At 49.0% G+C, this 70,800-nt stretch overlaps 2 protein-coding genes across 3 annotated transcripts; one reads left to right on the plus strand and one right to left on the minus strand.

Annotated features, from left to right (window-relative positions):
• Positions 1-1,764: 1,764 nt before the first annotated feature.
• Slco2b1 (solute carrier organic anion transporter family member 2B1) lies at positions 1,765-43,137 on the minus strand. 2 transcript variants are annotated; one of them, XM_075952411.1, is made up of 15 exons: positions 42,829-43,119; positions 38,544-38,657; positions 30,616-30,764; positions 29,326-29,463; positions 27,783-27,939; positions 24,318-24,551; positions 23,876-23,974; positions 21,085-21,275; positions 14,014-14,107; positions 9,657-10,014; positions 7,647-7,812; positions 6,640-6,803; positions 4,951-5,015; positions 4,538-4,658; positions 1,765-3,687 (listed from the first exon to the last, which is right to left on the minus strand). In XM_075952411.1, the coding sequence occupies exons 3-15, from the start codon at positions 30,748-30,750 to the stop codon at positions 3,552-3,554; spliced, it is 2,058 nt and encodes a 685-aa protein (XP_075808526.1). In that variant the 5' UTR covers positions 30,751-30,764; positions 38,544-38,657; positions 42,829-43,119; the 3' UTR covers positions 1,765-3,551. The 2 variants fall into 2 exon arrangements, with proteins under 2 accessions (XP_075808526.1, XP_075808525.1); XM_075952410.1 differs by lacking the exon at positions 38,544-38,657 and having other exon boundaries at positions 42,829-43,137.
• A 22,308-nt stretch (positions 43,138-65,445) lies between these two features.
• Or2at4 (olfactory receptor family 2 subfamily AT member 4) lies at positions 65,446-66,396 on the plus strand. The gene has a single exon (XM_075952552.1). The coding sequence runs from the start codon at positions 65,446-65,448 to the stop codon at positions 66,394-66,396; it is 951 nt and encodes a 316-aa protein (XP_075808667.1).
• Positions 66,397-70,800: the final 4,404 nt, after the last annotated feature.

The raw sequence follows: 70,800 nt of genomic DNA on the forward strand, positions 1-70,800 counted from the left end.
TGTGGGCATGTGTATATATGCACACATGTGTGTGAGAATGTGTAGTTTCTGTGTCTGTTCATGTTTGTGTTTTGTGAGTATATGCACGTGTGTGAGGATCTGTGTCTGTGTGTCACCACATAGGTGAATGTACATGTATGTGTGCACATGATCATGTAAATTATTATGTGTGTGTAAGTGGGTACAAATTATGACGAGTGTACAAAGGTGCTTGCATGAGTTTTTATGTTTCTGTGTATGCATACATGTTTGCATGGATGTGCTTTTGGCTGTATGTATGTGTGCATGTGTGTTAGGAGGATATGCCTATGTATGTGTATGTCTGTGCCGTGTGCATGCGCTTATACTTGTGTGTTTGTGTGTACGCATTTTCTTTCACAGTTTGGACAAGCCTCTTTTGTCTTACTTGCTTTACTCTTGGCACGTGGCTGCACATCTCTCCTGAAGGGATGCCTAAGCCTTCTCACCTGACCAGCAGAAGAATTTAAACTCATGGACAAAGGTGTGGTTCCCAGCTCTCAGCTTCCCCAAGGGCCAAGTCCTAGTGGGATGAAGCTTAATTTCCATCCCTCGGGTCTCCCAGAGGCCAGCTTCCAGGGAGGTGAATGTTTGGTGGGCATCTGGACTGCTCCTCAGACCCAGTGAGGCATGCAAGAAATGCCGCTTTTTCTCAGTGTGGGAAATGTGCAAAGGGAAGACACTTGAACCACTTCTTCCCGCTCCAGCCTCCCTGTGGCTGCTAAGACCTGGGCAAGGAGGAGATGGGGGTCCCCAAGATGTATGTATGTACACCCCAGTTACTGCTATGCCTAGGGAAGTCACGGCAGCCATCTCTGCAGAGAGTGGCTTCTAGGGAACTCCCCAGCCACTGCCCACCCTACTCGGCATTATGACGTTGAAGAGGCAAACACTGAGGGTGTGGCTTCTGTTTGTGGCTTGTGGCCCTGGAAACATAAAAGGAGTGTAGGAGGAAATGGAGAAATATGAATGTGTATGAAGCCCGAAGTCAGTCTGTGGAGAATCCTAACCATGAAGGTGTGTTCGGATGGATTACAGGCATGCAGGGGGATTATTTGATTAAAAAAAAATACGCTGATGGAGTGGGTTTTTTCCCCCCATGCTGGGTACATGTTTACTTTCATATCTAATTTTGTAAAGGCTGACTTCCCAACATGAAACCCACCATCTGAAAGGCTCTAACACCCAAACTTCCTGAGTGCTAATGTAACTGCACGCATGGAACATTTCAGACCCGATTTCAGGGTCTTCATCACACACGGGAGCTCTAAATGTATTGCATAAAATGACTTTCAGGCTGTGTGCACAAAACCAAGATGAATTTGTGTTTAGATTAGGGTCCTCATTCCTGAGAGATTTTATGATAATGGTGCAAATATTTCAAAATATGCAAAGATCTCAAATCCAAAATACTCTGGTCTCAGGCATTTTAAGGAGACACAGCCTACATGGTTAAGTTGCATTCATTATTTTCTTCCTTCCTTCCTTTCTTTCTCCCTTTCTTTCTTTTTGTCTTTTATAAAGAGAACTCTTGAGTTGTGTTAGCTTCGGTTTCCACAAATATGGATCCAGCTCTGGCCCCACCCTTATTTATGTATGTGTATATGTATGTGCATATGTATCTAATCATATAATTATATATGTATTATCATGGCCCCAAGCAAATTGCTTAGCCTTTCTGAGGTGATTTCTCTTCTGTAAAATGTGAGTGATGACGGAGACAGGTGAGGACTCGGACAGCCTCACGATCGTATCCCATTTTTGAAACCATTACTGGAGGAAATAAACCAGCCAAAGGGAAAATCAGGTCAGAATATAAAGAGAGAAAACAATGCAAGATGCCAGAGAGAATAAACTCCATGAGGCTGAACTCTAAATAACTGGAAGAGGCATGGCTGACGCCAACCTCTAATGCAGTTTAGAAGGATAAATTCTTGTCTTGGAAGATGCACTCTGCGAAGACAAACTTAATAATAAGCTGTATGTATATGGCCAGATTATTCCTGTACGACCCAGGGAGCAGGAGAAACAACAGAATGAAAACCTGCTAACAGACTTGTCTTGGTGGAAGAGACTTCAAAATCCTTGGCACTGATTAGTGTAGGCTCAGATACTGGTTAAACACTCAACTGTAGGATAAAATAGCGACTAGGCTTTTCATCTTTCTCTTCTCTTCCTCCCTTTTCTCTTCTTTCTTCTCCTCTTCTCTTCTTCTCTTTATTCCTTTTGGATTTTTTTTGAGACATTCTCATGTAGCCCAGGTTAGACTCAAACTCACTATGTAGCTGAGAATGGCCTTGAACTCCTAATCTTCTTGTCTCCCAATGCTTGGTCACAGATGTGTGGCAGGCATGAGGGCTTCTATAGTCCCTTCTGCACAGGAGACAAGTACCTTGACCTACAGCTAAGAGCTAGGCACAAGGATAGGGGCTACTGCTAGCTCCTTCTCCCCTCTCTTCATGGCCACATGGTGGGGGCAGTGTGGTGTCAATAAACTGGCTGGGAGCAGATCAGGCCTTGCCCTCCTGCTGCCTGGAAGCAGCTAGGCCAGATAAGACTGGTCAGAAAGTCAGACCAAGCCTAACTTGGAAAAGAATTGATGATTCCAGGGATTCTGACTCTAGAGTGCTGCACCATAGCTCACTGTGCTTTGTCCTTCTCTGCCCCTAGACCTAGCTCTGATCTCAGAGAACAAGAGGTCAACCCGACTTGGCTATCACAGAATCAGGTATTAGCTACAAAGCCCCAGGGATATGGTCTAGGATTCTATTCCCCAAAGCCACAGTGACTTTGGTAGCCCCTGGTCAGTGTGTGAGATCCTGACAATGCCCATTCAGTAGGAGCAACTCTGAATACAAACTGGTCTCTGAAGTTACAAGACCTCTAAAGGAAAGGATGGAGTTTCTTCCTTTCACCAACTGTGGCTCCCTAAAGACAAAAGCTGCAAAATCTGAATGAAAGAGCTCTTCTCCCACCCCAGCTAAGGTTCTTGTCTACATGCTTCATCAAATGTGTTACGTATCCTTCTCCTTGTTCTTGGGCTCTTCTTAATCTCGTCTCTGGAATCTGCCTCCAGGGGGCGCCAAATAGACACTTCTTGAAAGCAGCCTGGGCTTGGGGAGGAGGCCTTCACAGATGTGCACAGCTGGAGCCCGAGAGCCAGAATCCTCTCCCACTTAAGCTTCATGAGTGGCAGAGCTGGGGCACCTCCCTATTTTAGAATGGGGATGGGGGGATGCCATACAGTTCCTTCTCACCAACAAGGCTTGGTTCCCAGTTGGTCGTCTGGCTGGGGGAGCAATGACTAACACAACACAACTCTTTGGTTCCAAACAGCAAGCAAAGTTAGAAGCTTGTTCAAAGTCACTTCACAGTTTAGTGGAGGAACCAGCATTGGAACATGGCACTTCTGACGCTCCATCTCGGGCAAAGGGCTCAGAAGATGCGCATGGCTGTGCCTGTCGTGCCTGGCCAGGGTGGGGTTGGGACTGTTGACCTCCTGGATCCTTGGGTTTCTGCTCTGGTTCAGATGCTTACAGTTGCTGTAGGCCAATGCTCTTCACAGTGGCCTTGACGCTGGCCTCTTTGTTCTGCTGCCTCAATATGGCCACGACTAAGGCAAAGCACACCAGGAGCCCACTTTTGAAGAAGAACTGGAGGCCGATGAACCTGGGGGAAGAATGAGGAAACTTGAACTCAGGAGCCCACTCTTCAGGGACTGGTTTTAGCTTCAGGGTGGGGATGGTGGGGTTAGTAGACATGGTACAATTAGAGACACTGAGATCTGGGGGGTCAAGGGAAGTTCTGCAGGGATCCTGGGTGTGTGGGAGAGACTAAATATTCTTCTTACTCTGTCACTGACAGATGTATGACTTGGGCTAGGCCTCTCCTACTTAACTCTTGAAGGCCCCTGGTTGGCAAAGCCTCCCTAGACTGTCATCCCAACCTGCAGGAACTGTGTCCCGTAGCTCAGAGCTACAGGTGACCACCCCCCTTGTTGCAAGTTCTCCCAGCCTATGATACCCATACCTTTGGGATATCTCTGAGCTCTCCATTATATAGACAAAAAGACTGAGTCCCCAGGGAGAGAACAGGGCTCTCTCCCCTAGGTTCCCACAGTGACTCTGTTGTCTGATGGCTTAGAGGTGGCTCTGTCATAAGAGCCTGGGCCCTCTTACCTTAGCTCTCATAAGAGGAACTATCCAGGTGCAGTAGCTCATATGAGAAATCCCAGCATTTGAAATGCTGAGTCACGAGGTTTGTCACAAGTTCAAGGCCAATCTGGCTGACTTAGTGAGTTCAAGAACAGCCTAGGTATAGCAAAAGGTCTTGACTCAAAACAAAACAAAACAACCCAGGATTTAGTGGCACATGCCTGTGATCTCAGCCCTTGGGAGGCAGAGTCAGGAAGATTAGGGACTGAGAGTTCCAGACCAGGTGCATGAGATGTCTCTCGGAGGTAGCCTGGGGTTTGCAAGGTGAGTGTGCACCGACACAGACCATCCAACCTCATACTTACCGGGTTCGTAGCAGGTCATGGTCATAGTAGCGACAGACGGCTCGTCGCCCGCAGCTCAGGGCCCAGTGCACACAGGTGGTATCGATGGCACTACCATGGATCACAGGGCTGGGCATCCAGGCTAGGGAAGGAGAGGCTCAGGGGGCAGCAGAGGGTCACCATGCCCTGGTTCCCCACCCTTAGCTCATGTAAGCCACAAGAGTGCTGGGTCTCTTGGCTCAGGAGTCTTTCTTTGGCCTCCAGCATGTATCTGGAGGGAGCCTCCATCAGACTTGGTGTGGCCAAAGCACAACACCCCCAAACACATGGTCAGATCTTCTTACCCCATGCAACCCTGCATTTCCCGGGCCTGGCACACAGAAGACACCTGGATGCCCATTACCACCACCAGGGTTCCCGGGCAAGGTCTTTACCCAGTACTCTCAGGAGCATGAACTGCATCCCCACTGCCAGGATCTTATCTTCCTTCTTCACTCCTCTACCAAGAAAGACATGGTTGTGTGAGGGTAGACTGAGACTCAGACCAGCACCATGCAGCAGGAGGTTTCCATCCTCCATGCCACTCTTCCCCCAGGCTGAAGGTCGGGGAGGTGAGGGAGGCTCAGAGTCTATACCTGTCTCCCCTCAACCTACAGAGTCGAGTCTCCTGCATCCTAGGCACATATACCAACTGTCTGGCTCACAGACACCACTGTAGTCACCCCCGTTCCACAGTCCCACAGGAATCGCCACTAAGAGACCTGGGACAGCCATGCAGCAGGTCCAGTTCTCCCAGCACTGTAACCCTGTGGCCTGGGATATCCAGCAGCTGGTACTTAGGAAGTGCTCCCCATAACTCAGGAGCCCTGCGATCAGATCACTTCATCCCTGGGAGGTGGGCATGACACCAGGCCTATTCTGTAAGTAAGGGGGCTGCCAGCTGTTGGGGTTAGAGCCAGGAATCAAGTCACCGCGGCTGCATTCACGGCTCTCCTCAGGCATCTGCTCCTTATACATTCTCCCTCATGCCAGCCTGCTTTTTTGGACCCTCCACCTTCTCTCTCTCTCTCTCTCTCTCTCTCTCTCTCTCTCTCTCTCTCCCTCCCTCCCTCCCTCCCTTCCTTCCTTCTTTCCTTCCTGTTTTTTTGAGACAGAATTTCTCTGTATCTGTTGTATCTGTAGCTTTGGAGCCTGTCCTGAAACTCACTTTGTAGACCAGGCTGATCTTGAACTCACTGAGCCCTGCCTGTCTCTGCCTCCTGAGTGCTGGGATTAAAGGCGTGCGCCACCACCGACCCGCTAACCCTCCATCTTTTAACATCCTTTCTTTCTTCTTTTCTCTTTCTTTTTCTTGAGACAAGGTCTTTCGATGCAGTTCTGGCTACCTTGGAACTCACTATATAGACCAGTCAGACCTTGAACTCACAGAGATGACCTGCCCTTGACTCCTCAGTGGTGGGATTGAAGGCGCATTCCATCACACTCAGCACCTGATGTTCCTTTCTAATTTGCTCGACTGTTGATAGCAAGCAGAGAAGTCCCAGCAGAGTGACAAAAGAATTATCTTGCTCTCAGATTTCCTTGTCCCAGTCCCTACCCCAGGACTACCATAGATGACAATTTGCTAGACCCATGGGCACTCTTAGGACAAGGATAGGAAGATCTTAGAAGCAGCACCCTGAAGGTCCCGGGACCGCAGCAGGTCTTTATTCTATTCTCACAGCCTTGAGGGGTGCGCCCGACCAGCCCACAGGGATTTTGTTGGTTTCCTAAACATCCCACTGTGGGGCATCCATTTTAAGAGGTTAGATCCACCTCTTCTTCCCCATAGGGTGTCCCCCATCAGGGAGGCCAGGTCAGTGACAGACCTCTCCTGTCACTACTCTGGGGCAAGGAAGCATCTAGGCTTTAAAAGGAGCCCCAGATTCTGAACTTCTCTGAGCCCAGTCTCCTTGTCTACATGATGGGAGAGAAAGCTTCATGTCCTCAGGCTGCTGGAGAATGAAGACAGGACAGGAGCTAGGACGCTCAAGTGGCCTCATTCTTTCAACTCTTCCCCCCACTGTCCCATGCTGGCTGTGGTGAAAGCATCCTGATCCCCACCCTGCCAGCCCTGCCGTCACCTTAGAATGAGCATGAAGGAAGGTGTGTGGGTGACGCTGGCCACCATCACTCCCAGACTGATGAGGAGAATGAAGGGCAGCAGCAGGTTGCTGCAGGCCGACTCGCAGGAACCTGCAGGCACGGAGCCACCTCCTGCCACACAGCTGCAGTTGGTGTAGAAAACCTGGAGGGAGGAGAATGAGGAGACGGACCTTCAGGAGCCTCCAAGGACAGCAGCTGGCTGGAGTCCCTGACTCTGACGATTGGTTGATCTGTGATCACTTGAGTCAAGCAAGGTGCCTGGAGGCAGATGGACTGTGTTTAGCCTGGGCCACAGCTGCGATGCAGAGAGACTATCCCTAGGTGAGCCCTGCGGCGGCCTGCAGAACTTCCAACGGTAGAAATACTAGGAAGTGGTTTGGCCACCAGTGACACTTTGGTGCCTGTAAGGAGCAAGGCTGGAGCTTCTTTTTTTTTTTCCTATTGGTCAGAGGGTCTATGTGTTCATTTGTGTGTGTGTGTGTGTGTGTGTGTGTGTGTGTGTGTGTGTGTGTGTGTGGTTAAGCCTTTCATGCAGGGCCTGGGGTCCAGGAAGCTCATACGCAGTGTGTGTTCTTTAAATCTCTTCTTATGCTATTGTTCCTGCCTAGAAAGTCCTCCCATCCCAAGTCCTTGCTTGCCTAATGACCTTGGAAGATCTGCTATACATTCTGCTTCTTTTGGGGCTCTCTGGGACCCTCCCAATTGGTCTGTGTCCCCTCTACTCTTGTATGTGCCGGTAGGGACAACATCTGCCCTCCTGCAGCCTGAAGTCCACGTGGGTCATTTCTTTGAGCAGACACACAGCTGGGAGTCAGCTGTGGCTCCCCTCACTGGGCCTGGCTGGCAATGACACTTACCGAGAGAATAATGTTCTGCACCAGCCAAAGCAGAGGAACAAGGCAGTGACAGAGGCAGAGTGATAGGCAGCACAGAATGGGAGGGGAAGGGGCCTGGAGGCAGAGGTTGTGTGGGAGGTTGGCCTCACCTGGCTTTTGCCCAGAGCCTCCTGGACCACATGACCCGTGCAGCCCGCATGGCAGGGTGTGATGTATTCCACGTGGGCACTGGTGTCGCAAACAGGGTTAAAGTCATCCGATTGGCAGGAACAGGGTTCTGTACAGCCAGGAAACAGGCTTGTCTCTGTCTGGGCACTAGACAGAGAGAAGGCAAATGTGTTTGGCTGGGCTCTCTTCTCTCAGGGCCCTCTCTGCAGCCTGGCTCCTACTCTGAGAGCAGTGGCCAGCGATTTCAGCTGCAGCTTTTCCCTGAGGGAGAAACACTGAAATTCGGGGGACTTTTAATCGGGGGAGTGAAAAGTCTGGGCCAGAGTCTGCAACGCATCCTTCCAACCCTGGATTCCACATGTGTGGAAGCTCTGGCCAGTATCCCCGTGCTTGGATGGAACACAACAGAAATTCCTCCCAGAAGTGAGTGTCTACGAGCTGAATCACTGCCTTGTACAGCAAGGGACAGCTGTGACGGGGCTCCGGCAAGCAGACCGCCCAGCTGTGGGGCCTCCAACCTGTGCCTGGCTTCCTCTGGGACCTTAATTTCTCTAATAGCTGGGCTGGGGTTCTCTTCTCACCGACACCCTCCTGAATTCTCACAACCTCTGTGTTCATTCTCCTGTCCCGCTCCCTGTGTCAAGTGCCCCCACCGGAAGATCTACTCCAAGGCACTAGAGATGCTCTCTCCCTAGCAGGAGAAATGGGAGAGTGAGCAGGAGAGGAGCCCAAAGAGAGGCTGAGTTGGAGGGGGTGATCACCCTGGGGTGGGGGCAAGAGGATGGCTTTGGGGTCTAGCTGATCTGGCATCATGCTAGAAGGCAACACAGCACAGGTGACGCTGTTTCATCCGTGAAGTGGGTATAATGATAGAAATCACATGGGGACTCAATGGAACATAAGACGGAAACTTGATTGGCCTCCAAGAGCTTCAGTGAATTAGAACCCAGAACCATGAATTAACTTGTAAGAACTTTGGTGAGAATAGGAGTGAGATGCCATGGCAGAGCTGAGGAAGAGGAGGAGGAGGAGGAAGGAAACGCAGGCAGGCAGCACGGTCTGAGACCAATTGAGTGAGCTAGTTCCTGAACAACTAGCACCATGGACATCTGCCCAGAGCCAAGGTTTCTTACACACCCAGCAGGTTCAAGGCTTCCCTTGTATGTTTCATTGGGTCCCCATGGGTCTCTATCATGGGTTCTATCATTGTGCTATTGCTTTCCCCAATGAATCGTAAGAAATGTTGGTAAAATATCCGTTCACTTTTCACTTGAAACGTCATTGGGAGAACCTGGTCCTTGCTAGACTTGGGGCTTCCTGAGCGTCCGGCTGCAGAGCCTAGGGTGCACTGTACATATAGAAGGTCCTACTCCAGACAGCCTGGCTGTTTGGGAAAAGGAGAAGGGAAGAAGAAGAAGGAAGGGGGCCAAGCGATAAGGGTGGAGCCCAGGTGAGGGAACCTGGCATTTGAGTAAGGGAGGTTGTGCCAAGAAGGACTGGGGAATTTTAGCTAGGTGCTGGGCCAAACTAAGCTTCCAGGGAAAATGAGATCATTGTAGGAAAAGACAGAGTTTCTTAACCTCTTCTGCCTCCTTGAGAAGGACTGCCCAGCTCCCTGCTCACCCCCTTTCTCCTAGTCATAGGGCATGTCGTTTTGGGGCAGCTCGACTGGGAGCAAAAGCTTCCCTCAGGCTATGCTGGGTCCTGCCTCCTACGTGTGGTTTCTGTCAGCCTCCCTGGAAATGCCATCCCATAGGTGGCTGCACCCTGCTTCAACCTCAGCCCTTCTCAGGCCTCGGTTGTCTTGCCCCCAATGTTCTATCCATCCATGCCTCTTCTATGGCATTCGGTGCCATCCGGTGACCACTGCTTGCTCGTACCTAAGACTAAGGAGAGACATGCATAGAGATTTGTAGGCACTGGGAGGAGACAGGCCCCAGGGGAGGCTCACTGACCTACCCGTTCCATGCATCTTGAATACACCTACTCACCCCAAGTCCTGGGTGATGCCTGCAATCTGATGAGTAGAGCAGCCGATGAAGAAGAGTGGCAAGCTGAGTACCATGCACAACAGCGACCCCAGCAGGCAGAGGACGCTGCACTGCATGGGGCTCAGATGGAGCCGCTTGACTAAGACACCTCCCAGCACGATGCCCACAATGGCCAAGGGGATAGTGAAGGCGCCAAGAAGCAGGTTGGCAAAGGAGGCTGTGATGGAAAACTGGCGTTCCAGGAACTTAGGTAGGAAGGTGGCCATGCCTGCCACCATGGATGAGGTGCACACCTGGGACAGGACGACCAGCAAGAAGATGGGGTGGCGCAGCATCCTCAGCAGCACCCTGGGGAAGACTGTTGGGAGAAGCGGGAAGGAGTGAGCATGCGCAGTCGGCCACGCCACCGACGTCTGCTCACCCCGACCCTACCGTTCCTATCCATCCCTTCCATTTCCGCCTAGTGCGTCCCAGCCTATCCTGTTACATGTGATTCCCTTCCATCCTGCTTCCTGCTTTGAAATTCTCCTCGTGTCTTCCAGTTCATTGAGTTACGTGGGAGTTTATTTAACGCGCTTATTTCTGCTCAGTTCCGTCGGGGTTCGATACAGTTCTATCTCATTCCTTCTCATTTGAGTCCAGTTCATCCACTCCCGTCTCATTGCAGATTCTTTTCCGTCTCTATTGAATTATTCTCCCCCACAATCCATCTTGTCCTGCTCATTCTATGACAACCTGGGCTCGAGTCCTCCCTTCTTGGTCCTCAACCCAGGGGCCACTGCTGCCCTGATACCCCACAGCTTGTGCGTTTCCCGAGAGGACTGAACGAATTACACACTTCACCCATTTAGCTGCTTCATTGCCACCTCGCCCCCATTTTATTTCAGAGCAGTAATTTTAATGGTATCAACTGCTTTATCTCTAGAGCCAGGACACACTAGCCATTTTGTAAACATTGTTTAATGAGTGAGGACCAGATCAAATGTCCAAATGCCTAAGGCAGAATCTCAGGTCTCTAGAGAAAATGAATCCTGGGCAGCCTTGGGCCAGGAGGCTTCCTGAATGTAGAACGGAGAGTTATATAGTGATATTTCATTTGTATTTTAATAAATAAATCTTGCCTGAAGATCAGAGAGTAAAACAGCCCCACTGGTCGGCCTTACAGACCAGGAAGTGGTGACACACGCCTTTAATCCCAGTAGCCACACTGGTTTGCTGTAGAAATTTGTCAGTGCATGCCTTTAATCCCAGTGGTGCATGCTTTTAATCCCAGCCCTAGAGAGATGGGAGGAGACAGCCCATAGATACAGTCTCATTCTGAGATACCTGGAAGCAGGATTGTTATTTCTGACTGAAGCAGAGGTAAGAGTTGGTGGCTGGCTGCTTTGCTTTTCTGACCTTCAGACTGAACCCCAATCTCTGTCTCTGGTTTTTTATTAATCATGCTAAGAGTTAGGACCTAGAGAATGAGGGGACTTGGAGAAGAATGTCCAGTAGGGGCATGGCCAGGACTCCAGCCTGAAGACAGGCAGTGGGGACCTCCCCAGGCTCTGGGCAGCTCCTGCTTCCTGCCTCATTCAACTGCCCTCCCTGAAAGTTCAGAATGGCAGGTAGGTCCTGTCCCTCCTAGATTCAGTGTCCTGGTGAGTAGGGGTTCTCAGAGATGTCCAAGGACACTTTCTGTTCCGACGCATAGGGTCTCCACTATTAAACATAAGGTATGGGGAAGAGGGGAAGAGAAACCAGGCTGTGCTGGTGAGGAGAGACAAAGCCATAGAGGTCATTCTACTCCTGTCCAATCAGAACCTTTGTCTCTGTGTTATAGGAGGCATGTTCTAGCTGTCCTCAGAGCATAGTCAAAGTAGCTTGGTCCCTATCCTCATGGCCTGGGCCTATTTCCTTTAGAGCCAGAAAATAAAGTCCGGCCAGGAGGTTTGAACAGGGGCTAACACTGTGGAATGCGTCCAGTTCAAGTCCCTAGTCTCCTGCCTCCAAATGGTGTGTTCAGCTAGCATTTAGAGTGGGGTAGGCGGGTAGGCGATCTCACTCCAGGTAGCTACTGCAGCCCCTTCCCCCTGTCCCTCCCCTCTTCTCTCTCTCTCCTCCTGCTTTTCCCCCTCCCTCCACGAGTTGCCCAGAACATCTAAAGTTTCCTGTGAACTGAGAGAGGTTTATATCAATTGCCTTCCCTGCAAAGGTGGGCCCCAGAGAGAGGCAGGGACACACTCAGCTCATCCAGAGATGCCAGGGCACCGGCTCTCTTCACTTCTAGCACAGACCCGCTCTCCCTTCTGCCCCTCCGGCTCTGTTCCTGTCCTTCCTGTCAGCCTGGCTTCAGAGGACTCCTCCATCCTGCTCATTCCTCTGTACTCATCAATGCAGCGGACCATACGCCCATCCCCCACCTCTCCACAGCACACAGCCTTCTCCACAAGGAGTGGAAAATTCCTGGAGGGCAGGGCCATGCCTTTTCCTTAGCTACCTGAAGGGGAATTCCAGGGCCTGTCTCCTGCTCAGATGCTCCTCTTAAGACAGGACTTCCCCCAGCACAAGGTCTCCACAGCAGACATGATAGGACCTCCCTCATCTCAGGGACCGTCTTGTCTCCCTCGTTAGCCTTGCCCAGCTCAGAGGCCAGGCACTGGCCTTAAACAGAATGAGTGTGCCTTCACGTTAGTACTGTTTCCTCCCTCAAGCCAAAAGCCCCCTCTAACTCCTGGACCATGTGGCTCCCATCAGACAAAGCCCTCCTCTGGCATCCTGGCCAGGTCTCTTCCATCCAGACAGTTTTCCCTCCATGTGCAGACTGTAAGAGAACACGTCTCTCCCATCAGGTATCTTCCCTAGCCAGGGACTGTCTCCTCTAAGAGTTTCTTCTTCTCCTGCCGCCTTCCTGATTGCAGGTAGTCAAAGCCAGGCCCTGGAGTCAGAATGGCCTTTGTAGATCTTTGCTGTCCAGAGGCCAAGTTGGCTAACTAGCCACAGGGTCTATGGATAGCTCCGTCTCTAGTTCCTCTAGGCTCCTCTAGAAGCTGAACAGTCTAGAGATGAACTGGTCCAGATCTCTCGCTCTAGGATTTAATTGCACAACCAGCTCCAGCTGCTCTCTGGGCAGGAGGCAGAGCAGTGATTAACATAGTCTTCCATGGTATAGTGTGCTGAGCCTTCCAGAGTTGGGGGTGACTGAGATCTGCAGTGCAGGCCGCTGCCTCTAGGCCCAGCCCCATGGAATTCAGACATTCCCTTCTCCAACAACCCAATATCAAATCTTAGAAAACTGGCAAAGAATTGGATTCAAATTCTTTCCTACTTCAAATGTCTTTGGGGAAGGGTGAAGGATCTCTTTGGATAAATAATACCTTCCTAATAATAGATCCACTTTCTGTTCAGGCATGGATAAGATCAGGAAAGTAGGTGTGCTCATGGACAGACCATACCTTACACAGGCAGGTTTTTGTTTTGTTTTGTTTTTTTGAATAGTAGACAGTGCTGTCTGCCCAGGCCTCCTCCTACTTGACGGTCACACCAATCCTTTAGGAAAGGTAAAGCAAATATGTCCAACCCAATCTTTATGTGAAGAAACTCAGATCAGAGACAGAAAAAAAAAAACCTTCAGGAAACTCTCCACTGACCAGTGCCTCTTGACTTGCCTGGCACACAGCAGGCACTCAATCAACGTCCACAGGATTGAGTTCTTTAGCAAATGCTGCCTGGCCCCACTGTGGGCTCTGGTAACTGAGTGATTGATTTTCTTGTGTCAGGATCAGGGTAGCATGAAGTTCCTGTCAGCGAGTCTATTTCCTACTGTACTGAGAGATTGTCCTGGGAGACAGAAGCCCACAGAGAAGCAAGGACAAAGAATCAAGAAAGCAGGTCCCTGGCTTTCTACCCATGCTGAAGTCTGGAGATTTAATGAGCATTTACTCAAGGCTTCCTGCTTGCAGGCTCAGAGGAAAGTAGGGGAAGGACACAAGCTTTGACCTTCAGGAGTCCACTGCTTATGGCAGAGGATGGGCAAAGACAAGGTAGAACGGAGTCAGAAGCCCCAAGGATGCTGAGAGACCAGAGGATGGAGGCTTGTAGCCCCATTCCTGGGGGTGGGAGCAGGCATATCCAGAGGGCAGAAGGGCTCTTGAACATGACCTACAGGGACAAGAAAGACTGTAATGGACATTAGTAAGAAAAGATGTTCCTAGCAGAGAGGAGTGTATGACCAACCTTACCAGGAGTGTCTGGACTCATGAGATACCCATAGATGCAAATTAACTAATAAAGAAAAGCACTAAGGGACTGTGTTTAGTATAATCTCAAAGGCACCTCTGCTTTTCTCCCTCTATTTTTGCCTGGGCTCACTTACCTTTGATAAATTGGACCACAGTCAAGTCTGGGGCAATCTGGGGCAATCCAGTCTCTTTCTTTAAGGGCTCATGTTGAGAGGTGAGCTCCTCACCCTGGGAAGACACATAGCCAAGAGATTCTGTTCAGGGATGGCAGGGGCATAGGTGAGGGAGCTGTGGTGACTCCCCAGGGGCACAGGCTACCACTATTCCGTTGGTTCTTGGCCCTCTAGGTATTCAACAAGAAGACTTGAAAGGCTGAATGAAATTGTTGTGGTTGAATTGTAACAACACCTTAAATTAAACAATTTAAATTAAAAACGACGCTGGTGACTATCATTACCACAGGCACATACTATCACCAATATATATATTTGCATTTTCAAGATACAGAAATGAACTCTTTCTATTATCATACGCCCAAACTGGAATGTTTTAGGTCTAGTGGAATGTGTGTTTGTATGAATTTTTATTTTTTGAGACAGGTCTCATGTGGTCCTGGTTGATTGAAGGAGACCTTGAACTCCTTTAAAAACAGAATCTCACTGTGTAGCTCAGGCTGGCCTAGAGCTTACCATGTCTTAAACTCTTGGTTATCCTCCTGCCTAAACTGCCAGAGTGCTGGGATGACAGCCATGAGCTATCACATACGGTTGACTTCAAAGTCCTGATCCTCCTGTCTCTGCATCTCAACTGCTGGGATTACAAGTCTGTAATGTCATGCCCGGTTTAAATTATCGTCACGTTGACTCTTGAATGTAGTTGCCAGAGTCTTTATCACCAGTCACACAAGTCTACTCATTGATAACCTCTTTTGGACACACTGCCTTAGATAGTAAGTAGCCCTGGTCACATCCTGGGAGAATGGTGTGGCTCAAAGAGCTGAGGGAAAGATGCCAGGAGTGAAAGGACGTAGAAGAAGCTACGTGGCACAGACCGAACTCACTCACGTTTCTTGCCAGGGAGGAACAGGCAATCTTGTGAGCTTTGTGCCCAGGTCACAGTGTGAGCTGGCCCTTATGTGTGCCTGCCTGCCAGGTTGGCTGCACTCAAATCTGCCCCGTCATTTCAGTTCAGGTGCTGTCCGTTTGTCTTATTGCACTTGTTTGGTGAAGGGCAATGCCGTGTGGGAATGCTACCAAGGAGATATGGAAGAGCGGGCTCCGGTACGTGTTGTGACAATGGAGATGGGGTTTGGGGACAGGAAAGGAGAGACAGATATGCAGGGGCTCAGGGGCTGTCAGAAGAGGTGTGGCTGAGGGAGAGATGAAAGAGCAGGGCACAGTATGACCCGAGGCATGGAGGTGGATGGAGCCTGGATTGGGGCAGACTGTGGGCACTACTACTCCAAATTGAACTACAGCCAACACTCCCCAGGCCAGCACCTGGAGACAGGTGATAGATTAGGGCCAGACCTGGGGGGTCTACAGCCGGATGAAGAGATGGGGACTTTATTCTGGGGTGTCAGGCAGGAGCCCCAGTGCCCCAGATTCACACGCCCTATGCTTCCATTTGTTTCTACCTTTCAAACAGCATCTGTTTCGAGGAGCGCTGACTAATTGTGGGTTCTTCAGACAGGAAGCACTGTGTTGTCATCCAGCAGGGCTTGGGGTGGCCCATCTGGCCTGTGGTTTGCCCAGGTCAGCAAGCCTGATAGAACTTCCTCTCTTGGGACTGGGTGCTGACAGCAGCAAGCTTACAGGACACACAGGCTGTGAATAGGACTTGATGTGGGCTTCTAGCCACCTTGAAGCTATCTCTGAGGACAGCTAAGGTCCTAGAAGGCTTCATCCTGAGGCTGGGTCCCAGTCCTATGGAGCCAGAGCTGGGCTGCTGGCTCTCAGTGCCTACCTGGTGCCGTCACAGAAAGTGGGCACAGGCACCAGTTCCCTGAGAGCTGATGACCCTCGGATTGGAGCACAACACCTCTAAGTGGCTCACTTGTCCTCCCCAGGTTGACCTCTCCATGCGTGTTAGCATGCTACTCTCTCCTGTGAATCCTTTGCTTGTATTTGTTTTCCGGAACTGAACCTCAGTAGCATTTATAAGTCCTGCGACTGCGCTGTTTACTTTCTGCAGGTCAAGTCCCTCAGGGGTAAAAAGAACATCCATACTGTATCTGCTGCATGGGCAGCCGTAGATTCAATGAAATAAGACACACCTGGAACCCAGGAGTGCGCAGGAGGAACAGAATAAATGCTAGCTTAATTCCTACTCTTTTACCTAGCGCCAGACCTTGGTTTGGTGGGAGCTGTCTCAAACTCTCTCTCGGATATAATGGAAAGACGATTCCGAAAAGCAGATAAACAGTGGTCAATCGCCTCACTCCAGTCAGAGTGGCCGGCAAAAAGAAGACAAAAGGCAGCTAGCCCTAGTGAGGCTGTGGAAGGGGAACCCTTGCACACCGCTGGTGGAAATGGGAATGAGTATAAGCCGAAAGTGTGAAAGTGCCTCCCAAAAACTAAAAACAGGGCTGGGGATGTGTAGCTCAGTTAGTACAGAGGTCCTGGGTTCAAATCCCACTCTCACATAAACTAGGTGTGGTGGCCCCTGCCGGTATTCCCGACACACAGCAAGTGGAGGTAGGAGGATCGGGAGTTCACGGTCCTCTTTGGCTATCTAATGAGCCTGGAATACACAGAGCCTTGTCTCAAAAAGGAAAAAAAAATGGTGAGATTAGGGCTGGGGATCTGGCTGAGTGGCAGACTTGCTTGCAGAGAGAGCGTGCATACAGTCCTAGGCTTGTAATAACCTAAGTCCTAACGTAAATAGGCAGGTGAACGAGCAATGTCTAGTGTTAGAGAGAGCCACATGCCCACGTTCACGGCAGTGCCCGTCACAATGACTGAGATTCACAGTCAGCCTAAGTGCATTAGCAACAGTCTCTTAGCAGGTGAGCGGATGAAGACCACGTGAGAACTGTTCTTAACACGGAACAGAGTTCCTTCATTTGTCAGGATGTGGAGTGCGTTACGTTAAAGTGTAAGCAGCCAGATGCAACAGATATTTGTAGGTGGAGTCTAAGGAACTGGAACTCAGGGCAGGGAGGGCAGGGAGGTTGCAGCTCCAAGGGGCTGTCGGGGAGGACTAGGGAGCTGCTGCAGGGGGCATGCAAACTGCAGCTCCACAGGAGGCACAGGTTCAAGAGGACTCTACTGCAATCGTAATGATGATGATGGAGACCCAGCATAGTGTTGGAAACCTTAGAATCGCTGAAAGAGTTGATCTTTAAGTGCCCACAGCAGACAACCACGGGAGGTCGTCTGCTGGACTGTTTGAGGTAGCCGTGGCCTCCTGAATACACAGATCAAAACATTTGGTACACCAGACACAGGCACGCGTTTTACTTGCTTGTTAAAAGAAGATTTGAAAAAAACAAACAACTAATGCTTCTTTAACTAGAAAAAAATTAAGCATGTAAGAACATTGGCGGGGGGGGGGGGAGGTAGTTTTCTGTTTTGTTCTGTATTTCTTCTCTCCCTTAAAATCTGGCCTGGTAGAGAAAGGAAATAAGCCCCTTACACCCTGAGCCCGTGCCAGGCGCTAGACCATCTATCCCCAGACTTTGCCTCCTTCATTCTTATGTAATTTTAAAATGTAGATGTGTTGTAGATTCCAGGGTTAGTAAGCAGCAGAGCTGGGTCAGGGGGCACAGGCATCACAAGAATCCCCCACCCAGCTTTTCTCCCCACTACTCAGATGCCAGGACGACTTTCATTGGGACTCTTTAGCCAAAGCACAGCAGTAAAAATTAATGATATCTTGAAATTTGCAGGCAAATGGATGGATCTAGAAAAAGCCATATTGAGTGAGGTAACCCAAATCCAGAAAGACAAAGACAATATATACTCATCATAAGTGAGTGACTTCTAGACATAAAGCAAAGAAATACCAACCTACAGTCCACAATCCCAGACAACCTAGACAGTAAAAAGGACCCTAAGAGAGACATACTTGGATCTGCACAGGAAGGAGAAAAAGACAAGATATCCTGAGTTAATTGGGAGCGTGGGGGTCATGAAAGATGGTAGAAGGGGAGAAGAGTGGAAAAAAATGTATAGCTCAACAAAAACAATTAAAAAAAATAAGACCCCCAACCAGTCAACAACAAACACAAAGCCCCGAACACTAAGCCTATACCTTTGGGATTCTAAACTCAGAATTATTATAGGAATAATATACACACACAGCTATCTTGGACAAAGGACCCAGTAGAAGGTCATGACACCCAGTGGGCACTTGGAGTCTGGCTATGGCCAGGATCCTTGATACAAGAAGCAAGAGACCTGCCAAGCAGGAAAGCAGGCAGTCAGTGCTGAGCCAGTGCCTGGCTCAGCCCCAGAGCAAATTCTCTGAGAGACCTGTGAATGCTGGAAAGTGCTGTGAAGAGGGACACTGCTACCCAAGAGGAAATGTATCCCGAAATCTGTCAGGGAGCCCTCAAGAAGCCATTTTTGCTCTGCCGAACCCTCATCCCTGAGCTACCACCTAGGTACCGATCCCTGCACCTGGCCTTCCTCCACTCCTCAGGGCAGGTATATGGGTGTCTCCTTTAACTTCCCTGTAAAAACAACCCAGCAACAGGGAGCTGGTTAGAGGACATAGCCTCAGTCTGTAGATCTGTGGCCACCCATTAGGCACAGGCTAGACCCTCTCATGATAAGACAAGCCTTAGATTATGTATCAGAGCCATTTGGATACCTTTAATGGCTGCATTTACCTTTAGGGTACTTAGGGGGCTCCTGGGCACTAACAAAGTCTAGGAGAAGACCTTTGAAAAGATTTTCCAAACAGTCTAGCTTTGACTTCTTTCTTCTTACCCATCCCCCCCCCCCCTGCTGGAGAAACACATGCAGGGTCTAGCAGCCAATCTCACCCTCCGGGACCCCTTCTCCTCCACGCTCTTCACTAGGGACCCTCATGGGCCAGGCCAGCCAAACCTTATTTCAAGCAGCCTGGCCAGCCCTGGCAGCCTCAAGGAGATGGAGGCAGAGAATCAATCCCTCCCACATCAATATTTATTGCTCAAGAGCTGTTGGAAGCAGATCCCCGTGTTTTCAGCCCTTCAATCTTTTCTTAAGAACCTCTCGGCTTCTTGCCTCCCAGAACCCCGTGAGCTGACAGGGTGGTTGCAGTCAGCCAGCCAGACATACGATCAGGACTGGTGTCCAAGGCTTCATGGCACACTCTAAGCTGACTTCAGGGGCTGCAGCAGCCGGGACTGTATATTCTCAGAACCCGAGGTGGCTGGGTGGTGCTCCAGCAACCTGACCTCTGCGCCTGTGCACACCACAGGCGGCAGTAAGCACAGGGAAGTGACTGACCTGTGACCCAACCCAGCAGACAGTCACCCACTCCTATTGTTCCGTGTCCAAAAATAGGGCCCAACTCAGAGTATCTGTCACTAGCCATACAGTCTCTTGTCCTCCTAAGTGACACTCCTAATTCCAAGGACTCCTCTCCAGATTCTGGGAATTTGAATCATGGCCTGAGCTAGCTAGAACTGAAATTTCAAACTCTCGTTTTCTGCTGAAATGCCCTCCACTTGCCTCTGAGCCAGCAGGTCACTGTCAGCCCAGCATCATTTCTGGGCAAGTCCTGTCCTGGAGCAGCAGATCCCGTGTCCATCCTCTCGCCTGCCTGTAGGTGCTCCGCTGCCGGCTCCCATTATAGCCTCAGAGTCTCAGTGGCCTCTCTCGAATCCTCCTGGCCTTCCGTCATCTTTATGCACACAGTACCTGGTAAAGCAGCTAGGGAGTCCTTGCTTGCTTCCTGTCCCTCCAGGGATGCTTAGGGGTCTTGAAACCAGCAAAGGTCGTGCAATTCTGGCCCCTGCTGGGTGTCCTAACCTGAGCTGTGTGGTCCTGGGGTGAGGTGGTTGGTGAAGCTCAGAAGGACAGATGGACCTGCGTGTAGTCAGACTCAAACTCATGTTCTAATGGGAGTTTAATTTTTAAAAGAATGACAAAAAAAGAAATGGCCTTTTTCAGGTCCCCTTTCTAGGCCAAACTCTCTTGTTCTAAGAGGGAGGACCCCTCCCACATGGCAGTGGACACTCTCAGAAGCAAAGCTTGTGGCTACCACAGAAAGCAGAATTCCTTTCGCTGAGTAACATCTGGCAGGATTAGTACAAATTGTCCTTTTGCAATTAGAATGGTTTATTAGCAAGCACCTTAATTTATACATTTGCGGTTTTAACAAGTACCTCACACGCTCGGGAAAGAGAAAACACAACGCGCAAAGCTTCTGAATATATAGTCAAGTCTGTATGTATTAAAATATTAATGAGATTGAAATTACGTCGTAAACTTTTAAAGCTTGCTTCCCTGGCCAGATATGCATAACTTAGCGGTACAGTCCCCTCCCTACATGTGTAAGGTCTGAGAGAGTCAGACCCCAGCATGGGGCAGAGTAAGTTGTGTTTTGTCATTTTTTTCTTTCATTTGACATCAACTTATTGTCTTTGAGGCCTCATATTTTTGTGAATTCCTGGAAAATTGGGAGTCCTTGGGTTAGAATCGCCTCTCCTGCCCTGTGGTTCACAGCTCCTGGTCTCTCTTTCAGCTGTGTAACTTTGGACAAGGCTGTGACTCCCCCCAGCCTGGCCCAGCCTGCTCTATGTGTATTTTCATCCTATTATGCGCCTGAAGTGGCCAGGTTCATGTTTGCTGTGGAATCCTTTGCTGGGGCTGTGTGCACCCAGCATCCCTCAGCTCACCCCTCTGTTCCTGCCTGTGTATCCAGCTCAAACCCTTCCTCCCTCAGGAATTCTTAGACGTAATCTCAACAACAACCTCCACCTTCAGCATCTCCCAGCATGGTCAGAATCTCCAGAATTTCTAAGTGGCCAATGCAGGAGGGCATGAGCCCCACACACCTGTGTTTTCCCTGCAGGAGTCCATGGCTTGCTCACTGAGCATGCTCATTTCGTCCTACCTCTGGCCCCACATCTCCTGGGTCACGGAAGGGACCCACGATGGTCACTGGGCAGGCCTGTTGGGAGGGGGCACTGGAGCTTGCTCAGGAAGGATGAAGCCTCTGTTAGGAAGCATTATGGTGTGTTCTGTGGCCCGTACGTGGAGGATGCTTACCTTGCTGACACTGGAGGCTGCACCAGTCAAGACCTTGCGCCTTAAGTGAAGCTCATGTTTCTCCTTGGGCATTTCCCTGGGGAAGAAGAAGTAGGGGATGGCAGCCAGTACCACCAATCCAGCAGAGATGAGGAAGCCCAGCCACCAGGCGCCTACCCATCGGGGGTCTTTGGGGGTCAAGTTGATACCTCCTGGAATAGAAAACCGTGACAGTGTTAACATCACAGCTGGTTGTCATTACTACCTCTGAGGACCCTCAACCTTTAAGCCAATGGAGTACAGTAATAACGCACACGTCAGTGCCTCAGTTTCTCCCACTGTGGCGTACAGGTATCAACAGCATTAGGAGATGAGGTTTCTACATCATAGAGTTGTCGGGAAAATTACAGAAACTAATATATATATTATATTATATTATATTATATTATATTATACACACACACATACACACATATATATATAGAGAGAGAGCAAGTAAACGTAATTAAAAATTTAAAATCTAAACTGGGCACTCAGGAAGTGGAAGCAGTACAATCAAAAATCTCAAGGTCACTCTTGACTAAGCATTGACTTTAAAACCAGTCTGGTCTATATGAGATCCTGTCTCAAAATCCATGAAAGACAGACAAGGAAAGCACTTGGAGGGATGTGGGTTTTATAGCCACTTGCTCCTCCTCTCCTGCTTCTATTCCCATTGCAATTTCCATTGTTAGACAACGTGCTGTTACTGAACCGAATGAGGGTGGGATTGCTTTTGTTTTCAGATCTGCACGTTTAAAATAACTGGGACTGTTTAGCAGACATATTTGGTGATATTGAAGATCTGCTTCAAATGACCACAGGCTTGGGGGGAAGGTGGCTAACGAATGTGTTCCTTTAACAAGCCCCGTCCCCATGGTTTTGGTATCTTGCCTGTTTTATTTAGAACATGATGCATAACTGCCCTTAAAACTTATAAAGCAGAAGGCTGAAGAGAGGGTATCTTCTGTTTTCTCTGAAGGAAGGATTTTAAGACTCAGGAGGCTGAGAAAATTACCAGCTCCATGAGCCCCTCTACGGTTATAAAAGCAGGAAGCAATTTCTGAGCAGGACGAGCTTCTCTGGTGGGATATCTGCAAGTTGTGTGGGGGACTCCAGGGATACAGCTTCTGTGTGTGGTCACCCAAGCTGTAGTGGCCTCTCAGGGATGCCCTCGCGTCCTCCACGCTCCTCTAAGTAACTCTAACAAACGCACTGGCTTACCAGGCTCCCCTAAGATGCAGTTGTCTCTTTGGTCTGTCATCATTGCCCTATTTGGGGTGAAAACACGCTTGCTCACTTCTCTCCAGGAAAAGTTACACAACACCCAGGCTCACAGGAACTGTATAAAAATACAAGTCCCAGGTAGCACCAATCAGCAGCTCGCACAGCCTGTTCTCCAGGTGCTGGATCCTGAGCCCATCTCTGGGAAGGGACGAGGGAACACAGCTGGCAATTAGCAAATGGAGTTCCAGAGCCAGGATAGGTGTGGCTTCTCCACTCAATGCTTTCCCTGTTTCTTGTCTGCCTTGGCCCCGCATCAGACTAGAGAGAGCCTGACTCCTCTTCATGCATATGCTAGCCTGTGCCTGCAGCAGGCAGGAACCACCTACCCTTCCAATCCTCAATGAAGAAAGGACCTAGGAGGTGGCTCAGAGGCAACATCCACCCTGTGGGTCAAGACGATATTAACTGTGACAGGAAACACACTCTCTCTACCAAGTGGAGGTGGCTGGGAAGCCTAAGTCACCTCAAATCCTAGAACCTCTCTCTCAGGCTATCAAGGGGCTGGCTTGTAACAGAGCTCAGGTCTGGTATTGGGGTCCAGTGTTCTAGAAGGAAGAGATATAGGCAGAATTGTTACTCATGATGGTTGTGCATAACAGTCCAGACCTGTCCTGACTGGAGGAACCCATGCGGAAAAGCTAGAGAATGCTCCCCCCCCCCCCAGTCACGTATGTGTTATGGTGGCTTTGCAAGTGAGGAACAGAACTTCTGAGCTGTAGGAGGCAGAAGGGGCACCTGGTACTCACATGCTGGAGTGACAACCAGGCAGCTAAGAAGCCACAGTGACCTGCTCTAATAGAACACCTCACCCCTCTGAACCCCATCCCCTGGAACACACAGGGATCCAGGGCCCTGGAACCCCTACACACCTCTTCCTGGCCACCTTCAAACCAAGCTCTAACCAGACTCCTTGGCCCATTCTGACCTCTGGCTGATCTGAGGGTAGTTTCCCAAATGATGCCTCTGGAAGTTTCTCAGAATCTGAGGTAGTCCATTGTCTAAAAGGGGCTTTGAGGTGCCCTAGGCTGTGTCTCAGCTGGGAGAGGCCCAAGAGAACACAGGAGTCATTGAACTCCACTCTCCATTCTCAGTATGGTTTGGCCCATACTGAGTTTTCCCCCACTAAGACGGTGTTCCCTATAAGCTTAGAGGGTCTGTTTTATTACCTGTCAACAGTATGCCTGTGCCTAGGGGAGGGAGGGTGGTGACAGAGGAGGGCACAGCTCCTCAGAAGATGGCACTCTACAGTTTATCATCTCTGACACTTCACTAGATTCTGGTGACAGTCTTGGGAGACAGGAGGATAGAGATTATCTCAAGAATGAGGAAACAGACTCAGAGAGTGAAAGGAAAAGGCTTGTCCATGGTCAGTGTTGCTGCTGGGGCTCCCAAATGGGTTCCTGGTTTTGCGCCTACTGTAAGACCGGCAGTCAGCTACAGTGCATGTGTGCACCCTGGAGAGTACATGTATACCCCACAGGCTCACCTTCTGGCATCCGGTCAATGTCCACATAAAGGCGCAGCATGAGGCTGCCCAGCCCATAGGCCATGCCGGGCCCAATCGTGGTCACTGCAAACAGGATCCCTGCAATACAAGTCTTGGTGAGGATCCTGCGGCCCCGTCTGCCATCAACATCTCTCTGACTATCACCAGTAGGTCCCCCCATACCTCTGTGGGTCCCTGCCTATCCATAGTGGGTCCCTGCCTACACTCAGAGGGTCTCTAACCACCCGCAGTGGGTGTCTCTGCCTGCCTCAAGTGCCTCTTTGCCTGCTCAGTCTTCCAAGAGCAGTCCTGACTCCTGGTCATGGTTGGGAAGCTCTCTAGGACTTCACCAGAATTTTCTTGGCTCATCATGCTTGGCTTCTCTCGCCCCCGCCTGGGCCTGGCCCCCTTCTCAGAGCTTAAGGGAAGAGACCATCCTTACCAAGGTAGAGAGGTGAGTTGCTATGGTGGGCAAAGTCATCAATGTAGGAGATGCCAAAGGGCTGTATGGGCACACCACCTATGCCGAGCAGGGTCTGTGCTGTGAACATGATCCCCACCATAGTAAGATGCTTGGCTTCTGTGCGGCTGGAACAACTGTCGTTGGAGGGGGTAGAGGCTGGAGCCACAGTCGTGGGTAGGCATAGGGAAGCTTCCGTGTCCTGCGATTTATAATCTGAGAGAAGACAATAAGAATACGACCATAGCTAAGATGAGCAATATCAGAGGTAAGGAGCTGTCCTGAGTGCTCGGGTATAAGTCACTCGATCCCCCAAAACTTAAGGGAATGTAGGTCTGTGAAGCAGAAACATGTCAATCATCTGGGCTCCTTAGTTTGACTTCCCATTCCTAGTCTTAATTTATTACAGGTCACCTTTCCAAGTAGGGACATTCAGAAGGGTCAGGAAAGTGGTGGCTCTTGGGTGGAGGGACAGGAGTTACTAAAAAAAAGTAGAGTATGAACTGGGTGGAGAAAGACAAATAAAGAAATTTTCAAGAAAGGGGAAGGGAAGGGATATTCCTAGGAGAGTCCACAGTAGGGCAAACCCGGGGCCTCAAAAGCACACAGTGTTGGAATGAGATGTTCTGAACAACAAGTCACGGAGTAGGGTCAAGCCAGGGCTACAGGCAGGGCTGGGCAAGAGCAGGAAGCCACCAGACCATGGTGGGCTCTGATGTCCTTGGTATTCACTTTGGGGAGGGAGTTCATTCATTTTGAGTTCAGGACATGTACACAAAGTGCAGGAAAGGACATTTTCTTAATTTAGCACCAGACATTTATTCCTTGACCAATATTTGGTGAGCAAACTTGAGGAGACCCTCATTCTATTATGGTCCCCACTGTGCTGAAGTGGCCCTCCTTCTGTGACAGCAGGGTCAGGGTGTCAAGCTAACCCGGAGAGTCACACCCGGTACTGGGAAGAACCATGTAGCCAAAGTCATTAGTGGCTCTCCCACCGTGCGACCCTTGCCTCTCTAGTCCTCATCCCTTAAGTGAGTCTCCCAGAACTGACGTTCTCTCAACATTAGGAGTTTAAAAGCAGAATAGTTCTGGGTGGTGCCCAGGTGTGGGCCTGGCCTTGCATCTCCCTCTTTGGCCTTGAGGCCCCGAGGCAATAGTGGAAACCTCTGCCCCATGGGGACACTGGTGGGGTAGTGAGCAGTAGCCCTGTCTAGTTCCCAGAGGGCATTGCAGACATCAGTCACCTGGGGTTCACATTTGCTATTAGCATCCCTGGGTGTCTCCAGGGTCTTTCAGACAGCCTGGCCTGTTACACAAACACATGACTACTGCAGAGAGGATAAACCATACAAAAGGCTGTGCATGTCAGAGCCGGGAGAAGGTTTGGAGCTTAGTCATTGAAACCTGTGAGCTGATTTTGTGAACACTGAGGTTCAGACAAGAAGAGCTCGGAGCTGGCAGGGAGAACACAGTGTGACCTTGCACAGAAAACTATCTGCTAAAGTAGAAGTTCTGGGCAAAGAAACATGAGGAAGTCTTACTTTTTCAGCATCCTGAGATGCCCTGTCGACAACTGTCCTCTCTGCTCTAGAAACCCACTCAGCAATTTTTAAAAATATGAGACAAGAGGTCACAATGTAGCCCGAGCAGCCTGGAACTCACTCTGTGCCCCAGGGTGACCTCAAACTTGTGGCAATCCACCTGCCTCTGGCTTCTGAAGGCTAGGATGACAGGAATGAGCCACCAAGCTTGGTTCTCTGCTTTCTTCATGGTTTTCTGCACTTTTTCATTTTGGGGGACCCTGTTTGTGCCAAACCCCACACCCCGTAATGTTCACCTTTCCTCCTATGCTGCTTCCTCTTGCCCTTGGTAGTTCCCTCCAGCCACCAGTGTTCTTCCCCTACCCAGGGCCCCAAGGGCTCACTCTCCCTGCCTCCTAAGCAGCCAGGTGCTATGCAGAACTGCCCATTCCACCCCCATAATTTCCAGGATATGTCTGCTTCGTGGTCCCACCTCCAGGTCCTAACACGTTCTAGGTGAAACTGGCATGCTGGGTTTTCTGTCTGTTGTTCTCCTCTCCTAGTCTGGGAGCCCTGAAGGGTTGAGTACAGAGGGCAGTAGGATAGGCTTGTTATGTGAACTATTAGATGGATAAATTAGAGATGGATGGATGAGTGGATAGATGGATAGATGGAAGAGGAGAGGAAAATGAGTACTCAGGCTGGTTGCTCTGAGAGACATCTTTTTTCCAATTAGACTCTCAACAAAATCCTGTTATCATTTAATTAACTAATTAATTTTACTATATTCATCCACACATTCAAGCATTGTTGTATTCTGAATGCAATTGGCCGCCATAAACTCATTGGCAAAGGCACTATTAGGAGGTATGGCTTTGTTAGAGTGAGAAAGTGTGTCACTGTGGGGGCAGACTTTGAGGTCTCTTATATGCTCAAGTTATGCCCAGGGACTCAGACCACTTCTTGTTGCCTGTGGGTCAAGATGTCGTAACTCTCAGCTCCTTCTTCAGCACCATGTCTGCCTGCGTACCTTCGTGTCCAGCCATGATGATAATGGACTGAACCTCTGAAACTAAGCCACTCAGTTACAGGCTTTCCTTTAGAAGAGTTGCTGTGGTCATGGTGTCTCTTCATAGCAATAGAAACCCTAACAAAACAAACATTGATTTTTTTTTCTTCTTTTTGAGACAGGATCTTGGTCAGATGATGCCTTTAATCTCAGCACTCTGGAGACAGAGGCAGGTGGATCTCTGTGAGTCTGAGGTCAGCCAGTGCAAGTTCTAGGACAGCCAGGGCTACCTACACACAGAGAAACCCTGTCTAGAAAAAACAAAAACCAAAACAAAACAAAATAAAAAAACCAACCAACCAAACAAACAAAAACCCAGCCAACCAAACAGAACAACAACAACAACAAAAATGAGACTCAGGCTAGCCCTTGGCTCAATATATAGCCAAAGAGCCCAGGACTCCCAATCTTCCTGTTTCTACCTCCCAAGTGCTAGGGTGTTCCACCAAGCCTGGCTCCTCTGTCTTGGATGCTTGTGAAAATTAAATGGACAAATACAAAGGAAATGCTTCAAATCATATGTGACATCCAAGAAACATCATATGATACTGTTATTTTAATTCTACAGACTTTTCCTAAGGGGTTTCTGCACAGCAGACCCTAAAGCAGGCTCTATTAAAAGTTTTCTCTTACCTCAAAACCCCATAGAGATGCACAATCAGGTCCTTGCTCAAAGGAGACTAGAACATTTCACCTCTGCCCTGTGGCTACCCTTCCTAAATGAACTGGGATCAGAAAGACTGGGGACGGGGTAGGGAGGGCGATCAGGCACACTACAGTGATGGATGCAGGCTTGGGGAAGGATCCCACACTCAGGACTGAAGTTCCCCCGTCATCACTTGCCCAGTCTCTTACCAGAGTTGTCATAGCGGTATGGTTCGGAGAGGAAGTGCGGGAGTGCCATGAGCAGGCCTGCCAGGGCCACCAGGATAGCCCCACAGCCAATCATCCGGGGCCTGTGAACTCGGCTGCCAAAGTAACTCACGAACAAGATCAAGGATACGCTCCCTACCTGCAAAGGGACGGAATAACAATTAAAGCGTGGCAAAGTCCATCCTTCCTGTGGCTACCTCCGGTGTCCCCATCTGTGCATTGGACGGGCTAGTTTGAAAACAAACCCTCTGGGTATGTGTGGGATGGAGTTTCTGAGCCAGGCGTGATGGCTGATGCCTGCCATCCCAGTAGAGAGCAAGTGAGGCGGTAAGATGGTTTGGAGTTCAAGGCCAGCCTGGGCTGCGAAGTGAGACCCCATCTCAATAACAAACACAATGCAAAACTGATGATAACACGCAGATTTTGAGTCTTCCTAGGAAAGGGAAGGGTCTCATTGCCTCTTTAGAGGAGAAAAATGAGGACAAAGCTGGCTGATTGAGTTCACCTTGGAGGAGAGCAAGCAGTTGAGGGAAAAGATTTGGAGCCTCAGGGGCCTCAAGAATGAGAGGGGGGAAAAATAAAAAAATAAATCTGAAACCAGGAGGTTGAGGCTTGGAATTTCAACTCTTAGCCTCATCATCTCAGGGATCTAGGAGTTGGGTGGCGGAGCTCCAGGGTCCTGAAAGGGAGTGAGCCGCATCAACAGGGGCTGTTGAGTACCAACTGTGGGGTAAAGGGACAATTCCCGTTTACCAAATGGACGGACTTTCCCTTCCCACACTTGAGATCTCAGAGTAACATCATGCTGAGACCCATGGGGGATGGGACAGCTGTGCAGCTGGTGGGCCAGGCCTTGGGGCTAGAGGAATGTGGCTTATTCTCCAGGGAAGAGAATTTCACTGACTGGGACTGAGGAGAACAGACTTTTCTTCCCAGAGAGTGACAGCATCTGGGAGGGATGGCTGAGGCCCAGCAGAATCCATTTCCACTGAATTCACATGGAGCAGCCAAGCCTCTCCCTGCCTGGCTGAGGGCCACAGGCAGGGGCCTGTGGATCCAGGGCATCCTGGGGCCAGACCTTCCCTGCAGGGCTACCCCTCCCTTTTGTCACCCCAAGGTTAGTCAGAGGGTGTCTTGGAGGTAACTCAAGCCTCTCTCTGGGACAGTCAAAATGGCTTTCTGTGATTTCTTCCTGGGACAGCCAATAGCTACAGGACCCATGATACAAAGGATCCACATGAAGGGTGGGTGTCTCCCCAACTCTGGCAAGCTAGCAAATATCTCATGTCCCCTAGCAAAGAGCTCCTAAGGACATGATGGCTGGGTCAAGGGCAGGAGGAGGCTTTTCTGGACTTCAATCTGGGCCAGCATGCTGTGAGAGGAGAGCTATGAAAATTTGGGGGAGTAGACAGTATTGGGGGTTTCATGAGGGGAGGAAATGTCTGTGGGTGTAAGAAAGGAGGCTAGCAGAGGTGGGAGTGGAGGGCTTCCTCAGCCTTCACTCCTGAGAGGGGGACAACAGTACCTCGTTGAAGGCAGCTAGCAGCCCTGAGGTCTGACTGGACAGTCCAAAGCGCTTTTCCACGGTGGAGATGGAACTTTTGAGGTAACCAGAGATCATGAGCTGCGCCAGCTGCAGTATACTGTGACACAGGACGAAGAACTGAGGAAGCAGTGATGTGGCAGGTGGATGGACACCATCAGAAGTCAGGGAAATAGAGACAGAGTTTGGGTCAGAGGGCGTGTGAAGTTGGGTAAACAAAGTCAGGAGGGGCAGATATAAGGGAGGAGGAAAAAAGAGGGAGGGAAGTGAAGAGGCAAGAAAGAAAGGGAAGGAGGGAGGGAGATGAGAGAGAGAGAGAGAGAGAGAGAGAGAGAGAGAGAGAGAGAGAGTCAATTGGAGTAACCCATGGAGTCTAATTCAGGCTGACAAGTTAAGGTAGGACTTAGGAACATGGGAGCTACCAGAGACACCCTTAACTAAAAATAGACACATCAGAGCCCTTCCGACCCTCTGATCTCCATGGGCATTGGGCTGGACCTTCCTCCCTGCTCAACACAACACCCTCTTCCCCAGAAGGTTCTCCTAGATCTCCCAGCTCCATCTCCACCCCATTCCCACCCCTTTCTCACAGGGCTGCTGTGGAAACACTCCTTCTTCTGACTACCAAGCTTTCCCACCCCACCTCACCCCAAACAACCCAGCCTGCCCAGAAAAAGCTGGCAGAATTCCTAGAGGAAGAAAACCTTGCTTCAAAGAACCAAAATCTAAGAGCATTTAGGCCAGAGCTTAAGGCATTGCTCAAAACTTTGGAGACTCTGTCTCTTCATTAGGGCAAGGGCATGGGCAAGGGCTCCACCTCCTAGGATTACGGAGGAACTCAGATCTTCAGGGTGGGGCTCAGCCGCAGAACACTGGCCTAGCAAAGGCACGGTTTAGATTTTCATCCTTGTCATTAAAACAACAACAGAAAAGATCAAGTATGTGGCACTCTGCACAGGATCTGACACCTACTCGGTGAGTCTTTAAGTTCTTGTGGAGCCAGAACTCCAGTGTTCACACAAGTTTAGGACTGAAGAGCACGTCTCCAAGGGAACAAGAAGCAAGGGTATCATCCTGCATCATCTACAGACTAACACGGATCAGCTGCTGCAAGGAGAACCTGCACATCTTCATTGTGCGCAGAACCAATCTAAGAGCTTCCCTGAGTCAGCCTAAAAACCCATCCTCCAGGCAGGGAAGTGAGAAGAAAGGCAGTTGGTGCTAACTGCTGGACCTGGTGGCCCCTTTCCTGCTTTGTCTGACAGTGCGCACCTTGATGCTATGGAAGAGTGGTGGAGGCTGTGCATCCTGAAGTGCATCCTGAAGTGCATCCTGAGACTCCATGCTGACTTTGCTTTCGTGCATGTCTTCTGTGCCCATTGCGGTCTTGTTGTCTCTGTCTGGCATATGGGGCCCCTCACCTGTGGGCCCAATGGGACATCCAAGCAGCTGATGAGATAAAATCCCACATAATAGCCCTTGACCCAGGTAGACATCAGGAGCAAACTGTTTCTGGAAAGCATGACCTTGGCGGTTGTGAGGGTCTGAACGTTGGTCTCAACAGCCTTTCTGATTCTGAGATCCCTGGGAGGAACTTTCTTGAGAGGCCATGGGTCCCATGTGTTCCCTTTTACTCCATTCAGGCACACATCTCCTAAAGAGAAGCCGACCCCTTTCCCCACAGCAAGCTATGGAGCAACCACTCTCACATTAAGTATGAGCGGTGTAGTCTTTCAGAAGGCTTTAGGCCAGGGGTGTGGTCAAGGTTGGGTCCAGAGCCAAGGGACAAAAGCTTTTCCTTTATAAGACAGAGACCCCTTGTTGTCATAGGACACCATCACAGAGCCAAACAGTCAAGACTGCAAGTTACACATCAAAGCACACAACTATTCAGAATGTGTGTTATAGAACCTTCTCCTGGACAAACAGACCAGAGGCAGAGTTGTATGGGACCCCCTGATCTCATTGCCATGATGGCCTTCTCACACAGTAACTATGGTAACACATCTGTTACTCTCTCCTGCTTCTGGATCTCAGTGGAAACCCCACAAGACCCGCATCCTTTCACCTGGAGACCAGAGCTTCCCCACACCCCCCTCCATTTCCTGTGGATGGCCTCCTCCATTGTTCCATGTCCTGCACACCCCCTCCCCCTGCCCAGGATAAAGTTTCCTTCCATTTCACATGGTCTGCTGGAGACCGGAGAATACTTCTTACTCCATGGAGTTCATCTCCATCCCTAGAAGAAAACTCAAAAAGGGCTCTTGAGACCCTGAACCTCCACAGGCCAAGGTTTTGTGCTCCTCACACAAGGTATCTTGGAGCCAGTGGACTGTTTTTAAAGTGGATGTGTAGGTATGTGTGCATATGTCCACAGAGGTCAGAGACATGGGACTCCCTGGAGCTAGAGTTCCAAACATTTGTGAGCTTCCTGATGTTGGTGTTTGGAATGGAACTGAAGTCTTCTACAAGACCAGTGCACTTCCTTAACCACTAAGCTATCTTCCCAGCCCTGAGAACACAGCCCATGCCATGGTTAATTGTGATTGTTAACTTAATGGGATTTATAATCATCTAGGAGATACATCTTTGGGCATGTCTGTGAGAGATTTAACTGAGGAGGATTCACTTGGAGTGAGGCGGCCCATCCTGTGGGCTGTGGTTTCTCACTGAATACAACAGAGGGAAGTACCAGTGGACCAGCATTCATCCTTCTCCTGGCTGTAGACACAATGTAACCTTACCTGTCTCGCTTCCCACTGAATACAACAGAGAGAAGTACTTGAGGACCAGCATTCATCGCCTCCTGTCTGTAGATACAATGTAACTGACCTGTCTAGCTCCCACTGAATGCAACAGAGTGAGGGAAGAAACAGCTGACTAGTATCCATCAGTCTCCTGGCTGTAGATACAATGTAACCTGACCTGTCTCTCTCCTGTAGCTGAGCCTTCTGTAGCCATACACTGCACCCTCACACTATGAATTCAAACCAACCTTTCCTTAAGTTGGTATTTGTGACTCCAACTAGCAAATGACTGATACGATATATACAATTTACATATCACAAAACTCTTATGGCTCGCAACCCATGGATTTTAGTTCGTTTATGAAATTGTACAGCAGCCACCACCGTACAGTCTCCAAACTCTTCCTTGCTGCAGCAGAAAGCCCAGCATCATCTAGCAGTCACTTCCCATCCCTTCTTACCAGAGTTCCAGAAACCCTAATCTACTGCCTGCTTGTGGGTTTTCTATTCTGGACATTTCACATAGAAGAAAGAATCTAATACGTGGTTACCTGTAACTAGTTTTTAAAATCCCATATTTCCAAGGGTGCTCAACACCGTAGCATCTGTCAGTGCTTCCTTTCTTTCTGTGGATGAATAGCTCTCCTCTGTATAGGTAGACTGCATTTTGTTCATATACTCATCAACTAATAAACTTGGGTGACTTGGAGTATTATGAACTGTCATTCCAGTGTTTTATGTGGCATGCATCTTCAGTCTCCTTGGGTATATGTCTGTGGGTGAAATTGCTGGGTCCTGTGACAGTTCTATGTTTGACTATTTGAGGAAGAAGCCACTGAATTGTTTGCTACAGCCCTTCCAGTCCCAGTCCTGGTCCCAGCACATGCTGGTGCTGCTGCGGGGTAACTTGGCTAGGTTTGAGTTGGCCCAAATGGAGAAAAGCACTGTATTCCCCCTCTCCCCACCTTCAGATCTGTTCAAGAGGCATGGGGTCACGTTCCACTCTACAAGCCCACTAGCCACGCTCCAGCCTCGCTTCGTCCTGGTCTGTCTTTTCAGTGATGGCCACCCAGGCAGATGTGATGGGATGCGTATGGTTTGGTGATGACGCAGGCATCTTTTTATGTTCATAGTTGCCCTTTTTATAACTCTCCGGAGAAATGCCTAGACGGTACTGGAAGAATTTGAGGAAACGGAAGGGAGCAGTTCCTTTGGGGCACAAACATCCAGAGGAAACAAAGGAAAGCAACACTTAGCAGGGGGAGGTGGTGGGGTACCATTGAGGAAGGGAAAGAGGAGGAGACTGTAGAGGTCACCTAAAGAAGAGTGGGTACAGGCCTGCAGATGTCCACAGAGTCACAGAGGGGACTGATCCTCAGCTCCTGCCAGCAGCAGAGGCCTGTCACACGCTGCCATCTAGGGCTTTACGTGTATCCACAGCACGTGAATGCTCTTCAGAGCTCCATGTCCTATGAACTGTATGTTTCTTCCGAGGACTTCCAGCAGCTCAGTCCAGATGATGAACCCATCCATCTGCCATGCTTCTTGAACAGGTCTGAACAGGGGGAGGAAGCCCTGTGCCCTTCTCTGTCTCGGTCCACTCTAACCTAGCCAGGTCACCTTGGCTGCAGTGCCAGCACTCCTCAAAGCCTGGTCAGCCAGACAGCAGGCCCGAGCTGAGGCTGGAAGGCCTGACATCGTTAACATGATGCCCCAGCTCAGAAAGAAATGCAAGGAATAGATGAGGGGGAGCATGCATCCTCCGGTCCAAGACCAGACCTAGACTCCCAGCCTGGGCTCCTGAGACACTGGGGACGATCCTCCTTATATGCCAGTCACATCCCGCTTCTCTCTGCCCTGTCATTTGCTCCTTCCTTAGAGTGCTGTACCCCTGCCTTGGGTAAATAAGCAAGCTTCCAGAAGCTTCCACGTCAGCCTCCTCCCGCCAAAGCCAAAGCTCAAGGTCTCCCTGGTTTGTTTTATCCGTTAGTGAAATGACAGTTCTGGTGCCCAAAGTCCAAAGCTCTCCTCTCTGGGTTGGGGAGGAAGTCAGCAATATGCTTTCAGCTCTGAGAGCGGTCATCTACCAGAACATTTGCCAGTCAGAACGCCTGCTTCCCGGGAGCTGGTCAGTGCAAGCCTCTGGTGCAAGGCTGCTCCTCAGGATCAGGAGATGGCGGCCCTCAGTCTAGCTGCAGCCACATGGCAAGGGGCAATACTTTGGGGTCTAGCCTTCTCCTTCCCTCTCTGCTCATTCTTTCCCAGGAAGACCCAGGCCCAATGCATTGTACTTTCCCCAAGGAAAACAGAACTGAGTACAGGCTTTCTCGAGCTTGAGTTGGACTCCCAACCCAGCAAGCCTCCAAGGTGACCCAGAACATGTTTCTTGATCTTTCTGCGTTCCAGTTTTCCTCTGCTTCTAGCTTTGGATGACAGCATCTACAGACAGGACCCAAGACATGCTGCTCCCAAATATGGCATGTGGACAATGCAGAAAACAGCAGAAGTCAGCTGTCCCTCCCCATTCTCCCTTGCTGCAGGTCAGCGACCTTGGCAAGTACTAGCTGACCTTCTCCCCTCCCCTCCCATTTGAAACATTTCAAAACAGGCTTGGCGACACCCCCTGAAGTTTATTACCACAGGCCATACCCCATTTGTCCAGTTGTGCCTCTACAACCAGGAATTTCATCAGACCTAGCATAAACACACACTTATCCATTTCTTCACGTCTTCTACAGAAGACTCCCATATCTTATGAACTTTAGACTAAATAATTCTGTGTGCTTCTTATCTTCCTCATCTTTTGTCGGAGAACCTCAGGCACAAAGCCAGGATCTGGGAAGGAAAGAAAAATCTCCCCTCTACTGCCTCAGGTCCACGAGGCAGGCCTCTATCAAGACTGACCTTCTGATGGACTCTCACTAGCAGCCATTTTCCACTAATTGCAGATAAATCTTCCAAAATGCTCTAGACAATACACCTCAGCTGGAGCTGCCTCCTCTCCCAAGTTCTCTTCTTCGTTCTAGCAGACCCATTGTCCACCTCTAGATTGACTCTCTCCCTCTTTCATCTAATTAACCACAAAATCCAGATAACCACACTCTTCTCACCGAGTACACTCAACGGCCCTAGGTTTGGAGTGTAAGCTACATGCAGGGCAGGGACAGCAGCCCCTCCTATCTGTCTCCTTGCACATCAAACCTCACACTAGAACCTCTAGACTCTGCCTGTCCCTGATGAGACAGCACTGATCTGTGATCTTCATAGGCAGCTTTTTATTTTCCTAGTTTTTCCATTCATGCAAATGGTTAAACTGTTCAGTATGGGATTCTGTTAATCTGATCCATTCTTCAAGGAGAGCTATCAACATCCCTCCATATTATCCCCCATCCCAGTCCCCCCTTTCTTCTTCCCTCCTCCCCTTCTCCCTCTCTTCCTTCCTTCCCTCTTGTTTCCTTCTATTTTCTCTCTCCTTCCCCTCTCTTCTCCTCCCCTCTCCTTCCCTTCCCTTTCCTTTTCTTTTCTATCTATCAACAGGGTCTCACTATGTAGCCCAAGACAACCTCAAATTCATAAGCCTCCTGCTTCAGCCCGTGGAGTGCTGGAATTACCTGCATGCATGGTCTGTCACATCTAGCTTCTTCAGAGTCTTTGACCCCTCTGGCCCCAAGTCCACAACTTTCTTTAGTTTCCACCAATCCTAAACTGCCACGTTATGACTCTTATCTCAGCCTTCCCAGGTCTCTGACCACCCTTCCCCCACTGCACTAAAAGGTTTCAAATAAATATGTTCTAGGTTTTCAGCCCAGCTGGGACATAGACCAAGTACAGAGCAGCGCTGCACGGCTTAGCTGCAGCTTGCAATAAGCTTTACCTCATTGGGAGGTCACATTGGTCACGTTTGGGGTTGACACGATCTATGGTGTGTGATCTGTACTCAATAAATGGCTCTCTTCCTTGTCAGGGGATCCATCCTGCTATCAGCTGTCTGTCTTGCCACAAAGCACCACCGGCTTTTTACTGATCCCTGCTTCCATGAAGCACATATAGAACCAGAGAGCTGGGCTGAAGCTCACTGCTGTGGGCAGTGGTAAGGCTTCACTAGGGACAGTGCTCTCTGGATGCTTGCATCTCTCTCCCTCCCTCCCTCCCTCCCTCCCTCTCTCTCTCCCTCCCTTCCTTCCTCTCTCTTTCTTCCCTCCCCCTTTCCCTTTCTCTCTCTCTCTCCCTCTCTCTCTTCTTTATTTTGTGACAGTCTGTCACTGTATAGACCTGTCTGGCCTCACTATGTAGACCAGACTAGTCACAAGCTCCTAGAGATTTACTGCCCCTGCTTCCTGAGTGCTGGGATTAAAGACATGTATCACCATACCTAGCTAGTGTGTGCCATCTTGATCTCAGGGGAACAGGGGCTACCGCAGAATGACCATCACCAGATGCAAGACTATGTTGGGCATGTGTGTATCCTCATACTCTCAAAGCATGCTACCAGGGGTTGGGACGCCTGGGAGCAAACAGGCTTGGAGAAGCAGCAGCATCTAGCATCCTAGAACCGGTGAATGGTGATTTGGATGTGAGCCCAGATCTGTCTGACTCCTGGGCTCCTGATGTCAGCCATCAACTCTGCCCTGATGGCCTTGGAACAAATACAATGACAGTCCCTGGGTGGTCACTTCTTATTCTGGCCCAGCCTCCCGTCTGTGAGTTGTCAAAGGTAGCTGTATTGCCATCTGTCACCCTAACAGTCCATTCTGCAGCTTGTTGGTCAGTTCACTGGTCAGTCAAGATATTCTTTCTGTGGCCTGAAAAGGCTAAGAAAGGAAAAGTTGGGAGAAAGTCGAGAGAACCCAGTCCAGGGATCGACAACCAGGCTTGGGTTGGAACCTTCTGGAGAACTACAGCACCAGTTGCCAAGAAATGCCAAGGCAAAATCTGAGAGCGCCAAGGCATGATACTCTCTATAGCATGTTCTAGGACCATGGGGATCTGGGTACTTAGTGGTTGGCAGTCAATAAGATAAGAACAATGAGCCTCGTTTCCAGCCCGCCCCCTGGGTGACTGCTTGGGATAAGGTGCTTGGTCAACTTCAAAATGACTCACTGAAGCCAGGTTTGACAGACTTGGCCCCAAACTCAACAGTTTGTTTGCAAGTCTGGCCTCCAGGCCCTAGAACAGCTTGTTTTTCTGGAAAGCTCTGCTTACTCCCTCCCTCCTGACCCGGGAAGATGCACCACTGGAATGGAAGTGTCCTCACCCACCCCCAGCTCCTTGTCCCTCCCCACCATCCAGTCTCCACACTGCCTCTGCCTCAAATTCCTGCACTCTTCAGCCATATTCCAGGGTTTATTTGTGCCCCCCCCTTTAACTTTGGTGTGCAAGAAGAAACACCACACCCATCCCTTATCCTCTCTACACACACTTTGCCACCCACACATACACAATGCCAGGTCATCAAAGGGACCTACACAACACACAGACAATAAAGCAGGGGTTTTGGCTGAGAATCCCTGGCCCAAGGCCTCCTCTCAGCCTTGTCCCTTGAGGCGGATGGCATCCTCTGGACTTGCCCTGCCTGGAGGCTCCTTTAGGCCCAGGGGACTTGTTTTGAAGCTAGCAAACTGCTGGCTTGTTGAATGTTTTTAAATTCATTGCCAGCATTTAAAAAAAAAAAATCAGAAAATTTCTCCTCAAACTGCAGATTTTTGTTATTTTCCTGAAAGATCAGCTGATCTGTCATGCAGAGCCTCTGTGAAGACTCGGAGGTCCATGGTTCTGTGCCTGCTAGAGAAGCCTTGGTGGGGGTGGCCGTGTACCATTTTCTGGGCCCCTTTCCCCCTGCCTGTGGCTTCGCTGTCTTCCCTCTTCAGCCACACTGGGCTTGGGAGCTACCTGGACATGGTTCCTGGGTTAGGTAAACCACTTTGGAGGTGGAGAAACAGGCCAAAGGAGCCCAGAACTTATCAGATTCACCGTGGCAGGCACAGAGGGGGAACTCTGCTGATTCTAGAAGTGAGAGTAAAGATTTGGGAGAGGCGCTTGCCTTTCCACCCCCAGAATCCACATGTTGGGAGGAGAAAACAGACTCTTGCAAATTGTTCTCCGACCTTCACGAGTGTACCGTCAAGTGTGCTGTGGTATGTGTCTAGCTCCCAGGACTGAGGGCACAGTGTCTGAGCCTGGGAAGGGTGGCATCTACGTGGTGGGTGGTGGTTGAGTCGTCCTGGTCCCAAGTTCAAGGCCCTCAAGAGCCTCAGGCTTCATCTACCCATTCCTATAGAATGTGATCCTCTAGCCCTAATAGACTCTTGCCGTTCCCTGAATTAATCAGATGTTGGCCCCGGCCTTTATATATGCCATACCCTTGACTGACGGGCTCCCCCCCCCCCAAGCCTATCGCATCTCATCTCTCAACCCCAACCTAGCTGAAGAGCAAGCTTGCTGAGTTGAGCTTACCCGAATGAGACAGCTGACAAGACTGGAGCCTGGGCTAGAGGTGGGGGTAGCCACGGTGACACAGGGTGACTGTGGGGCCTGAAGCCTCCAGTTCCAGTGTGGCACAGCCCAGCACTGTGAAGGAGAAAGTCAAAGACAGAAAACAGGGAGTCTCCAGACAGTAATTGGGTTTGGTTGTCATTTTTGGGAAATTCCTTCTGGAAGGACCCTTGGGTGGCCTGTCAGCATGGAAAGGATCTTGTCAGGACTGGGGTAGGGTGGGGAGGAGGGGCAAGCATTCTGGTGGTTTCCGAGTTGGGTCAGGGACCCTGTGCTGGGACTTTCTGTTCCCAGTTCTGGGCCCTGACTAGCCCATCTAAACCCATGATGACCTTTAGACACTAGAGAGCTTGGGGAGGGGGGTTCTGAATGCACGGGGAAGCAGGGCAGTGTCCTTAGATCTAAACAAGAAACCATTGGCCCTGGGCCATGCTTCCTCTCCCTTCACACGGAGCCCATCAGCCTCTCTTAGCGCTTGAGCTGACCTCCCAAGTGATCCACTCAATCATTCTTGCATCACAGCTGAGTCTGAGCGCCTGGGACAGGCTCAGCTGCTACACAGCACCAGGCAGAGCCTTGGGAGCCTTCGGCATGTTTCTGAAGAAGACAAAGGGAAGCCCCTGAGACCTGAGACTCCAGAGGGCTCATGGGTGTCACTGGCTCTACCTCTGACCCCATGTGTGACCTGAGGCAGGTCGCTGGCTCCTCCCAGCCTTGCTTTCCTCATTTGTAAACTGGGCAGAAGTCTGACTTGGACTCACAAAACCGAGACACACGTAGGGCTGTGGTGAGCATTCCCAGGTCACAGATAGCTGAAGCAAGGCCACTTGTCTCCTCACCTCCTCTCTCACTCCAGGGGCCTCGAAGCTAGTGTCTATGACAATTCTCGTATGAGTCCTTGTGTCAGAGCCCTTGTCGGCTTCGGCTTAATTTTCTGAGATACCTCCCAGTGTCCTCTTTCCTTAATCTGGTGGCTCACTGAGCTCACAAACATGCCGAGTCCATTTTCCCTTCTAGAACGGGCTCTTCAGGCCTTGCTAGTACTCCCTTTGCCCCGAATCCCACGCTCCACCCACTCTGAGAGTGGATTACTCTTCCCAGCTGCTGACCGACTGTTTGTGCCTATTTCAAACTCTCACTTCTTTTCTTCTTCTTTTCAGTATTCTTTTTGACCTTTTTTTTTTGTAACGGGATTACAAATAAAAGCATCAGTTAGATTAAAACGGTCACTCAGATACTTGCCCAGTCCCAAACTGTAGAGCTCAGTGAACTTCTACATGGTTTGAAGGAAGTCATAGCTTCGTTCAGGGTTCTACACTTTCACTACCAGTTACTTTTTTAATGCACTTATCCACCACAAAAAGAAAAATAAAACAGTTGACATTAGAAAAACAATTAGATTTATATCCTCTTCTATGAGGCGACATTTCAGGTTGATCTCTCTCTCTCTTTCTCTGGTGTTCTTTTCTTTCTTCATCTTTTCTGTGATCCTGGGTATTGAACTTAGGGTCTTGTGTTCACTAGGAACACGCTCTACCACTGATAGAGTTCAATAGGCTGACCTTGAACTTCCAACCTTCCTGACTCCGCCTCTGGGTAGCTAGAATGAGAAGCCTATACCACGGGCATTGAAAGTGTTGGCGTTTTTATTCTTGCAGTTCCTGTTTCTGACTCCATAGATGGACATCGCAGAGCTGGGACCTGTCGTCCCAGCTCTGTCCAGTCCAGGTTCGGTCCAAGGCCTCAGGGATGGATGGAATCAAGCTTCACGCCCCAGTCTTCCCACCCCCTCGGGTGGGTTCCGTTCCTAACACCCCAGAGCAATTGCTAGGCCTTGGCTACAACCCATGGGGGTGCAACACCATTCTCATGGCTCCCCCATGCTTCAATCACCCACACTGATGTTAAGGCCCAGTCAGCCTCTCCTCGGCTGCCCCCTCCATAGACCAAGCTTCCACACACACCAGGGACCCAGGGACTATCCCTGCTACCTACTATGAACACAGAAACAGTCCCTGAAAGGAACAGGCAGACTGGGCACTGACTGGCTACATGGCACCCTATGTTAAGGCCAAGTCAGCTCACCACCTGGTATTCTCTAGACCAGTCATGGGAGAAGTAACACACATTTGCTCCCTAGCCAGTGGCACCTGGAAAATAATTTGCTTTGTGAGGAGCCAGTGGAGTAGAATACACAGACTGGAGTTCACCAGTATGGAGTAAAGAAGACAGAGAAAGCCCCAGGCAAGTGATAGAGGAGAGAGCCTTAATATTAGAAAGATCAGTGTTCTGACCTCTGCTCTGCTGGTTAGCTGCTGGGTGATCTTGGGACAGTCACTTGCCCTCTCTGAGTGTCTACTTCCTCATCCATTAAAACAGAAGGGAGATTTCTTTGAGGTCTCACACCGTCCATGGACAGAGCTGGATTTGAACATGTGGCTCATGGTTCTTTCCCTCAACTCCCATATCTGCCCTGGGAAGACCTCATTTGCACACGGAGGGCCAGAGAGAGCAAGCAACACACACACCTAGAGTGAGGAAAGATGAACTGGGTGTGTGTGTGTCCGTTGTTCAGCGGGGACAACAGAGGCTTCCTCTAGCTTGGAGAGAGGACCCAGGGTACGCTTCATTTGGAGGTGCAGGGAGTGTCAAATTTCCCAAGGAAATGCTGTGTGTGGGTAGGGACTCTCTGAGCAAGGGGGCTGATGCCAGAGAGTGGCTTCCCTGGATCTCACCATGGAAAGTGTGGGGATATTAGTTTCCTCGCTACACAGACAGGAGAACTCTGCCTGCTGCCTAAGGGTACATGTAAGTTGGCATGTTATCTCTGTGGGAGATACATATGTCTGTCCCTATGGGAACAGCTGGCCCTGGAGGCTTTGAAGACCGTCATCTGCCTCCCTTCATCCCTCTGCCCACTATATTAAGCCTGGCCATAGCCCAGGTGGACACTGAGGAAGCACAGTTGGAGAGGACTTCTGTTGACTCAGTGGGAGGACTTGGGGCAACTTCCTGTTATATTTGTGTCAGGGACCAGTTAGAGGACCACAGCCTAGCCTTTATGGGGAGGAGAGGCAGGCGTAGAATTGAGGGTGCTAGTTTTTCCCATGCCTCCAATCCCCCTATTCATACTGAGAATGGGAATGGGATTTTTTTGTCAATGGCCCATAAACTCATTGAAACCATCCCACTATGTCAGGATCGGTGGCACCCACCTGTGATCCTTGCACACTGCAGGCAGAGGCCAGATGAGCTACAACCAAAATCCTGTGTCACCAAAACCAAAACTGGCCCCACCTCCTCAAACCTGACCTCCTCTTCCTCTCTCCCATGAGGCTTCCTGAGAGGAAGCATCCATCCCCACCTTTCCTGGTGTGCAAGGGTCCCCAAGCTGTGTCTGTCACACTGCAGAGCCTGTTTGGCCTGAAGCCTTCCTTGTGTTGCCCGAATGGGTGTGAGTTCAACGGTGCAGCGGACAGGCAGCAGCAGGGAGCCCAAGGGGTTATTGCAGGGCATCCAGCCCAGCCACCTTGTTGTAAAGATCCTTCGTTCGACCACTGTCACAGGTGGTCTGTCTCTCTGCTCTGGCCGCTTGGTGCTTTCCTTATGCCATTCCAAGCCTGGTTTGTGGAAGATTCTGGATGTTTGCCTCCAGCCTCCTCTTAGCCCACTGCCATCTACCCACAGGTGAGTGTACGTAGGCCTCTCTCTGAGTCTCCTGTACTCTGTGAGGCTCCTGGGATTATGCCTAAAGTCCGTCAGTCCCCTTGGTCATCTGTCCCTGTGGACGGACGGCTTTCTGCTCTTCTGACTCACACTCTCTGTCTCCTTTCTGTCCCTCTGGGTCTTCCCGGTCACCTTCCTTTAGGGCCAATCTCTGTCAACGCCTGAGTTCTGCTGACACCTGTTGGTCCTCACGGCCTCTCTCAGCTCCTTCTCGGTGGTTCCCTACCTTGTCCATTCATCTCTGTCTTCCTGGGGGATCAGATGTTGGTGGCTGGGCAGGACTCAGGTCTCAGGATCACCAAGGTGGTTTGGCTGGGCTCCCTGCCTCCAGCTTCTCTTCCTGCCCCTCTTGTTCACTCTTAGACCCTCCCTGTGTTCCACAGACCCTGCGGGTGACTCTGTGCAGAACTGAGCCTGTCTCCCCAGTACAGCACTGAGGTGCTGTATCTCACCCTTTGATGTGGTTGATGAGGCTCCCAGGCTCCTTCCCAACTCACTCCCTTCCTTTACCTGCACTTACCTATTCTGGGCCCCATGGCTGGGGGAATGCAGAGAGCTGTGGCCTCTCCTTCAACCTGGAGCTCAGCATAGAGGAAATGAGCCTGTTAGCGGTCCCCTGGAGACAGCTTCTGAGAGCATCAACACAGGACTGTCTCTCACTAGGCTATTTTCTTTGGCCTCCTGAACAGCCACTGCCCTCAAGGCAGAGGTGGTAGGGACCCTGCTCAATGAGAGCCCTTCTTGAGGGCTCCAGGCACTTGCTCTTTTGTCTGGTTCCTAGCCACGACCCTTGTAGTGTCTTCTCCAGCTCCGTGAATTCGTCTGATCCCCAGCCGGGACAGCCCAGGGCCAGAGTTGTAAAAGGAGGCGGGTTTGTTTACGTCCAGCCCCTGTGCGGGCGGGAAGCTGCCTCCGCCCTGAGGCTTTTCTGGGTTACTTCCTAGCTCTTGCTCTTTGGATAGTTTCCTTGGTTAAGGGCAGAAGCAAGAGTGAGAAGCCATGGATGGTTCTTAAGTTCAGGGCCATTCAGGAGACAAATATTCTAGAACATTCAGTCTCTTTGCTGCAGCCTGTGGGGCTGCTGTCTCCCTGGCTCTCTGTGAGCTCTGAAGCAAGCCCTTGCTTTCCCTCTGAGCCTTGGTCCTCCTTTACTACACTCCTGTCACCTGTCCCCTCCCATCCCTCACTAGCAGCTGCCCCTTCCCATCTGTCCCAAGGATTCAGATTAACAAACAACTTCTCCCCCAAAACATCATGGGCCCCCGACACTCCATCAAGCGGTGATCTAGATGGAGGGAGGAAGGAAGTGAGGGAAAAAGGAAGCAAGGCAATGGGTAAATGTGAAATTCTTAGAAATGTCTGGACTCTAGAGGCCTTGCAGACAGCTGGAAGAATGGTCCCATCCTAGTGCTGGCCCTAGCCAAGGGATGAGGAGTCATGGGCAAGTCCCTGTACCTCTCTGAGTGCCGGTAACCTTATCCGTTGGAGACAGAAATTCTCCATCGCTGGGCTGACATGAATTGTGAAGCAATAAATGCACAAAGAAGCCAACCTTGAGGGAGTGGCAGGAGGTGGGGCTTTCACCAGGCTGGGGAGAAATTAGTTGGTTTGCATAGCAGAGTCTGCACATGAGGCTCCCTAGGGTCCCTTTCCTCCAGCAGGCTGGGGGTCCCTCACTTTACAGATGAGAGTCTCAGTCACTTGCCACAGAGCACCCCACGAGTTGGGGCAGCATGGCCCTCTGATGCTAGAATCAGGTCCCCCACCCCCACCCTGCCCCCTTCAACCCAGGCTGTCATCTCTGGAGAAGAGTCTGCCCAGATTTGAGGTATAGAAATAAGCCCAAGGCCATCTCCAGAAGAGGACCTTTGCAGACAGTGGGGATGTGGGTTAAAGTCTAGCTTCCTCTGGGATGATAGAGGAACTTCCTTTAGCCCACTTGGCCATAGAGAGCAGGGACACGTGAAATACAGATCTGCCTGGCACTTAGTAGCACTCAGCCGGACGCCTAACACCTTTTGGTGTGAAGGTGTCGTTGAAGGACAAACCGTGTGAGCACATGACAGTGGAGGAAGGCCTGGTAGTCATCCTGGACTGTTAGAAAGAACAAACTCCAGTCCTGCTTGGGAAGCCACATTAGATCTGGGCTCTCAATCTTTCAATCCATAGTCAGCACCGAGTCTTCCTAGAGACTGGCAAAGGGGGAACCCGGACCCTCAGATTTCAAATCATAGGTACGTAGTTTCAAGAAGGAAGTTCTCTTTAGACTTCTAAAGCCTCTCTTATCAGTTTAGCCTCAGAGGTTCATTACGAGGGAACCAGAATATTCCTGAATTCAGGCGTGTTTAGCTGGAGCAAAGGTCGGGGACCTACACGGGCTTACGAAACTTGAGATAACAGGCCTTCAAACCAGCTCCTGAACTAACAGTTCAGTAGGGTCTATCTACAGGAGTTCTAAGGTTCGTGACACTGCCTTGCTCCCTAGGCTTAGTGTACTTGGGAGCTCTGGTGTTTGCTGCAACCTGTGCTTCTTGCAGCCCCGCTGGGTGTGTGGATCCCAACACCATCTGCAGCATCCCATTGTTTGCGAAAGTTGATGCTGTTTTTAGTGTCTCCTGCTGCTGGCATGGTTTGCAAAACTCTGCAGCTCCCAGGGTTCTCGATGTTCTCACAGCCCCATGGTTCATGTCAAGCTTGATGCTGTTGTAAACCCTAAGCTGTTGGCAGAACCTGAGCCCTTCTCTCTGAGTAGCCCACATAGAGACGGGTCTTTCTGTAAACCCAACACAACAGGAGACTTCATCTGTGGAGCCATCTGCTTTGGGATACGTGAGAAGGATGCAGGGAACGAGATTACAGAGCTATGTTCTGGACCCAGCTCTGTCGCAACCCTGCTGCGGGATACTGGGCAGATTCTCTGCTCCTTGGGACCCAGTCTTACCATCTGGTAAGTAGTTATGGCCTCAAACCACCAACCTCCAGGAAGGTCCTGCTATCTACTGTGACCTTGCTCAGAGGATAAAGGAGGCAATGGATAGTTTAGAGGCACCTTCCCCCAAAACCGTCCAAACTGCGCCCTCAGCACCTCTGTTCTCACTTCCCTCTAGACTTCCAGTCAAGGCGGATATCTATAAATGAGCTCTAGGCTAGCTGGGTGTAAATGGGGGGTCTTCAGTGAGCCTAGCCTGGGCTTTCCCAGCCTCAGATCTGAGCTGCCTTGTGCTCAGATCCCTGTGATGGAGATCTGCTTCACCTGGGGCTCATTAGCTCTGCCCAGGGAAGGCAATGTTACGCTTGCCTCTCCTAAGAGGGCAGGCATGACCTGCCGGTCAGAGAGGTGACTTTCTCAGAGCGGTGAGCAGAGGAGTGGCTGTCTACCTCGCTCTGGGTTTTACTCCCTGGCCAGTAGAGGAGAAACAGCCTCCATCCTGCTTAGAGTCCTCTCCATCCTGATGCAGCTCACTCCCAGCACACCATGGTCTGCAGGCCAGCTGGATGAAGGGGGCCCCTGGCACTTCCAACCTGCTCAGCCACTGGTGCTTGCTGAGGCTGCTGAACTCACCTGAACACTGCTCTCCACCTCCTAGACTATGGGGGTGTCACTCACCCTAAGCTCTGTGTCTCAGCAGCCTTCCCCTGGGTCCCACTGCCTCCATGCTGGGCTAGAAACTGCATCCTCCTCTAGAACTGTCAGGCCCGTTTCCCAGAGAGCAGGAGTTTAATCACCTGATACTTTTAAGGCACTGGATGCTCCCATCTTGACCCAGCAAGAATTCTTTGAGGGTCAGTGTCCTCCTCTGCAATAAAAAAGATAAGGAACCTCCTGGCAGAACCACACAGAATATCGTCTTTGTGCCCCATCTCCCTGGAGAGTGGGCAGCTTCTCTCCAAGGAAGCAGGATTCTCCCTCCAGAGAGGCCTTCTCTGGGCAACTTGGAGCCTGCTGATTGCCCTCTCTGATCCTGCGTGCCCTTGTCTGTGAAATGCCTCCCGAGAGCTGTCAAGGCTGAGATGAGCTGATGGATGGATTAGTGCTCGCTACGTTCTGAGAGAGCAGACGTAGGCTCATTATTAATATGGCAGCCATGACGACAGTGATGACTTGAGATTCTGGAGGCAGAGGAAGGGGAGGAAGTCAATCCCAGCAGGTGCTCATCAGGTCGGCCCCAAGGCAACAGATCACTGGAAGGAAGCCCCCAACCTCCCAGCTCAAGGGCAAACTGGAAATGTAGCAGGCTGGCTGGGGGCCGTCAGTGTTAACAACTGGGGCTCTGTGGGTGCTTTAGGGGGTCCAGCTGAGTACCGGGTAGCCTGGACCCCCAGTTTTTACTCTGCCAACTCTATACTGGCATTAGTCAGGTCCTGCCTCTGCCTGGTTGTCAGTCTCCTTGTTATAAAATGGGGAGATGGCTTGGAAGGGGTCCCATTCTTCTCTGACTTTGGAAGGATGACATAAATTGATGTGTTCAAAAAGAGTCAAGTATGGGGTTACAGTTATTGGTAATTTGTGTCCTTGGGGAGACAGCACTGGTGGGGACACAAGGTGGGAGCGAGGGTGCAGAGAGAGTGGGGTAGAGAGAGGGAACCAGAATGGGCCACGAAGAGTTCATTCGGAGGAAAAGCCTGGCTCCCCCAAAGAGGTTTTGCAACATTGCCCCCTGGAGGCAGAGAGGAAGTCTGCACCCTGACCTTTCCTCCCTGATTCCAGTAACAGAAGTGGCCTTTGGAGGGATCAGCATCAGAGATAAACAAGGAGGCTTTGCTCGTGTGAGTTCTGGCTTCTCCATTTGTCAGCTGTTTTACTTCACTTTTATAGCGGTGAAGCAAGCACAATATTTACCACTGCATTCTTTAAAATTTTTTAATTTTCATCTTTTTGAGACAGTCTCATTTTATATCCCTGGCTGGCCTGGAACTTACGTCCAATCTCCTGTGTCCACCTCCGGAGGGATGGGAGTACAGGTGTGAACTAACACACCCAGGTTGCCCTGCTTCCTCTGCTCCACCTTTTTGTTGTCATTATTGTTCATTTGAATCGGGGTCTCCTGTAGCCCAAGCTGGCCTTGGGCTCACTATGTAGCTAAGAACAATCTCCTGATTCTGTCCCTTAACTGGGATGACAGGTGCATACCACTGTGATGGTCTTATCTGGCCCATTTTTGTAGGTGGAGAGCTTGTTGGCACTGATTACGTGGGCTGTGTGTGGAACTAACAGGTGGCCATCCGACGCTACAATCGCTTTCCTCTCTAAAAGCAAGCAGTGATGTCTAGAGACCCATGGCCAGGGTGCTTCAGCATTCCTTACTGAACTCTTAGAGGTTACGACAGCTGCTGGGAAGTAAACCAGCTTCATCCAGGAAGATGATTCACTTCCTCCCTGGTGGCCTGTGAGCCCGTGAGTCTCAGGCCAGAAAGCAAAAATACCAGCGGTCCACAGCTGCAGTGACTTCTGGGCTGCTCACTCAGAGGGCTTGAGTCACATAGCAATTCCGGAAGGGCTGGCCTGGCATGGGGGCCAAAGCTGGGCTGGGCAGGGTACCTGTTTGCTGCTGCCAATCTTACGGGGCGAGGGAGGACAGTACCCCGGTCACCGTCCTTGTCTTCGTCACGGCTGTTCATGCAGTTTTGTCAGCTTGCCTTTGGAGATCGCCTTATTTCTATCACCCCAGCACACGTCCCCCAAGGTCACACGAGGTCGCTTTAGGTTCTAGAACACACGTGTTCTAGGTAAGGCTGGCCTTATGAAAATGCTGTTCTCACTTCACTACTTAGGGGGAGCAGACCCTTACATAGGAAGAAACCAGGTCTCAGGTCTTTCAGTGGCCTCCCCAAGGCAAAGGCAGGGAATTCCCCCAGAAAGCGGGATTTATGGGAGTGTTTAGTGTTTGGAATGAGATCTGGGCCCAGAACTATTGGGGAGTAGTGGGCCTTAGAATCATGCCTTTGAGGTTAGGTCTCCACCTTCTTCCGTGTTTGAGATGGTGTCTCTTGCTCACAACAGCCCATGCCAGGACACCTGGCCGGAGAGCTTCCAGAAATCCCCTGTAACCCAGGAGTGCTGGGATTTCAGGTGTGCCCTATTGTGCCAAGCTTTACATGGGCTCAAGAGTGTCTTACCCAGGGCATCCTACACACCTTCCCAAGGATCCCCAAGACCCCGACTTCCTGTGCCCAGCTTCCTCCGTGGAGCAAAGCTTGCTCTTTAACACAACACTCAATGCTTATCCTCCAATGCATAAGCTCTTTCCTAGTCTCACTGATGCTCCATGCACCCCCCGTCTTCTTCCAGTCTCACTGATGCTCCGTGCACCCCGTCTTCTTCCAGCCTCACTGATGCTCCATGTACCCCGTCTCCATGCTTGAGCGTCTCCATGTACCCTGTCTTCACACCTGAGCTGTTCCGTGCACCCCCGGTCTCCATGCCCTAGCCTGAGCAGCTCCTCTGATCAAACACCCATCCCGAATCCTTCTGGGGCACCCACGCTCCCAGATGACTAATGTTTCTTGAGCTTCTAGAAGAACATGGGTGAGGTCAGGCTCACCTACTCTTGGTCCTTGGCTAAGGAGCACCCAGTAGTCTGGCGCCATCACAACGCCTCCTCTTCCCCATCTACTACCTTAGGCTAAGGATGGAGGTACCCTGGGGTCACTTCTCACAGAGCAGCACAACCCTAAAGAAAAGCAGGTGGGGCATCTCAGCTTTTTCAGCACAAAGCCCAAGGGGGAGGAGCGTACGTGTGTGGGAGTTTGCATGTATGTGCATGTGTGTTTTCTCCCTGTGGCAGTCATGTGAGGGCTGCACAGATGGCTGTTCAGCTATCTCCTCACACAAAGTATCCTCACTAAATTTTCACAGCATCGATTGTCTGATCACCCTCATTTACACAAAGGTAAACAAAGGCAGAGAGGAGGGTAGCCATTTGCTCAGGATGCACGGCTGCTTGGTGGTGTTCAGATTCCAACCCGGGTGCATTTAATTTGGGAGACAAATGGACTTCTGCTCTGGTCACACTGCCTCTTGGGGGAAATGAGGATGATGAAGACAGCCACACTAGAGGCCCTGACGGGGGTGCTCAATTTGATCTGCTCCACAGAACGCTGTGGACCTCCTGCCCATGGCTGGAAAGGAACCCAGGCTCTTCTGAGATGTATTTTTAACTCCCTTTCTTCCTTGTCACCTTCCTTTTCCAGCCTGTCATGTCTGTCAGAACCTCACACCTCTAAGGGGGTGGAGGTGATGAAGAGGAGCAGTGGGAACGAGAAAGAGAGAGACAGCACAGCGTGTCACCATTCTCAAGTTTTTCCAGCACAGAGTGGTGTCCAGTCAGGGCACAGGGAGCTGGCCAGCTGGTCTCTGTTTGAGCTGAGGGCTTCTCTCTCTCTCTCTCTCTCTCTCTCTCTCTCTCTCTCTCTCTCTCTCTCCTCTCTCCTCTCTCTCTTCCCCTCCCTCTCTCCCTCCCTTCTTCACGTGTGTGTGTGTGTGCGTGCGTGTGTGTGTGTGTGTGTGTGTGTGCATTCATATGGAAGAAAAACTCAGGAGATTTGGTTCTTTTCCTTCACCACATAGGTTCCAGGAATTGAACTCAGGTCACAGGCCCAGCAGCAGGTGCTCACAGGCTGTGGTCCAGCAAGTCTGACGATGGCTGGATAACAACAGAAGGTCCAAGAATCCAGTAGTCATTCAGCCCACGACTGAAAAGACGCGTCAGGAGCTAGGACTTGTCGGACTTGTCACTCAGCAGAGAACCCAGGTCCAGCTGTACGGCACCTGTATGGTGGCTTACAACCAACCATAATTCTGGTTCCAGGGAATCTGACAGCTTCTTCTTGTCTTCCTGGGTCCCAGGCATCCATGTGGTGCGTGTGCATACGTGTAGGCAAAAGACATACACATAAAATAAAACAAACACCTCCAGAACCGGGTATAGCCCAAGGAGGGGTCCGTCTCTGGGAGGACATGTTTGTTGAGACAGACAGTGAGGGACCTGGGTAGTTTCAGATGAGGGAGTTAATTTCTCTCTCCTGCTCTGATTAATTCTGGGTGCCTGGCTCTGCTCTGAAGTTGCCCACCACGGGTCTTACACTGTGTCATAGCCTTTCTGGGCCTCTCCAACCCATCGGAAACAAAAAGAGAACTGGGCCAGAAGCTACCAATTTTAGGGCAGAACTTTCCACACAGCCCTAAAATCATCAGGACAGCAGTACCCAATCTCTGCCTGTGGGACGTCGGGGGTCTGGGTACTACTTGCAGGCTGGCTTTACTGGAGAGTGGTCCAGGACCTCACCTCCAAGAATGATGAGAAAATGGATGCATAGCTGAAAGCAGTCTTCAGATATGTGGGCTTTGGTGTCTCTTCCACAGTGGGCCCCTGGGAGGCTGGGCAGGCAGAAGGTGTGCAGGTTCTGGTTTTTGTACCACCAACTCCCTGTGTGACCTCAACCAAGATACTCCCTACTCTGGGCTATTCTTATGTGGGGGCAGGGAGCTAGGCGTAGGGAAAATGCCAGTTGTAAATTGTACAAAACTGTTTGCTTAAACAACAAAACAAAAACCCCGACTCAGCTGTTCCAGAAGCTCCCAGAAAATGTGGCACATGGTCCCAGTCAGCCAGCAGGTACTACTTCTCAGAACTGTTGTTTTGGAGAAGGTACCTGTTTGTGTTTACTGGGATGAGAAAAGCAAAGAAAATTTACAAAGATGCAACAGGTCTTGACTGATCTATTGGGGGAAGCTTAGACATTTTATCAATTAACTCACCAAACAAAAATATTGCTGCAGGTTCATGGTGATCCGGGCTGTGGGTACCAGGCATTTACCCTCTAGGTGTGAAGTGTCTGCTGGGACTTTTCAGGAAAATGTGACTAGCCTCTTTCTTCCTAGAGTCACATTTGAGAAGTTTTTTTTTTTTTTCTATTTAGAGCTCCTCTTTATCACCCAGGCCATCTGAACCTGTTTTAAATTCTCTCAGAGCAAAACTGAAATTTATACCTGTCTCGGATACCAGCCTGAGAAACCAAGAAGAAAATAAAACTGTTGGCCTCATTTCTCTCAGGGTAGAATCCAGAGAGACTGTAGACGTTGCCCAGACAGACTGACTTGCTGGAGGAGTGAACACCGTGACCGGGAAGTCTGGTTACTAGACAAGATCTGACACTGACTCTCCTCTGACCGGGAGGCGACCCATCTGTGCCACCCTGTCACGGCCTGAGAAAGGCCACAGGCACAATTCTCTGCAGGGCCATTTCCACTCCTACACCGGAAAGAAAGACTTCATCAGACGGGAGAAAGCTGAAGGTGGTGCCGGAAAACCCAAGTGGAACTGTTCAAACATCTCAGGAGAGGAAGTAGCGGGTGATTCAGATGTCAATAGGATCTGCCCTGGACAGCTGCCCAAGGAATAAGTTCACATAAAGGCTGAGTCAGCACCTCCCACCCAGAGGGAGGGAGAGGAAAGACAGGTTAGAAGACAGACTGAATCCATTGTGGAGTAGAGGGGAGTGTGTCGTGTGTCAGCCATTCCCTAGGCCTCCTGAGCTCAGTCCTCACTGAGGCTAGCGCCACCCCCTTGGGCTCATAGGTGCAGTTAGGAGGACCTCAGAGTTAACTGTATCACTCCCCCACCCCACCGCCTGCACACCCAGGGCTTTTCACTCACTCTTACCTAGTGAGTCTGTTACCTTCAAAGGGCCCCAGTGTGAAGACTCCTCTTCAGGAACTGTGTGGCGATATATACTGGGTGGATTTGTATCAAGGGGGGGGGTCCACATATCCACACCAGAATGTTTCTCCCTCCATGGCAGGCAGCAGGAACTGGCCTTGGCCATGTCCTTAAAGAAGCAACTTGATATTCTGATAGGCATCTGAGCAATTGAATAGGTTCTCCTCCTCTTCCTCCTCCTCCTCCTCCTCCTCCTCCTCCTCCTCCTTCCTCCTCCATATCTCTCTCCTCTTTTTCCTTCTCCTTCTCCCTCCTCCTTCTCTTTCCATCTCCTTCCTATCTTTCCTTTCAGGTGAGTGGTGTCTACTCTCTGATCTTGCCATCTTGATTTGGTTCTTGATTGTGACTTTTCTTTCTGTAGACGTAAAAGGATCTAAGGTTAAAAAGCTGCCCTGAAGTCTTTAATCTAGCTCCTAAGTGTTAAATCTGCTTGCCATCCCATCCAAAAAGACTGTAGAATGACACACATATTATTGCAAAGGGAGTAACTAATTTTCAAGCCTACCTTCTGTAGGATGAGATAGGCTGACTATAGAATTTTCTCCCTCAGTGGAACTGAATTGCCGGCTCCTGATGTTGCTGCCAATGAGTCCAAATTTTTGAAATGTTCTTTTCCACCAAATGGAACCAGTATTTTCAGCATTGCTCTTAGATTTTCCATTACTCTGAGCATCTTCATTATGTAATAGCATTTCTCGGTGGCTCAGCTGGTGAAGTGTTTGCCGTGTAAACATGAGGAGCTGAGTTTAGGCCCCCAGCACCCGTGTGAAAAGTCATGCAGTGCATGCGCCTGTTACCCCAGCACGGTGGAGGTGGGACCAGAAGGGTCCCTGGAACTTGCTGGCCAGCCACCACTGACACCCCTGAGATCTTTGGCCCTAACAAAGACTCCTTTGAGTTGCTTTGTGGTCATAGGGATAAGAACTCACTCAACAGCAGATTTGGGGAACGCTTGATGTTGCAGACAGAGCCTAGTCTGTAAACCCGCTGTGTTGGCTGGTCTTATGTCAATTTGACACATAAGCTAGAGTTGTCTGAAAGGAGAGAACCTCAGTGAAGATGCCCCCTAAGATCCAGCTGTAAGGCATTTTCTTAATTAGTGATTGATGCGGGAGGGCCCAGCCTATGGTGGGTGGGGCCATCCCTGGGCTGGTGGTCCTGGGTTCTGTCAGAAAATGGACTGAACAAGCCAAGAGGAGCAAGCCAGTAAGCAGCACCCCTCCATGACTTCAGCCTCTGCTCCTGCTTCTTCCAGGTTCCTGCCCTGTTTGGGTGGCTGTCCTGACTTCCTTCAATAGTGAATAGCGTTATGGAAGTGCACGTCCAATAAACCCTTTTCTATACAACTTAAATCCACATAATTTTATCATCAGCTTCTCAGAGGTAGGCGTTCTCTCTGCGAAAATCACCCTCTAAAGACGGTGGGCCATGCTTGGGTTTCCCTTCCTCTGCTTGCACAGCTGCAGATGTCCGTACTCCAGTTTCTCCTGACTTTCTCCTGGTGGCCATGACCCATGGCTGCTCTGTGGGTCACATGATCCAACAGACCAACACTAGTCACATGATCCAACAGACCAGCACTGCACTGGGAGCCATGCCTGGATCACCATCCTCCTCTTGCCCTTTCTGGAACTGGAATTGGTACAGACTTCCCAGACAGTATGGACAATGTTGCCTACATCTACCATTTAGTCCTGGCCCAGGACCGTGTATTAGTCAGGGTTCTAAAGGAACAGAACTGATAGAATGAACATTATGTGCATACACGTGTGTGTGTGTGTGTATGTGTGTATGTGTGTGTATGTGTGTGTGTGTATGTGTGTGTATGTATGTGTGTATGTGTGTGTATGTGTATGTGTGTGTGTATGTGTGTGTATGTGTATGTGTGTATGTGTGTGTATGTGTGTGTATGTGTGTGTGTGTATGTGTGTGTATGTATGTGTGTGTGTATGTGTGTGTATGTGTGTGTATGTGTGTGTATGTGTGTGTATGTGTGTGTGTGTATTTTCTTCTTACGAATTGATTAGCATGGGTGTTTTGCCACAGTAAAGGAAATCTGGCTGTTATACTCACTCAGTCATGATGTTTATAGTGAAGCCATTTCTTCAGTGTACGTTCTTGGTAGCAAACAAAATACTAGTTTCAAACTCTTACTTTGTGTTTTCTCTTGTGTTTCACATAGTATGATTCACTTTAATTTTCACTCTCTCCTTTTTTTTCTCAAAATACACCCCCAGATTTGTTTCTACTAAAATCTTGCTTCTTCTTTGAAAACTCCATTTCTTCAAATACTTTTTGATTTGTTTTAAGAAACATATATTTTTCAGGCAGTGTTGATACATGCTGTTAATCCCAGCACTCAAGAAGCAGAAGCAGGCAGATCTCTGTGAGTCTGAGGCCAACCTGGACTACAGAGTGAGTTCCAGGACAAGCTCCAAAGCTACACAGGGAAACCCTGCCTTGAAAAACCAAGAAAAAAGTAAAGAAAAAGAAAAAAAGGAAGAGAAAAGAAACATATGTTTTAAATAACCTGTTCAATATTTCTGATTCTTTTTTTGAGATGAAGACTCTCTGGTTAGCCTTGAACTCATAGTCTTCCTGGCTCAGCTCATAAGTAGCTGTGTGCCATTGGGCTTAGGCTTGTATGTTATCTTTAAAGCAATAAAAACCTCAATTATTAAATGCTATCCCTTCAGATGTGGGTATTGGACAATACAGTGGACAGATCAAAGGAGAGATCATGAAGAAAATTAGAGAATATTTTAAGAGGAATGAAAATGGGAACAGTCTGCCAAAACTTATGGGATACAGCGCATGTCATGCTTACTTAAAAAAAAATAAAACCATGTAACTTTTAACTATAAGAAATTAGAAAGGTGAAGCAAACAGAAACTCAAATACACAATAATCAAAACATCATAAAATGAGGACAGGAATACTTGAAAAAGAATTAATATAGAACAAAAAACAAAGCCTGTGATAGCTATTTGGATACACCAACATTTAGATAGACTAACCAAGATGAAAGGAGACTCTATTGCAATAAAAAGTGAGACAAAGGGACATTACCATTGAATATACAGGAATAAATTAAAAATGTGTACCATTATTCAGCATCTAAAGTACAATTGGATTTATCACTATCTGTGATGGTTAGTTCTAAGGTCAACTTGCTACAATCTAGACTCTCCTAGGGAAAGTGTCTCACTGGGGGATCTTGTAGATCAGTTTGGCCTGTGGGCATACCTGTGAGGGATGATCTTTATTATGTTAATTGATGTAGGAAGAGCCAGCCCACTGTGGGTGGTTCCATCCCCTAAGTTTGGGTCTTGGACTGTGTAAGGGTAGAGAAAGTGAGCTGAGTAGAATATGACTCTCTCTGATCTCAACTGAACATGAATAGGTGTTTAAAGTTCCAGACAATTCGATTTCCCGAAAGCAATGTCCCGAAGCCTGGAGCTGTGTGTTCACACAAGCCCCATCTCCCATAAGTCGCTTTTTGTCAGTGTCTTTTGTCACAGGACCAGAAAGTGGATCATGGACAGAAGTTTACACATGGGGAAGCTATACCGTATGGCTCAGTCTGCTCCTGAGCCCCACCGGCAACCATTGCACAGGGCTGTGGGTGCATTAGTTACCTTTCCCATGGTGATGACAGAAATACCAGGCAGAAACAATTTAAGGGATAAATAATTTATTTTGATTCACACTTTCAGAGGGTTTGGTTCATGGTTGATTAGCTCTATATGCTTGAACAGAGCATTATGGGAAAATGTAGATAGAGAGGGGAGAAAGAGAGACAGAAACAGAGAGAGAGAGAGAGAGAGGGAGGGAGGGAGGGAGGGAGGGAGGGAGGGAGGGAGGGAGGGAGGGAGAGGGAGGGAGAGGGAGAAAGAAGAGAATTACAAGAACTGGCCAAGGTAAGCCACAAGAATAGCTCTACTTTCTTAAGATAGACACTGCTTCTTACTCAATGCCATCTCTCAAAAGGAACTAATCCATAGATTAGGTTAGGGTCATAAGAATCTAGTTACTTCCCCAAACTCCATCAGTTGGCAACCAGGTTCATAGAACATGAGACTATGTTGAAAGTTTCATATTTAGACCAGGGGTTGGTCTTCCAGGTTGAGTCTTTAAGAGGCTGGTTTACCTCGAACTGCAGAAGTGTTTACTGCAGTTTTAATGGTTTGCACAAACAGCTTTCAGAGTTTGCATACTTGCATGGAACCATTAGTGAATAACTCAAAAAGTTTCAAACAAGCTCTGATGTTTGCAGTCACTTTCTAGAAACATGAGAGCAGTTTTATTCTTTGAAGGAATAGAACAAATCCTATTTCAACTCATAATGTTAAAATAATATTTAGAATAAACTGTGAACAAACTCTTCCAGACCTTGACCAAGCTCCTATGTTGAAACTCCAGCACCTTCTCCATCCCTCCCATTGCCAAACTCAGTTACCCACTATGACCTGCATCCGGATAGCTGGGGTGAGACAGTTTCTAAGGAGAAAACAGCCTTGTCTGGACAAACGATTCCAGAACGGAAAAACCATTGACTGTCACACAGCTCCCTGAAGCTGCATTGACTTCCCGTTCTGCGAAGCTCCTATATAAACCCTGAGTGTATTTCCTGCCTTTTGGCAGACATCCCTCTCCCACTGTGTCTGCCCCCTCTGTTTGAAATAAACAGCGCAGTCTGCCGAGGTCAGTCTCTAGACGACTCTGCCTTCTGTCTCTTTGAGCTGCTTCAGAACTAGTAACTGTAAGTCTTAGACTGTTGGCTTTTTACAATGAAATTGGTGCCAATGCTTTTTTTCCTATCTTATGAAAAACAGAATAAAATAAGAAACATTTTAAGATGAAATCTAAAGCTTCTTTTTGTTTATTTGTTTCCTACTTACTACAGTTCTGTCGACTGCTACCTCCTTGTGGGTTCTTCTAGCCCATGCCACTTTCCCGGTTTCAGTGACACATTCCAAAAAACCTCCGGGCATGTTTGTGCTGCCAAACAGTGGCTTTCCACTGCTGACTAGGGATCCCAGTTGTAGTGGCTGAGAAACAAGAAACAAAGCAAGAGAATCATCAGTCTGTTAAATTAGAACTCTCCTGAAATAAGTTCAGTATTTACCTTTGTGATACCAAAACAAATATACATACACACACACAAAGTTATATCTAACCCAAAAGTGTTCACAAAAGAGAACACTATGGACAGAATAAGACAATGTGTGTGAAATATGCAAATGCACAGGAGTGTTTGCCTGTGCCTGTGCATGCAGAAGAGCCAATGCCCTTTTCTGGTCTATATAGGTACCAGGTATGCATGCAATATACATACATATACGCAAACAAAACTCTAATGTGTGTAAAATAAAATAAATGTTTTTTTGAAATAAATAATTTTTTAAAAGTATGGCATAGGAGAAAAAGTCTAAATCAATAGAGCACAGGCTTAATACAAGCAGAGAAGAAAAGAATAAACAATATTCTAATCATACAAGGAAATGAAATGGCCAACAGAACTACAGGAATCGGCAAATCCCTCTTACAATAATGTAAAATGCAAATAATCTTAATGCCGAGGTTGGAAAATATAGACTGGTAGACTGGATTAAGAAGAAAAGGCCTGGGCATTATCTAGAAGAAATATCGCTCACTAGTAAAGGCTCAAAGACAGAAAGAGAGGATAGACAGCAACAAAGCAAACAAATCTGCTTTTCCACAAGAGGGCCAGAAACACACGTTGGAGCCAATGGTGGTCGGAAAACTTAGTGTTCACCCATAAGAATGACATAGACCCCTACCTCTCACCTTATACAAAACTCGACTCTAAACGAGGCAAAGATTTCAATGGAAGATTTGAGATCCTGAACCCATTGAAAGAAAACACAGGGGAAAGCTTCAAGGCACAGGAATAAGCAAAGACTTCTAGTAGGATTCTAATACCCAGAAGTAATAACAAGAATTGGCAAGTGAGATTACATGAAATACCACAGAAAAGGAAACTGTTAATAGAGCAAAGATGTTACAGAATGGGAGAGATAGTCTGCCTGCTGTGTAGGGATAAGTCCCGCCCCTTAGGGGGCGTGTTCGCCTCGGGCTAATGTCTGCCTATAAATTTGGCGAGTGTGCTCTGAGCTCTCCTCTTCTACTTTCCTGGTCTCCGCCGGAACGGTGGTTCTGTAAGTCTATCTCTACATTAAAACTATATATATTTTTACAAACTGTCTGCATTCGTTTACGCCGCTACATTTTGGGTTCCCGGTAAGACCGGTGCTCACAGATTGTTAGAGATGGGTTGATAGGGATATCAGAATTAGCCAGTAAGGGCTAGAGCTAAGGGCCAAGCAGTGTTTAAAAGAATACAGTGTCTGTGTAATTATTTCGGGCATAAGCTAGCCGGGCAGGCGGCTGGGGTTTTGGGGACATAGCCCCGCCACCGCTCCATATTACTACAAATGGCACCCACGTGATGGATTAAACCCACTTAAAAAACCTGAGAAGGCTTAAAAATAAGGGAGAGAGAGTTTAACACAGATTTTTGCTGTTTGTTCGTGGCGTGCCGTAGAGAGATTTCCTGATTCAGCAACAGCAGCAGAAAAAAAGCTGTGTTATCTTAAAGCGCTGCTTCCTGGGGCTGTGCCGCCAGTGCAAACTCTGGCTTTATGTTTGTGTTTCTGCCCAGGAGCAGGCCAAATTTATTGGCAGACATTAGCCCGAGGCGAACACGCCCCCTAAGGGGCGGGACTTATCCCTACACTGCTGTTCTATAAATGATTTAAAAATCAAATATCCCAACCAAATAAGTCAATAAAAAATGAACAAACACATTGAACAGACAGTTCTCAAAGCGGTAATAATACCCATGAAATACATTCAACATCCTAGCCATCAGGGAAAAGCAAATCAAAATGGCACCAAGAGCCCACCTTACCTGTCAGAACACTTACTATCAGGAAGCCAACAAGATGGCTGATCCTGTAAACGTGCTTGCCATACAAGCCTGACCACCCATGTTCAATTCCTGAATTCTGTGGGAGAAGGAGAGGGCCAACTCCAGCACACACACCGTACTCATGCCCTCCCCCAAACTCTCTCTCACACACACACACACACTCACACACACACAGAGATAATAAATTACAATTAGAAACAAATCAAACAACAAAAAGTACTGGTAAGGACACAGGGAAAGAAACACCTGTACACTGCTTGGAGGAATTAAAATTAGTGAAGCGAATGAGATAATTAGTGAGGAGGTTCCTGAAAAAAAAAGAACTAAAAATAGAGCCTCTATCTGGTACATACCCAAAATAATCTAAATCCACACTCCACGGAGATGACCCTGTGCCCACACTTATTGAAGCACTGTTTGTAGAAGCCCAAAACTGGGCACAAGCAGCCAAAAGATGCCTATGAGCAGATGAGAAAATGGGGCATACATACACCAAAGTTTTGTTGGGCAATAAATCATGAATGAAATCACACCACAGGGAAAAGGGATGAAGCTTATATGGTGGTGGTACGCTTTTATAAACTCAGCACTTGCGGGGGGAGGGCAGAGACAAGCAGATTCTGAGTTCAAGGCCAGCCTGGTCTTCAAAGTGAGTTCCAGTACAGCTAGAGTGATTATGCAGAGAAACCCTGTCCCAAAACTACTGCGAACAGCAATAAACTTAAATGTCCATGTATATTTAAATAACATAAAAGTAAGAAGAGGACTGGTTGGGTGAAGGAAGAAGACTCAGTGACTGGGAACAAAAGTGTTGGCAGAGGCTGTTCATTCCTTTCCTGGCTGTCCAGACCCAAAATAATCACTCATAAATATTAATTAAATCACTGCTTGGCCAATCACTTAAGCATATTGCTAGCTAGCACTTGCATCTTAAACTAGCCCATTTCTATTCATCTGTGCATCACCACAAAGTCATGGTTTAACCCTAACCCAGGCAAAGCTCTGGTGTCTGTCTCCTCCAGCAGCTACATGGCGTCTCTCTGACTCCGCCTACTCTCTCCTCCTCTATCTGCTTGGAATTCCCACCTTTCCCTATTCTGCACTGCAATAGGTCCAAAGCGGATTCTTATTAACCAATGGTATCCACAGCATGCAGAGGGGACTCCCACATCACAAAAGGAAGACATAGCTCACGTTTTCAATGTTCATGTTCTCTTCCACGTAGAGCCAGATTTAACCTCATCTGTATCTGTCACGGAAGCAGAGAAGGGACAGAACAAAGGGTCACAGGGACGACCTGTGAGCAAAGAGTAATGGCACACATGTGTGAAACTTCACAATGGAACTCATTACTTTGTAAGATAACTAAAGAGAACTAATAAAAAACTTAGGAATTTTTTTTAAAGGTTCCAAGCCTCGGTCCAAACCCTGACTCTGGCTCTCCACTCTCCTGTGAGCTTGCACACATTCCTCCACTCCTCCAGTTCTGCTGTCCATCTTTAGGGGCTTGGGCCATGAGCCATCCATCCTCAACGCCTTCCTTTGGCCTCAGACTTTAAAAGAATGGGACAGGCAGCCTTGACGTCTTCCCTGGTGGCTGCGAAATTAAGATGGGAAATTAAGAACAGCACTGTTTCGGGCGATGGATTCTGGATCCCACGAGACTTTTCAATGATGTCACTTCCATTATCAGCAAACCCCAGAGCCACCACTCCTACTGTCTCCCATCTCCCAGCTCTGTGGTCCCAAAGGGGAGCCATCTTGAAGAGACTCCAGGGAGGGGATGAGGGTTTAATGAGTCACGGCTCAGCTCCTCTCCAGCTCTTTCCACCAAGCTCAGGTGTGACAGCCGCACAGAAGATCACTGGGTAGACCAGATTTGGCAGGTGAGTTGGCTGAGGATGGAGGACCCAGAGACAGGCAAGGGCTGAGGGTGGAGGAGAAAGCCAAGGACTCTGGGAACGTTTAGGGTCATAGTGCAGTCTGGAGACCCTCACTTAATTGTGTGGATATCCCGGTCTCAGGAGGCACCACCTGGTCTGCATGACTCTGGGTCAGACACTGTGACGATTCCGTCAGAGATGCGTATCTGTAGGTGCATCTGGGAGGAGGGGCTTGGCAGGAGGCGAAGCCCATGACTGCAGAGACCTGGAGGTGCTTAATGAATTACAGCAGAGGGACTTCAGGTCAGAGAGGCAACGGGGAAACCAGGTCTAAGTCAGAAGCCAATCGACTTACCTTCTGTGCTTCACGACTTACGTTCTGTGCCTCCTTTTCCACGGCAACAGTATAACCAGAGCCTGTGAGAGCATGTGTGGACTGTCAGGCTGCAGTGAAATGCAATGACCCCGTGACTGATGACTCAAGCTTGCAGCTGGGGCTTTAAAACAGAGCCTGGCTTGTGGGGTGGGGGCTGGCTCTGTCAGTAAAATGTTTACAATACCAGCGTGAGGACCTGAGTTCAGATCCCCAGCGCTCCCATGCTGGTATGGTAGTACCCAGCTATAACCCCAGCGCCAGGGGAAGGGAAGGACAGATAGATGACTGTCAGTGCAGCTGAATCAGAGAGCTCCAGATCTGGTGAGAGACCCTTCCTCAGAAAAGCAAGGAGAGGGGCTGAAGACAGCACTCCACATTGGCCTCTGGCTCTCATAAGTCCTTGCATATTGCATACACACACACACACACACACACACACACACACACACACAATTAGTGGAGTTCTTCAGGGGCTTGGGCCGTGGGATAGCCACCTGTAAACCCTTTCTTAGCCAGATGCACAGAGGACCTCAAAAACGTTCTGCTCATTTTACAGATGTGGAGACTGAGCTCAGAGGCCCAAAGATAGCAATCGAGGTAGAAGGCTGCTGACCCAGCAGCCAGGACTCTTGGGTACCAGGTGGGAACAGATCTTTGTGGCCGGCTGGCTAAAGAAACAACCTCTCGGGGTGTGGCCTTGGATGAGGGTCTGACCTCTCCTAAAATCCTCAGTTTCTTCATTTTCTGGGGAAGCATAAGCACACCCCAGCAGGACTGTGTGTTAGGGATGCTGTCTGTGGAGTGTGGCCTCAGCCTGGGTGTTTGGATGATTGCTTCCTCTCTTCCTCTCTCTCGCTCACTAATGGCCTCTTAGAGAATTCCAGCAGGGAAACCCTACCAGAGAGATGGCCTCTTCATAGCTTTAGTAGCCTGAAGCACCCAAAATACCTTTGGAATGTGTAATTCAGAATAAAATTACTCCGAGCTACAGAATAACGGTAGAAAGGAATCCATGCCGATGCTTTCTAAAACACAGTAGCAAATGTCAAATTCTTTCGGCAGCCTTTTCAGGGCTCCCAGACCTTGTGAGCTCCAGCACTGTCCACTGGAACAGCATCTTAGGGGAGCAAATACTTCCAGTGCTTTTGGGGTGAGTACAAAAGCCTCAGCGTGTTAGGCTCCTCAGTGGTCCAGGTCCATAGGGCTGCTAGACTCACTGCAGACTTATCCCTGGCCCGAGGGGGAGGGGCAGCTGATCCCTGAGACCTTATTCCTGATACCGACAGTCCAATTCCCCTGTGATCTTGGGACAATCGCGGTCCATTTCTGGGCCCCATTCTGTGTCCCCTTCCGTATAACGAAAGGGTTGGGTTAAAGCAATTTCATTGATTTTATTACTAATGGCTTCTTCTTCGCTGCTATATGATCCCCATCAAAATGAGACAAGCTGAAGGAGCCACACGGTGGCTCCCACCTGCAGTAACAGCTCCTGGGAAGAGCCGGGGGCGCCTTGGTCAGTAGAAACACTCAGGCTCCATTGCCACCCCGAAGGTGCTCCAGACTGGGACAGCCAGACTCACTGGTGATGAAGGGACGCGCAGGCCCTGAGCCAAACAGAATCGGGGAAAGCTTCTTGGAGGAGGTGACATCTGAGACAGTGTCATAGAAGTACAGGACGAGAGGAAGGGCTTGTGGGTGCCAAAGTATTGAGCTGGGAACATTTGGCGGTGAAGCCCTGCCTCTGCAAGGAGTTTGCTGGTTTCTCTATTTCCTCGACACCGACCTCCCCCACTGTTTAGTAGATGGAGCAGAGGGGGGAAGAGGATGTAGTTGGATTCGACGGTTTTGAGCGTCTGTCCTTTGAGACCCAACTTAACCCAAGACTGTGACATTCCATATACTGTTGACTTCTCTATCTTTTCAAGGCATCCGAGGGAATGCGGTTTTCATCTCTTCGGCATTAGGGAACCAGGTGGCAGGCACCTGCAGGCTGGGTCTAGGTCGTTGTGAGTTAATTCTCTGCTGTTTTGCTTCCCGGCCCAGACTATGGAGGTGACTCCCAGACACTTTCAAAGGGTCAGAAAAACATGTCACCATGCTTCCTTGTTAGTGGAAACGCAGATGTCACTTCGCACTTGGAGAGACTCACAGGTGTCCTCTGAGAAAGATGATCCACCAATGAAATGACACTGTTGGCTGGAGGAGCAGAGGAATGAAGGAACTCCGTACCTCCTCTCCTGACACCCTGGCCTCCAGGCTCCCTGAGCAGAGAAGTCAAAACACAGGGTCAATGGAGAGAGGTCCAGGCTCAGTCCTAGCTGTGGCCAAAGTCAGTGTTAACTTGAACCAGACCTGGACCTATTCATCAAGTTCTTAATTTCAAATATTGGTTCTGGGATATTTCTCAATAGATTCCAAGTTTCTGTGGAAATTCTCTATGTTTTTTAGTCATTTTACAAACATTTTCCTCCATACAATTTAAGTATTCATACTAATGTCCTTGTTTACTCATTTAGGTATCTAGACTTTTAAAATCATTTTTACATTTTACTTTTTTATTTTGCAATACTGGGAACTGAACCCAGGGCCTTGTACATGCTAGGTAAATGCTCTACCGGGGGGCTTGTTCACCCCGTCTTAGATTGTTTGTATGTATAGTGTATTTTCCTCTTGGTCATATTTTCCTGACTTTTCCTGTCTGATATTATTGTGGGCTGAATGTTAATAACGACAGATGCACCCGACGCTTCGGATGGCAGGTGTGCCTCACCTGCCACACCTCCTGTTTCTCTCTTAGGCAGGCAGTCAGGTGCTGAGCACTTTGGGGTAATTGGTGCTTGAATTGGTTTTCCGGTTGCTTCAGTCCCAGGAGAGTGACCTTTCCTGGGGTGTGGTTCTCCGTCTCCTCAATGATGCCCATGAGAGAGGTGCTTCATTCTGGAGGGTACCAGTAAGCGCCTTAGCTGCCCTTCCCACGCCTCTTCACTCTGCCTTCCCACATCCACACAGCTTCAGATACTTGGGAAATTTGAGAGAAGAGCAGAGTATATGTGAAGGACAAGTCCTCCCCTCTGGCCTTTTAAGTCTCAGTGGCTTCTGGGGAGATCTTAGTCTTCTAGAAGAACGGTAAAACCTAGTCCTCCAGTTCCTTCTGAACAGCCCCAGAATCATATTACTTTAAGACTAGTCCTACATTCTGGGTGCTTTAATCCACTTTGTAAGCGTCTCTTGATTGACAGAAGCTTGCTGGTTTCTCTCCTATACCCAAGTTCCCATGCCTAGTTCCACTCATTCCCATGATGGCCATCAAATCAAATACTCTCTGAGGGGAGAAAATGATTGTATATTTGCTATGGAAGGTCCCCAAGCCTGTGAAAGTCCAATCGTTCCATCTTATTGAATCTGTGCCTCTTCAGTTTGATTTTAGAATGTGGTGGTACAAACCTGTAATCCCAGCCCTTGGGAGGCTGAGGCAGGAGGCTCAGGAGTTTAAAATCAGCCTTAGGTACATGGTGAAGCAAAGCCAAGCTACAAGAGATCCTATCTCAGCAAAATGACTTACGTCTTTTATCCAGGTTTTCCTAGTTGTTACACTGGCGTGCCAGCTGCCATGGCCGACCACACCTTGTTAGAAAGCAGAGATCTGGATACCCAGTTCCCATGTGGTCAGAAGAGTCTCAGGTCCAGGAGCACAAGCGAGGAGGTGGCCTGGTGAATGTCTGAACTGCAGCGTGCTCGGACAAAGCCGTCCCTCTGAAGCCACGCACTGGAACTGTGAGTGAGTGGCAAAGTCAAGCGTGGGTTGAAGACCTTGGTGTCAGAGTTACAACAACCTAAGTCGTGTAGTGTGGAGTCTGAGATAAGCCCCAGAGGGAGTCTTCCCAAAGTACTTTAGTGACGGTGACAATGACCAACCAACTTTTTACCTTGACTTTCTCACAGGAAAGTTGAGGTTTGGCCATTGTTACCTAAGCCAGAAATAACAACTTCTTTTTGGTAGACTGCTAATTGGTATTCGGCAGATTTGGGGCTCAGATGGTAGAAGTCAATCCACAGCCCACCACCAGTCCTCTGGAGTTGGTTATAAATAACTGTGCTCAGACTAATGAAGGATAAACCTTATGGAATCACTACAATGGAATCCTTTCCCTGTATTTCAGATGTCCCAGCCACCCATGACCCAGATCGCCAGTTCTATTCCACTATGGAGGCTACAACCTGCAACGGATCAGTAGATGGCTCTACCGTCTTCTACCTGGTGGGCATCCCCTCTCTACCAGAGCCCTTCTACCTCCCCGTCTTCTTCCTCTTCCTCCTCTTCTACCTGCTCATCCTGGTGGGGAACACCCTGATCCTGGTGGCCGTGGTGACAGATCCCAGCCTCCACAAGCCCATGTACTTCTTCCTAGTCAACCTCTCGGCTCTGGACATCCTTTTCACCACAACCACGGTCCCTAAGATGCTCTCCCTCTTCCTGTTAGGAGACCACTTCCTCACCTTCCCTTCCTGCTTACTGCAGATGTACCTCTTCCAAAGCTTCACCTGTTCAGAAGCCTTCATCCTGGTGGTCATGGCCTATGACCGCTATGTGGCTATCTGCCGCCCTCTGCACTACCCTGTCCACATGACCCCACAGACAAACGCTGCCCTGGCAGCCAGTGCCTGGATCACCGCCCTCCTCCTGCCCGTCCTAGCAGTAGTGAAGACATCTCAGATGGCATATAATAGCATCGCCTACATCTACCACTGCTTCTGCGACCACCTGGCTCTGGTCCAGGCCTCCTGCTCAGACACCAACCCCCAGACCCTCATGGGCTTCTGCATCGCCATGGTGGTGTCCTTCCTCCCTCTCCTCCTGGTGCTTCTCTCCTACGCCCACATCCTGGCCTCTGTGCTTCGTATCAATTCCAGGGAAGGGCGTTCCAAAGCCTTCTCCACCTGCAGCTCCCACCTCCTGGTGGTGGGCACCTACTACTCCTCCATTGCCATAGCCTATGTGGCCTACAGGGCCGACCTGCCCCAGGACTTCCACATCATGGGCAATGTGGTGTATGCTATCCTCACACCAATCCTCAACCCTCTCATCTACACCCTCAGGAACAAGGATGTCAAATCAGCCATTACAAAAATTGTTTATCTCAAAAGCGTGACATGAATGTTTGCCCTCTTAATGCAGCTAACTCTATCCCTAGGACTCAAACCAGCAATGTTTAGCTCAGAGAAGAAACTCAATAAATACTACAGAATGGCCAAATTAATGAATGTAATGTTGTACAATAAAAATTCACTCAAGCAAATAGCCCTAACTTCAGTCTTCACAGCTTGGTTCATGGTTGTTCCTTCTGTGCAACGAAATAATGTTAACCTTTCTTTTTATAAGAATCTGAGGTTATATAAAAGTTTCACTACTTAATAATTAAAAACCATTTGCTAAAGTAAAAAAATCTGCACAGCAAGAAAAAATTCTGTACATACAAAGTGTATTTTAAAATTGGAAGCTAAAATTCTGGAAACAATCTAGATGCCTCTCAACCAAAGAATGGATAAAGAAAGTGTGGCACATTTACACAATGGAGCATAACTCAGCTGTAAAAAAAATGACATCATGAAATTTGCAGGCAAATGGATGGAATTAGAAAAAAGATCATCCTGAGTGAGGTAACCCAGGCCCAGAAAAACAAACATGGCATGTTCTCACTCATAAGTGGATATTAGATTTAAAGTAAAGCATACCCAGACTACAGCCCACAGTGCCAGGGAGGGTCCAAAGAGGGACTCACGGATTTACCTAGAAGGGGAAACAGAAGAGATCTCCTGGGTAGACTGGGGCATGGGGTGGAGGGGACATGAAGGATAGAGTGGGGCGGGTTGGGGGCTGGTTGGAGGGGGAGAGGAATGAAAGAGATGTCTCGATGGGGGTGGGGTGATATTTTGTTTGTGTTATAACAAATAAAGTTTTCCTGAAGATCAGAGTTCAGAGCTAAGCCACTAATAAGCCATAGAGGCCAGGCAGTAGTAGCACACACCTTTAATCCCAGCACTCAGGAGGCAGAGGCAGGTGGATATCTGTGAGTTCAAGGCCACCTTGGGCTATGCGAGATTGATCCATGATGTGGGATTCCCCTCTGTATGCTGTGAATACCATTGGTTAATAAAGAAACTGTCTTAGGCCTGTGATAGGGTAGAGTAGAGCTAGGTGGGGAAAACTAAACTGAATGCTGGGAGAAAGGAGGCAGAGTCAGGGAGAAGCCATGGAGCTGCCAGAAATAGACATGCTAGAACCTTGCCGGTAGGCCACAAGCCTCATGGTAAAATAGAAAATAATGGAAATGGGTTCAATTAAAATGTAAGCTTGGCTTCTGACACTCAATGGTCATAGGCACACAAAAAAACCTCTACATTTGTATTAGTTACTTTTCTCATAACTGTGATCAAAATACCCGGGAGAACAGTATGAAGGGCAGATTTCTCTTCCTCACGATTTCAAAGGCTCACTCCGTGTTTATTTGGCTCCATGCATTTAGACAGAATTTGCGGTAGTGGGAACATGCAGAGAGAAGGTTGTTCAACTCAATTCTTAACAGACAGGAAGCCAAGCAGGAGAAGCATGAAAGGACCAAGACAAGCCATGACCTTCAAAGACACATCTCCAGGAGCTAGCTCCTCTAGATAGGAAGTTTCTAGAACTTTCCAAAACTATACTTAGTTAGGAGCCAAGAATTCACACATGAGCTGTGGGGCACCTTCCAAATTCAGATCCAATAGACTGCCAGTCATTGCCCATGAAGTTGTTACTAATTTGAACATACAATAGAAAAACTGAACCTGTACAAAAGCACCACCTTATCAAGTAGAAAAATGTCATATTGGGCTCAAACAGACCCAGAAGGTGTAAGTTGCATGAGCAGGCAGTTCAGACTTCACTGATATCCAGTCTCAAGGCATTCTTTTTTTTTTTTTTAACTAACTCTAACTATGGCCTTATTGGAAAATCTCTAGAATCAAATACCTTGGTAGGGGTGGACCTCAGAAAAGGAATTCAAATCTTTCTTTAAATAGGCTGTGTTTTAAAAATTGACCCAGGACTGCATTACAACCAACAAAGGAAACAAATTCTATCAGTGGGCATATTCTATGAGAGGGTCTCTGATTTTTCATCTAAGCTTAGCCCCATAAAAAGTGAAATCCAAAGAGATCTGGCCAATCACAGTCACTAGGCTGCCACCATACAAGTGGTTGCTCACATGCAATAAAGCAGACGCTGCTCCCTGAAACTGTCTCCAGAGTGGTTTATCTCTGTGCCCTTTAGTGACCCACAGGCATTGCTGTCTGGCCCAGGGATGCCCAAGTAATGATGGAAAATAATTGTGAATGTATTTATGTCCCATGTGACTGTTGTGTTTCCAAACGAAAGTTTCCATGTATTTATTAAGACAGTGCCTTTAACTTAAGCACAGCTTGTTCCACAGACCATCATCTATGTACTGTTAAATATCTGGAGACTACTGAATGTATCAAGGCAGGCTCCATCTATGGAAAACCTGGAGTTCAAATAAGCTCTTCAGAAGTCTGAGGACCAGCGTGGTCCATTCATTAGTGCATTGCCTTCCTCATTCTCGGGGGTGAAACTTCAGTAAGAAAAAGCCATGGTCTGCTTTTTAATTATGTGCAAGCTAGAATACACTGTACCAGAGGGAACATGGCCATTGGCTGGCCTCTTTCATAGTCAGTTCTGGAGCAGGACTGAGGTCAAAGAAGAAACGCCTGTGTTGCCTCTATCGGCGTTGGTGTAAGAATCTTGATTCTATGTGTTCACCACTCAACAAGTAGAGTCACAAGTTTCAGATTGTCTTTCCTCAATAGGGCAATGTATAAACCATATAAACTTGCCTTCACGAACCAATCTGTGAAGCACATCCCAAACATGAACCTTCCCATGCTTAGAAGTGAGGTAGATACAGCAACAGACAATTATCTTCAGGCTACCAATCAGCTCTTTTGGTCTTAATTGGTAGCAAGTGAGACTATTTAACGATGCTATCGATGGGTAAGAAAGGCTCATCTGGGAAGACTTTAAATCCCCTCACTATTTTCTTTCTCAAACATCTTACTTAACATGCAGGATTTAACTTTCTAGCCGGCATCTCATGGATACAAAGGACCTTATTGTGGGTACTCTTGGCTAAAACCTCATCTACATCAGCGCTAAAACAAGCCTTAAGGATGGGAAAGTTGCCTAAACAGAAGCTCTGGCTTTTAGGATTTGTTTTGACATTAGTCCAAAACAATGCAACAGAGTGATCTAATCCAGGGACCATCGCTATCCATCTGTGTGGGTGGAACTGCAGCACTGAGCTCCAAACAGTGCTCAGGCTTTGGCATCAGAGTGCCAGCAGGACTCAAGATGCCCCTTGGAAGAGAAGTTGCTATGGATATGACCTTCCCAGCTCTTACAGAAGATCATCTCCCTCCTCCTCACATCCCTCAAGCAATGTCTGCTATTTAGAAGTCTCTGTGCAGATAACCTCCGACTCCCAATCCCTTGGCATGCTGGATTCAACTCTTTTCTAAAGTTTCTTTTGTCTTGTCTTTTCAAACGCAGGTTCTCACGAGATAGCCCAGGCTGGTCTGGAACTCCTGATCCTCTGGCTGCCACCTCCCAAGCACTGGGATTACAGGATTTGCACCACAGCACTCAGTTGAGAAGTTGACCTTTCCAGAATTTACCTCCATTGGCATTTCCATTGTTTCTTTTGGGAGCTGGTACTCATCATGTCAAGGATTTCCTGTCCTCATCATTATCCACCCAAATAACTTCTTCTAAGAGGAAAAGTATCTTTTGCTTCACTCTCTACTTCAGAGTCATCCAAGTGTCTACAGAGATGGACCTGTAGCCTTCACAGCTGTCTTCATCTTCTTCGTGACCACAGGGCAGGCACCGGTCCATAGCTGGCTCCTCCACCAGCATCAGATGGTTCCACAACAGGAGTTGGCTATCTGATGCCATCAATTCTGGTGCATGCTCCGCCCTATGTGACTTCTAAAGGGTACCCATGGAAGAAAAATGTTCTATAAGCAGGCGTGCACAAAGTGAGGTAGACAAGATGGCCCTGGCCCTGAAAGGTTACAGGCTTCCCACTTTGCCAACACCTCAGTGTTTATACAAGAGATTAACGGCACCTATGTTCATGCATAACTATAATTAAACTCAGTGGGTCACAAAGAAAACAAAACAGAAGGCAAGAACAACAAAAAAGGCATGAAAATAAGAGGGGAATTTGGGAAAAAGAAGGGGTACAGTATGAGTGGGGGTGGGGATGAGAGAGGATGGGAGGTAAAAATGAACAAAATACATTTTATGAAATGTATGCATGAAATTTTCAAAGAATAAAGAAATAGAACTTTGGAAGAGCCACGAATAACAGGCCCCAATGGTGTGGAGGGAGGCTGAAAGTGGGCCCAGATCAAGGCTGACCTGGTTCATCTGCTAAGAACCCAAGATGCCAACAACAAAGACTGATACTGCCCTGATACTGCCCTCACTCAGGATTGTGAATGA

Source organism: Microtus pennsylvanicus, chromosome 18 (genome assembly GCF_037038515.1).
Source record: "Microtus pennsylvanicus isolate mMicPen1 chromosome 18, mMicPen1.hap1, whole genome shotgun sequence".
Lineage (NCBI taxonomy): Eukaryota > Metazoa > Chordata > Mammalia > Rodentia > Cricetidae > Microtus > Microtus pennsylvanicus.

Coding starts and splice junctions, on each gene's coding strand:
- Slco2b1 (XM_075952410.1), bottom strand. Junction 7,813..9,656: donor GGCATCACCCAGGACTTGGG/GTGAGTAGGTGT, acceptor CTCTCTGTCTAG/TGCCCAGACAGAGACAAGCC. Junction 5,016..6,639: donor TCCTTCATGCTCATTCTAAG/GTGACGGCAGGG, acceptor CTTTCTTGGTAG/AGGAGTGAAGAAGGAAGATA.
- Or2at4 (XM_075952552.1), top strand. CDS start 65,446: ATGGAGGCTACAACCTGCAACGGATCAGTAGATGGCTCTACCGTCTTC.